Source organism: Vanellus vanellus (assembly GCF_965231255.1).
Source record: "Vanellus vanellus genome assembly, chromosome: 17".
Lineage (NCBI taxonomy): Eukaryota > Metazoa > Chordata > Aves > Charadriiformes > Charadriidae > Vanellus > Vanellus vanellus.
This window is the reverse complement of record NC_138922.1, coordinates 6,903,356-6,973,463: the sequence shown is the minus strand read 5'-3', so window position 1 is coordinate 6,973,463 and position 70,108 is coordinate 6,903,356. Positions and strand designations below refer to the sequence as shown.

Here is a 70,108-nt window from a genome sequence, read left to right as displayed (position 1 = left end):
AGAGGGGTGGCTACATACTGTCCTGGGGGCCAGATTAAGGCTTGGTGCATGAGTGGAGAAGCCATCTGTCCTCAGCTGAGCCTCCCACCCTCACCATGCTCCTTAGCCGAGGTAGGTGGGATGCTGAGGAATCCGCTTGGTCCATGCACGCTTAAAGAAGTGCCCAAGCAACCACAGACTCTCCTATCCCAACCATGGACCATGCCGAGAGGAGCACAAGCTTCCCCTGTCCTTACCAACACCCATCCACACAGCCTGCGGTGACACGGATGCATCACCATCCTTCCTCGGGGCTCTTCCTCCTGTCCCGTCCCTGCTGTCGCTGGGAGAAGCCCTCACTCAATGAGAGCTGAACACAGCCGGGCCCCACGTTTCAGGGTGCAGATGCTGATACTTGGGCTGCAGAGAGGCAGCCTGGCGTCGGATGGGGTACGAGGAGCCACAAGGTCCCCCGTGCTTACATCGGGCATCCCTCGAGCTCCCGGGGCTCGGGTCTGACTCCACTCACGGTGCATGCGTACAGCTGCAGCCCTGAGCTGGCCGAGATGGCTGAGGGCAAGGCTCAGCAGAGCTCCTCCTGCTCAGGAGCCGGGGCAGGCCTCCTCCTCCCTAGGGCTATCTCATGCCTAGAAGAGGCAGAGCACTGTTATTACCATTATTAATAGGTTCATTTCTCATACCACTTTCTGCCTCCTAGACAGTCCAGCTGCACGCAAGGGACAGTGTCTCTTGGCAGGAGCAGGACTGTCCCCTGCTCCCGGTCACTCCTGTCAGAGCACGTTTGGGCAGGACCACAGCACCCACCCCCTCCAGTCCCCGACCCCTTCCATCCCTTCCTTCTGGGGGACTTTGCTTTATGGCTGCAAGGGACCCCCAAAGCTGAGTCTGTTCTCCCTGACATGCATAAGTCCTCTCACGCTCTGATCCACCAGCCTGAGCCACTCACAGCATGCCACCAAGAAACCCCTGGGTTAGTCCCCTGAGCCCGTCCCTGTTCCCCCGGGGACCACGCTGCTCTAGACTGATCGGGGAGAAGCAGATGGAGGTGGTGGCAGAAGCAGCAATGCCAGGAGACGATTAAACCAGGAGATGATTTGCCATCCACCTCCGAAGCCACCCACGGCCTTTGTCAAGATCGCACCCGGGCAGCCAGTCCGGCCAGATCCGATTCAATTCCACCTTCTCATGAGTTTTCCCTTTCAGCCCTGCAGTGTGCCTCCTCCTAGAGCAGGGCACAGCCAGGATGTTCCTCGCGGACAAACCTGCAGTTATTACCACCTCCCTGGGATGCTTCCATTGAGCATAGACCTGGGAGGCAGGATGCTCAACACCATGGTCCCAAAGACCAAGACGAGGTACCTCTCTAGGGGTTCATGCCAGTAGCGGTACCCACTAATCGGGAAGCCCCAGAGGCAGGGAACCTCGACTGCTGCTGATGTTCTGTCCTCAGGGTCATCAGGGACAGCTATGGGCCACCAACATTTTCTTGGAGCCAACCTTCATTTTCTCAGCTGACCAAGCCCCAGGCCATGGCCAAACCAATTAGCCTTTGTCTGATGGTTGGTGCCTCCTAAAACAAGCACAACTAGCTCGGTAATTGCTGTGCTTCTGGCTCCAGCCTCCATCCTGCACAGGTGTGAGATCTCGCCAGGATGTGACTCCAGTTATCCCAAGAGGCTCACGCTGGGAGAGAACCTGGCCCAAAACCTCCTGTGGTGCCGCGGGGGCTGCATGGAGCTGTCCCAGGAAGCCTCACGGGAAATCCCCAACCCAGATTTGGAAGCCAGCGTGCAGCAGAGGTTGGGGAGGTGGATAGATTGCATTAGCAAGACTAAAAACAGAGGCTGACACAGTTCTGGGGTTCCTGGGGAGGTGTCTCACTGTGCTCAGGCCCTGATGAAGGCTTGGTGTTCAGAGAAACCCCAAATCTCTCTTTGTATGAGTTTGTGAGTGCTCAGCTCCACTGAGACAGAAGCTTCCTATGGCGGGGCAGGGAACCAGCTCCAGACATCCCCCCAGGGAAGCCTCAGCCTTTGCTGGGAGCCCCTTCTCCCTGAGTCCTGCTGCCCTGCCCAGCAGCACTGGCCACCACCCTCCTCAAAGGCTGTTTGCCAACATTGGGTTTGTCCCCCATAAACGACACAGTTGGGTGCCAGCACTGTGCTGTGTCCACCCAGGCGTCCATGCACACACCATCCCAAGTTGCTGGCGTTGGTGGTCCTGAGAAATGGGGCCAGCACCCCCTCCTCCCTGCAGGGCCCCTCCTCCTCAGGACAACCCCCCTTGTAATATCCTCAGCCTCTAACCCTGGCTGGAGACAGGGATTCCCGCAGGATCAGTCCACTAACCCTAGGAAATGCAAAATTGCTGAGGAAGGTGGAAAATAATCCTGAGTTAGCAACGGCAGCTGAAGGGAGGGATGAGTGCTCTCTCTGCAGGAGCAATCCCTCCCAGAGGACACCCTGCTCCTAGGCCTGAAAGAGGCCACCTCAGCTATTTGACCTGCAGAGACCCGGCCCGTCACCAGGATGGGTTAGAGCAGTCACCAGCAAACCCACTCCTCACCCACCTTCACCACCTGAGCAGCACAAAACTGAGCATCCCTCTCCAGGGATCCCAGTTTCCAGGGCAGCATCTCACCAACCTCACACAACCAGCCAGTCCGGGGATCTCAAACCCGGGCTGGTATCTGCTTCACCATCGAGTAGAGCCTGCTCCACCCAAGCAAAGAGGCTGCGTCTACTTTCCCTACTCCAACTTGCCCAAAAGGGGCTTTGCACCTCCCTGCTCCATTAACACAGCTCTGAGCACATCTTCAGGCACTGCACATCCCGGGGGCTGCACAGATACTTCTGGGCTGGAGAGCAAAGCCCACTAAAGAGAAGGACAACGGCTGGGGCAGCACATTTTGGCATCAGCTCCCAGCGAGCCCCAACCTTCTGGCTGCTCCACAAAGAGGTTCTTAGAATGGCTTAGAAGACATTGAGCCCTGTTCCCTCATCTTCCCTCAAGGTCCACAGGACAGCTTAGAGAGAGGAGAAGGAGAAGAGTCACACTTACTTGCTAGGCTTGATGGGAGAACTTCTGTTGGGAGAACTTCTGCTTGGGGAGCCTTTTCCCACCCCCTTGAACATGTTGGTGAGGTCCTAGCTGGTCTCCCGGAGTCAACGTCGTTGCGGGTGCTGGCTCTCTGCTCCGGTCTGTCAGGATGGAATGACAAGACTCAGCGAGGGAAGGTCGGCGGCGCACTAAAGAGGAGTTTCTGGGAGGCTCCTCCCCAAATGCAGGAGAGCAGCAGCAGCAGAGATGGAGGCACATATGAAAAAATTACTCGAAAAACCAGTTTGGGGTGGAAAGAGCAGAGCTCCAGAGAGAGAACGGGAGACCCCGCCCTGGCTTGGAGAGTATTTTGGCACACACAGCCGCAACCGTGCAGCAGTTCCCCAGCAGAAGGGCAGAGAGCATGGTCTTTGCAGGGAGGAAAAGTCCGCAAAAGTGACTTTGAGAGAGTGCACTGCCACTACTGAAACACATTTTAAAGCATCTTCTTGCATTAGTTGTTTAAAATGCTAGAGAAGTAGCAGAAGCCCTACAGACGAAGCCAACTGAGAGATTTCCAAGGCAGCAGCAGCAGTTTGGGAATCACCAGTTGACAGAACGTGATGTTATTTTGCAGTTCAGTAAACTTTTGGCCCAGGCTCAGCATAAGGTGGCCCCCGCTCCTGGCAAAACACCAATGGCTCATGGCAGCACTAAGGTCAGCAGCTCCAGCGCAGCATCACAGGAGCCTCAGCCAGCGGGATTCAGGCTCTGGGACAAACTCAGGTACCAAAGCCCCAACGACCTGGGTCTGTGGCTCTACTTAGACACTGTCTACACAAGACCTTGGAGCAGGCTTTGCCTCTAGGCAGCTCTTTCCCCTGTGGAGCAAAGGTTCAGAGTCCCAACTGTTTTCCAGCACAACTGGTTTCCAGTACAGCCCAACAACACCCTGGCATCTCCGTGGCTCCTGGGGATGCCCGTCCAGGCTGTGCTGCATGGTGGGGCTGCCCAGCCCCACAGCTCTCCTAAACCACAGCAAGGGCTGGCTGCTGTCTACATCCTCTTGGTTGCAGATAAAGCAAAGGTCAAAGCCTCCCACAAACCAGGAACGCTGTGTTTCAGGCTGATCCAGCGTGGATCCCGGTGCAACATGGGATCCTTATCCAGTGCAGGACTGGGGAGGGAGGGCAGAGGATGGAGGAAGAAGGGGACAGGAGTGGATGGGGCCCACAGTCGCCATGTAAGCACCAGCCACTGGTGATGCTGACAGAGGTTTGTGGCTGTTCTTCCCCACTTCATGTGGCCCAAGGATAACCCAGGACCAGAGGGAAAGGCCTGGGGTTCATTGTCACTTCCTGGGTGACCTCTTTGTCCTCTTGAAATTGGTACAAAACAAATCACGTTTGTCTCCGGAGAGAGGGAAAGACACAGGTGGGACAAGGCTCCTTTGCAAGGGACTTGCTTTCTGCTCTGGTTTTGCTCTTCTACAAGCTGCAAAGCCCTACCTTTTCATGGTGGTATCATAGCTTGGGCCCTGCTTCTCACACCAAGATCTCAGAAGCATAAAGACAGGAGGTTCCCCCAGCTCAAAGCACTGGGAGGCAGCTGGTGTGGACCTTAGGAGGAGGGGCGACCTCTCCTCCAAGGGGGCTGGAGTTAACAGAGACCTGCTTCAGGGCCTGTCTTTGCAGTGTGGAGGTCTACAGACAGAATGGAAAGCGGTTGCTGAGAGATGACCCCTTTGCCGTTAACATCTAGCTGACCAATGACAGCAACGATGCTCTTTGACCGGAGCTGCCCCAGGGAGGAGGAACATGGAGCCCACAGCACCAGACCCTGCTGCATTTGCGTTCAACGGCTTAAAACAAGCTGAAGCCTTGCCAGGGACAAGAGCTGAGAGCATTTAAGGCGAAGTAGACCTCAGTTTGTACCCACGCAAAACAGGAGCACGCAGGAGCCCATGGCTGCATTGGACAACCCCTTCTCTGCAGGGCTGTCTGCACAAGCCAGGAGGGAATCAATCCCATATGAATTCTAGGAAATTAAATTGAACAGATCGACTGCCTGTAATCCCCTGGAAGACAGCGCACGTGCACGTGGAGGAAGTTCTAAGAATTAACACAAAAAGCAAACCAGGCACGTACCAACACCACCCCCCCCAGACAACCTGCTTCCCCAGCCATCCATCACCTGCAGCCCAGGGCTGGAGCTCCTCACCTGCAAAGCTTTCAAACAGCGCCTTCCTCTCCTCTGTTTAACAAGGCAGAGGTGTGATCCTTTTCCCGGCCAAGTCCCCAGCTGGCAAGGATCCCTCGGAAAGACAGAGCATTTTGAAAGCTGACACTCTCTGATCTCACCCCAGCACACACACGGACGCACGCTCTGACAGGCAGCGGCAACCTCCGTGCCGCACGCAGACAGGACAGATAAACACGGGGCTAATCTCAGGGCTGACGTGGGAATCATAGAATCATAGAATGGTTTAGGTTGGAAAGGACCTTGAAGATCATCGAGTTCCAACCCCCCTGCCATAGGCAGCGACACCTCCCACCAGCACAGGTTGCCCAAGGCCACGTCCAGCCTGGCCTTGAACACCATCAGGGATGGGGCCTCAACAGCCTCTCTGGGCAACCTGTCCCAGTGCCTTACAACCCTCACAGTGAAAAACTTCTTCCTAGTGTTTAATCTGAACCTGCCCTCTTCTAGTTTAAAGCCATTCCCCCTCGTCCTATCGCTACATGCCTATGTAAAAAGTCCCTCCCCAGCTCTCCTGTAGGCCCCCTTTAGGTACTGGAAGGCTGCAGTAAGACCTCCCCGGAGCCTTCTCTTCTCCAGGCTGAACAGCCCCAACTCTTTCAGCCTCTCCTCATAGGAGAGGTGCTCCAGCCCTCAAATCATCCTCGTGGCTCTCCTCTGGACACGCTCCAGCAGGTCCATGTCCTTCTTCTGTTGGGGACTCCAGAGCTGGATGCAGTACTGCAGGTGGGGTCTCACGAGAGTGGAGTAGAGGGGCAGTGTGCTTGGTGGAGGAGAGCCTGTTGCTCACAGACAGCAGCTGGAGAGCTGGGCCAGCTCCCGCCTGGTTTTGAGCCCTGGTCCAGGAGCGATTCTGAGCATCCAGCCTGCCTCTTCCTCGCTCAGCCAGACGTGGTGGGAGGAGAAGAGGCAGAGCCAGCCCACCCGTCCTGCACAGAGTCCGTGCGAGGGGACAGCGCTTCACTGCCTGCTCGCCTGCCAGAGCGAAGCCCCAAGGGATCTGTCATCCCCAAGGGGTCTGTCACCACCCCAGCCTCAGGACACACGAGTGGCAAGGGGAAGCCGTAGGCAGAGCCAAGGACAGCGTTGGGGTGCAGGTCTTGCCAGCCCAGCGCTCCTGCCACTGCATCCAGCTCAGAACAAGTTTCTGCGGCAGCCCAAGGCCTGCTGCGAGGGGGAGGGATGCTCTGCCTGCCCCCGGCCCAGCCTCCCCCACCCTGCGATGACTGCCCTGACCTGCGCAGGTGAAGGGGATGTTGCTACAAAAATCCTCAGGGGGAACACTCGCGACGGGCACCGCTTGCTTCAGCCCAGCTCACTTCCAGATCCTCAGCGGGTTTTGTTCGGACTAGCCCCAGTCGTGCCAGGGCAGAGTACGATGGTTAACCCAGGCCCTGCAAGAAGCAACAGGCAAGGAGACCAGTTCAACCAGTTCTGCACCACAGCCACCCACACGGCTGTGCCTGGCACTTGGGCCTGAGCCTGAGAACCCTGGGCACAACTGCCCCACCACTTACTTGCTCCTCTGCAGCTGGAAGCCCAAGCATAAGTCTACGAGAAGACCATCCAAAACAACATCACCGAGGGCCTCCCACCTCCCAGCCACCCCTGACCCCAGCTGTATTCCCAACGGGATCACTCTGCACTGCAACGGGGACAAAGCCCCCTGCTGTCACAGCCGTGTCACCCAGGCGAGATCATCCATGGGGGTGACGGGTCAGGGGTGGGTGGCCTTCCTTTCATTCCAGGTGGACCAGCCTTGAAATGCTGCCGTTGATCTACAGACAAAGCCAACCCAGGAAGGAGGTTGTGTCTTGCCCAGGCAGGTCCTCAGCTAGGCTACAGCTTGCTTTGGGGGCCGAGACATATCTCCTGGGGGTATAGACCTGGGGCTGGCTGCTCTGGCAGGGCTCCAAGCACAACAGGAGATGGTATGGGAAGCCACACCATAGTCGTCGTATTCGTTTTCCAGAACAGGATCCGGGAATCCATCCCCATAGCCTGGAGCTGTGCCAGGACGCAGATGCCCGGTTTTACAGCGCAGTCACATAACCAGCTGCTGCTCACCCAGATGAGTAGGTGGCCCGCAGGGAGAGATAGCAGGCGCAGCTGCGTAGAGGACCTTGGTGAGCAGGTAACATTTCAGGGAAGGAAGATTTCAGGAACAATCCTGGACTAATCTTTTGTAAGAAACTGGCAGAGGAGGAGTTTAGAGGATGGCGTGCCTTCGTTATCGGGCAGGCCTCTCGTAAGTTTTTACAGAGGAGGTGACGGCTTCATGTGACCGATAAATGATTTACTACTACCTGTTAAGGCCATTTGCCCTTCTGGATGATGACATTCCTGCCTCCTCTGCGCCTCTCCTCACCGCCCTCGGCACACCAGTCCTCTGGCTGAGTTTTCTTCCCACTTCACCTCCTTGCTTTTGAACTTCTCCATTCTTGAAATCACTCTCCTGGGAAACAATGGGCTGAAATCAAAGCAACGAGCAGAGCCTTTACACTGCACAAGCCTCCCACATCACACCACCAAGAGCTGCTGCTGACCAGACACCGCAGGTGAAACACAGTTAAGGTCCTAAATGACCCTGTAGAAGTGGTGGGTGCCTACAGCGGAGCAATGGAAGGACCTTTACAACCAATTGGACAGTTGGGACACAGAAGGAGAAAAGCAGGGACCATCAGCAAGTGCAGATGCAGGAGGGTGGTTGGGGTCTTGTCTTCAATACACCTGGAAACTGCCTCGATTTGTTCATAAAACACCACCTACAGAAGAGCAGTTACCGCATCTCCTCGCCCCTGCTAATGATCACCCATATTTACGCCAAGTAAAACCAAGGGCCCATCTCACCAACCGCCCTGTCCAGCAGCACCCACCACCAGGTGCCCACGGACAAAGTTAGGAAGAGTTTCACGGCTGCGTGGTCAGACAGGCAGCACCCGGCAGCTGGAGAAAGGCTCCCTGCTCTCTCATCTCACCTCTCCATCTTCACTCCCATGAAAAAGCAAGTCCCAGGCGCTCCTGCCCGTGCTCAGCATCTGATTTTTACTTCTAATAGTTTTGGAGAGATGCACGAGGCTGCACAGAGGCAGGAGCCCTCTGTAACGGCGACAGACGCTTTGCTACGCAGAGATGCTGCTTGTTTGGCAACAGGACCGGCAGCTACAGCCAGCCCAGACCAAGACTTGCTGCAAAGACCACAGTCTTTGCAATGGAGAAGAGGCTGTAAGACTTAGGCTGTCCTCAGCGAGATACAAACCCTCCAAAGAGTCTCCAAAGCCACGGAGAACAGCAGAGCATGAAGAGCAGCCATGGGAGTCGGGAGCCACGGGCCCTCGGATGCTCACCGCTGTGGAAGGTATCAGCGCCTGTTCCCACCATGCACAATTCTGCCTCCTTTTTCCTCGCAGACACCAGGGATGGCAGCTTTTTGTATAATTCTTATCCCAGCCCTTTTTACTCCTTGTGGAGCAGTTTTCGCATGAGCCAAAGTGAAACTCCGGAGCCTGAGAGCAGCTTGCTTATTTTAAAAAATTGCCACTCCACTGGGAAAACAGAACACTTTATTTTCTTAAGTCTAAAATTACTCAGTCCTCAAACCTTGTTTTGCTTTGCTTTATCTTTACCAATTGATAAGCGGAGGGGAAGGTGCTTCTCCCTGCAGGTCTGACCAAGACCCATTTAAAAGCTTCGTGGGCTGGGGCTGGGCTCAGCACCCTGACCGAGTCTGCAGAGGAAAGCGCACTTTGCCTTCCGAACCGGCGCAGCGCCGGGGCACCTTTCCCCAGAAGACCAGAGGAGGCCAAATGCAGCACGGCTCCTCCGGCACGAATAGGAAGTCCCGGTCCTGCTCCTTTGTATCTCTCTAAATACAGAGTGTACACCACACCATGGTGTTAACAGCTCCGTCCCAAGGCTTTTATGGACTACTCATCCCTAGACCCTTCAGACATCAAAAGGACCTGCCCGCTTCCCACCCCATCTCCACTCCAGGCTCATTACAGCATCCCGCACCTTCTTCTGAGTTTAAGCCCTAGAGCTAATGAGCAGGACATCACGGCAATTCCCTATGGCAGCTAATGCGTTAGCCTAATTTTCCTCTCCCCAGAGGATTAGCAAGGCTGTAATAGCACTAAATAAATTCACTAATGGCAGATTCTCAAGACACTTTGTCTGGAAAACTTGTTTACAACTTACAGGATGCAGCCTGCAAATTTGGCTTTATTATCCATTGACACTGCTGAAGGGAGCTGCTCCCCAAAGACGGTGATTGGATCTGAACAAGATGTGTCCTAGATCATTAACAAGGCAATGAGGGGTAATTAAACACCTGCCTGGAAAAGCAATCTTCACACACACACGGCACAGCTGGAGAAGCACCCTATGAAATCAGGGTGGCAGATCAGAGCTTTTGGGGTAGGTTTCTTTCACGTCTCCCAAAAAAAGCTGCTTTGCTCAAAGGGCAGCGCCCTGGAGAAGGGATGGTGCCCCTACAGACACTGGGCTAAAGCACCAGGCAATGGACCCACGTCAGGGTGATGGAAAGTTAGATGCGAGGACAGGTTTGCTCTCCTCTGTGCCTCCACGCTCAAGTGCAGCGCAAAGGCCCTGTAATGTGCAAAAACACCTACAGGTTATTTTGTAGGTGGTGGCCAGCCGAAACACGTATGCCTGGAACAGCTCAAAGGCACACCTGCTCGGGAGAAAAACTCCTGGCCCTGACGCAGACAGTGGATAAAGGAGGAGGAGTTCAGAAGAGAGGGGGCCAGGCTGGAACACCCCCTTTGGCGAGACCTGAAAGGCATTAGGAAGGATCACACTGTCACACTCCCTCCAAACCAAACCCAACCCAACCCAACCCATGGAAGGGCTGCACCTGCAGGGGCCAGAGGGGAAAGGAGATAAATCCTGCCTAGGTGACCAAGGCAGGGACAGAGCGGTGACAGTCCCTGCAAACCCGCTCCCAGGCAGGAGGGCAGCGCCGGCATCCAGCGCCCACCGCAGCCAGCGCAGAAGCCCCAAGTGCTTTCCAAATCAGACACGAACCTCCTGCAAAGCTCTGTTTTTGAGCTGTTGCCCAATTCAGTGGTGAGTGGTTTTTTGTGTCACAGGCAGGGACCAGAGTGGGATGAATCCGTCTGCCACAACTAATTCTGCGCGGCCAGGCTTCGCCTTCCCCGACTTAATTCGGTGCTCTGAGAAAATTAGACGTTCTCCCACTTCTGTGGAAAAAGGCAAGCACTGAAGGTAATTTAGAGGCTTTGATGCTGCTCTTTAGTCATTCGGGCACCACAGCCACAGCATCGCTCCCTGCGCTGACCACGGGTTGGGGATGAGAGTCACTAATCCTCATGCACAGCGTGTGAGCCTCGGGCGAACCGCCGTCTCTGTGCACGGACACCACCGTCCCTCAGCTCGGCAGGGGAGGGACGCGAAGACTATTTCCCCAGCAAGAATTTTAACTTCAATAACTCCGCCACCACGGGTGCCCAGCAGTGGAGGAGTTTGCCAAAGATCACAGCGTGGCAGTGCCTGGAAATGCTAAGTACGCTCTCGGACCTGGGTCTGAATTTGAATTTGATGGCACTGGAGAACATAAAAGCTGCGCCCAAGGCCCCGTGCGCACAACAGACATGCAAACCGCACCCTTTGAAAGTGGTTTGAGACCTCCCCCTCTGAGACATTACTGCTTTTTAGGCCAGAGGTGGGAAGGTTTTCAGCCCAGGTTATTCGCAGCAGCCCAGAGAAGGGCTGGGGACATGGTGGGGAGGACGGACACAGCCACCTCCCTCCCACGCAGGAATTTGCACTTGGGCTCAGCTCTAACCCAAACACTGCTCTGGGGCTCAGCACCGGGCAAGGCGCTAATCATTCACTCCCCGGTGCAAAAAGTAAATCCCCAACACAAAAACAGAGAGTGAGGAACAGAAGGCTCCAGGGAGACCTTATGGCCCCTTCCAGTGTCTGAAGGGGGCCTACAAGAAAGCTGGGGAGGGACTTTTTCCAAGGGCATGTAGTGATAGAATGAGGGCAAATGGCTTCAAACTGGAAGAGGGGAGATTTAAGTTAGATACCAGGAAGAAATTTTCCACTCTGAGGGCGGTGAGCCCCCGGCCCAGGTTGCCCAGAGAAGCTGTGGCTGCCCCATCCCTGGAGGTGTTCAAGGCCGGGTTGGACAGGGCTTGGAGCAACCTGGGCTGGTGGGAGGTGTCCCTGCCTGTGGCAGGGGGGTGGAACGAGATGATCTTCAAGGTCCCTTCCAATCTAAACTATTCTATGATTCCATGACACTCCAGGTGTTTGGGCTGGATGCTCTGTAGCAAGGAACCCCCCTGGCTCTATCCCCACCCAAATCCCATCATGATCCACTTCCACAAGAGATGGGATTTCTGCAGCAACAGCAGCAGTTACCCGACCGGCAGTTCAGGTGACTTTGAGCCTCTCCTCCTCAGACACAAAGCAGCACACTCAGGCCGAGGAGACCTCACCCAAAGGGAGAGGGTCAGGGAGCGGCTGCATTACACAAACCTGTTCACCTTCAGCACGGTTTGGGTGAGCCCGAGAAGCGAGAGCCCAGCACAAAGCTTTGCCGTAGGTGTGTCCCTCCGAACCGCTGCGTGATCAGCTCCCGGAGCACGGAGTCACTCCACACCAAACCCGCCACGGCCAGAGGGGTGGCCGGGGCAGCTCCCAGGAAGAAGAGGGACACAAGCAGCGACCCAGGTTTCTGAGCTGGGCTGGACTGGCAGCCGCAGCGCTGCCCAGTGCTTCCTCAACTGGGAGCAGGGCAGGGAGAAGGCAAAGAAGGCACTGGGAGCTGCTGCTGCTCCTGCCTCAGCCCCAGGAAAGCTCAGAGCACGCAGGCTGCTGCCAGTCCACCTCCGCCCAGCAGCTTTCAGGATCACTGTCCGCTTCCTCCTCTATCCTCTCCTTCCTCTTGGAGCTTCCTATTATAACACCAGGGCACCCACCATGTGTTCCTGCCGCCCAGATCAGAAAGGGCTCTTCGTTGGCAGGCAAACCAACCTCCAGCTGTTCTTACGCTTGAAAATAGCAATCCAGTCCTGAAGAAAAAGAGGAGCAGCCATATACAATCCAGATCACACTAAATCACACCTTTAAGTGAGCAAACTCCCAATTTACAGCCCGAGCTGAACACCACAGGGTATTTGTGCTTGGAGCTCTAACGGGGCAGTTGACAAGAGCTGCACAGGAGCACAGACATCTCTGGGCAGATGCATCTTCTCCCAAGAACCAGTTCTACTCACTCCTGCTGTAGGTGGACAAGGGCTTCCTGCACCTCAGCTCCTGGAACTGTAGCCCTTCCCTGCCAGCGGCATCCGACGCAGGCTGCCAGCTGAACACAGCGCGACCAGGTAACGCAGCCACAAAGGCCCTGGAGAACTCACTGCCAGCGCTCACCTGGGATGTTTTCTACCTGAAGCAGCTTGGAGTAGACAGCAATGATTTTCTCTAGTAACATAATACCTGCAGTTAAAAACACCCCCTATTCCTTGTTTTAAAGAAGGCAGAGACTGTTATTTAGGAGCTGTCAGACCAGACTATTACTATCCTACGTGTCACCTCTCATTTCTCTCTTTAAACTGCCCAGTTTGTCTCACGCTAATCATTTCTCCTATGTGCCATTAGTCCCTCAAGACCTAGCCATTGTCACTAGACCCCTCAGAGAGCACGACCAGGTATGTCACTGATGGTGGGGCCGAGGGCCACGATGTACAACTCATTCCTATTTTAATTGAGGCAATGGTACCAGGCATGGTTGGCTCAACCTGTAATTAAAATTCCAGTGCTAAGCCCAGAGATACTCCATAGGAAAAGTTGATTGAAAGCAATAATCTTGACCGTTCTGCTGGAGCTTCCTGTTTGAGGGCAATCATGTGGCCTACTTGCCAATTAATTCATGGAAAGAGAGCAAACACATTAAACAGCGCAGCTTAATGAAAGAAGCTGCGCTGAAAGAGCAATAAGGAAGCAGGTTTCCAAGCACCATAAACCAGTGCTCTGCATCTCACTCCGGCTGTTTCAGGCACAACTAACACTCGCCGGTTCCAGGGGAATCGGTTTGTTCTGAACATCACATCAGACTTCACTTTCCTGCGCTGTTCCCTTATCACTGCTGCTGTCTAAGCCTCACCTTTGCCATTCCAAGCTCCCCTGCAAGGCTGAGAGCCTCAATAAACTTTCTGAGTTTGGTTTACATCATACAGGTGACTTGAGTAACACTATTACTTTCTCTCTCCCTCCCTTTTTTTTGTTTAAAACATTTTTCCCTAGTGCCTCACCAGTGCCTTCCACATTATTTAAGTCACAACACAGCTTACAAACCTCACTCTACTCACCTTCCATTAACATTGCATCAAAACAAATAAGGCAAGTTACCTCTGAGAACTGTGCAGTGCCTGTTGTTATCTGAGCCTTCAGGCAGAAGATACTTCTCCAGAACTAAGTGGCCATTCCAGGGGTTAAGTAGCCCCAGGTGATGGCGTGACCTTGATCCTCTGAATGCCTGGGACGCAAAGAGTGCTCATGTTCTCAGTGCTCAACATGAACTACACGCCTCAGAGGTCAGGAATAAAACTTTATTGTTTTCAGATTTCTTATCTGTGTTCAACTAATCAGTTATCTGTCAAAAGATGTTTAATGTAAAGAGGCCAATTACTCTCAGCTTTTTATAACAGTAACCAATTAGAAAGTGGCCGCAGTACAAGTTTCACTGGAATCAATCCAGGCATCACACAGATTTGTGGTAGGAAAGCAGAAAGGAGTTTGGTTTGCAAATAACAGGAGAACTGTTCTCAAAGTGATTTGATATAAAAGCCATAAAGGAGATAAAAGCTCATAGTGACGTCCACAGAGAGTTACCGTGAAGCATCAACCAGATGATGCCTGCACAGGCTACTGCACAGCCTACCCTTGTCTAAAAGGAAACAGACTTTAGGGGGGGGGAGGAGAAATCGGACATTCAAGACCACGTCTTCTAGAAATCATCACCTGAAGAATAAAGAGCGTTCAATGTTTCTCTTAGCTCTACACTTCCCCTTTCTCTTGTAAAATCCCCCTGGCAACCAAAGGCAAATGGAATTAGCTAGAATACCAGAAATGCCCATTTTGCTTCCATGTTGCAAAAATTAAACACAAATAAGAAGTTTCTCCTCCTTCCCTTACCTCTTTCTGAGCACAGAGTCCTCTTGAAAGTTTTGTACTTTGAGAACTCGCAAATCAGACCAACTCAGAACAAAGCAGCGAATAGTCATATTGAAGTAATGGGAACTGTTAATTCCACCCATTCATCTGACACGCACCTTCCGTGGAAAATTCCCACAACAACAACAATCTGATAATTTTAAACAATTCCTCCGTTCCCACCCCTATTAACTCTAATGCCTAAAAATGGAGAAACAACGTAAAATCAGGACAACCAGTGAACCAGAGTTAAGGCAGCTAGAACAAACTGCTATTTCAGTTTCCAGCTACAGACGAATGAAAACCCAAACATTGCTGGTAGAAACTTCTGAATACTTTATTTAGGAACAGTTCTGCCCACGTGCTATGTGTTTTTTTCCCCCCCGTTTAAATGATCACAATTATGAAATTACCTGTATTTTGAACGTGCCTATCACCATAGCACCTGGGCGCTTTATAGAAAAGCTGTTTGGCATGACAGAGAAGATCTATCACTCAAGAACCAGCTGGGCTCCTGTTGCTTATTCCTCATTTCAGGTATATCTACTGACCGAGGATGAAGAAAAGGCAACAGATGAACTCCAGAAAAATATCTTGTTTTCAGGCAAGGTTTAGATCAGAGACAAAAGGAACACAGAGAGACCCAACTTCCCGTGAAGAGCAAGTAGCTAATTCTAAAGCCACCCACGAAGGCAGTTTCCCAGGAAAAACCTTGCAGGAATAGGTTCTACACTGTATTTAGGTATTTAACAAAACGTGTATCAATAAAGAAGAATCTACAGGCCCAGAGTACAAACTCACGTTATACTTCACCACGACTGGGCTAACCATTAACATTTGGGAAGGTGTTTGCCACCCTTATCGATAAGGAAAGAGGCTCTATTTTGTCATTTCTGAACATCACATTTTTCAAAAACAGAGACACTTCTCTATACATAACTATATCTGCTTCTCAGTGGGGACTGGGAGTCACAAGAGAAGAGAAGTTAGCCCCCTTGGCTACTTCATTGCCTTCGTGTAAGCAGCCTCACCTTGCTGGTTTAGTTCCACATCTACTTTTGCCTCTGTTTTTCCATCACACCCGGATTTCTAGACCAAAATACCAAATTACAGTGTCAAATAATGGGGTGGAGGGAGGAATCAAATTATACCCATGCCCTGGTCCATGCTAAGTAGATGTGTACCGGCCCTGAACAGGCCACTGGTCACAAAGCAAGCTCCAACTTCCTCAAATAGAATGGAATTTCTCTGTGGTCCAGATTATTTTCAGCTATTTATAGTGTACGTATGTTTCCAAATAGATTGTCTTTAATATACTGAGAGAGAATGGTAAGTGCACAGACATATACACAGAACACAGGGAAGAAGATGGTAAAACCTCCCTCTGTTGGTTTCAGGTGCAGATATTTGTGTCCTAGAACTTCTTGGGAGCTTTTCCTTCAATACAGAATAAAACCTCTGTTTCTCAGGGGGTCCTGGTTAACTTTTGAATCCAAAGATGCCTTTTATATATCCTGTGAGGCCACTCTTGGCTTTCTGCTCCACCTTGTCCTCCAGAGGTGGGAAAGCAACATGATTAAGGGCCAGGTCAAAGAACAAGGGTTTGCATGGAATGGGCTGGAAGCCTGGAGGGAAGTGCACGAGGCTGACTTGCTTGCTGACAAGAGAAGGATCCAGACAGAAAGTCTCAAACCGTTCCGAGAGTGGCTGAAAGAAACCAATACAGAAATGCAAATTAAACACGTGTCAAATCAAAGCTGGCAAAGGTCAAACAAGCAAAGAGGATTAAGCAGCAACTGAGACAACAGAAGCTGAAGTTCCCCAGAGTGACATCTTAGGCCCTTGAAAAAATGATTTAAATCCCTGTCAAAGCATTGCTGTGGGATCTCTGGAAAACCTTCCCATGTGCTGGGAGAAAGCTAAATTAAAAAAAATGAAGATGCCACAGTAGAAGCTGCAAAGAGCTGCCTAGCTCCTGCCCAAGGAGCTCCACCCTTTCAGCCACCTTCAGGACTTGTGGAAGGAAAACAAGCCTAATAGCTCTCAGCTCTTACCTTGCCATCCTTGACCTGAGATGGAGACTCAGTCTCATGACTATCATTTGCATCTGCAAAATCGAAGAAAAAGTGGTAAGAATAACAGGCTAGATCTTGGCATAAAGTAAGACTGTCTCAGGAGTCAGCTGCCCTCTAAGTTTAGCTATGAACCTTGCTTTCTGGGACACGTAAGACAGTATTTTCAGTGGAAGCAGCTTGCTTTCTAGACTAAAAGGGTCATATATATTTATCTACAGCCATCACAGCTTTCCAGTGATGAAAAGATTCTCCTTCAAATTTCTGTGAAGATTGTCCTGAAAGAAGCAGAGATTCTGAGTTAAGCACAAAGCAGCAGATGATGAGAAGGCTCCAGTGGGGTCTGTTAAAGCAACACTGAAGCAATAAGAGACAAGGCAATCCATTACTTATCTTGGGTGTCCAGCAGCAGGCACAGCAAAAACAGCAGCCCAAGAAATTACAAAGTTAATTCATTCCCCCGAGTTCCCCTAACCTGGTCGACACTGACAAAGAGCAGAACGTCACTGCTCTCCTCTTTTTCAGTAGTTCTCCCAGCGAGGCAAAACTGTGATGAGTAAGGTCAACTTATCTGCAGCAAAGAAATTAAATGCTGAACAGAGTGTTCTGTGCAACATAGGTGCACATCCCCATGAAGCGTTTTCACATCTCTGAGCAGGGAGCAAGATGCCAAATATCTAGGCATTAGCTGTCTATGTCTAGCTGCACTAAACACAGCTAGAAAAAGCTAGAACTGGGGGGAAAAAAAAAAACCACAAATGTTTTCCAGAGCCTACACAGATCAGAGTGAAGTGGAAAAACACTTGGAACATCAGAAATGAAATAAAAGGAATGAAATAGCTGCAGGAGAATGATTCAAGAGATGTTAGAGCTCTAGTATAACTGTGCAACTCACCTAATATAGCTGCTGCTTGCAAGGAGTATTTCTCCGCATTGACTTGAGTGATCAGATCCTGAACATCAGGCAGCTCCTAGGTCATTAACGAAAGTTATTTGAGAGCCCAAAATGTGCCCGAGTTTAAGAGTTAGGGAAAAGGTAAAACCCGACAAAGAACTAAGAAATTAAGTCCTAGTGCTGATAAGCCTTCCCAGAAGAGGAAACGCTACAGCACAGTCCTTCAGGCACTACAGAAGTAGTATGACAGAAAGTGCAGATGTGAGAAACTGTGGTGAATTGTTATGGACTTGTTACAGCAAGTTACAAGTGGCCAGCTGAAGCATTTTCAGGTCACTAGAAAAATCTCTGCTATACTGTGTCAAGCAGTCACACTTGTATCACTCCCTACTTAAAGATCAGTCTTGAATTGTAATGGTCTGGCATCTAATTGACATTAAATACTAGGACAGAGCTTTTTCATAAATTTCAACTCCCTTCTACACACAGGATTTGGTTCCTACCTTCAAGCTGTTCGTATAAGCTCCAGCTCCTGACTGAACTTCGCGGGCATATTTCAGCACTCTTTCATATAAAACAAGAGCTTCGCTCCATTTCTTTACCAGGACATAGGACTGTGCAATGAAGAAACACCTGTAACAGTGAAGAGTGCCTCATTGACATGTATGTCATCCCTAACTTTTGCCAACTCAAATGACTGATAAGAGGAGATATTATCAAGAACTGGCCAGTTTCCCCTTAGTATCCAGTCTTTGTTTCACAAAAGGGCAGAGGAAACTGCATCAAAGCCCTGTACAGCACATAGAGCTTTGGAATAACCTTTGAAGATGTAATGCCTGATAAAGAAAACCTGGCTGTTTCTCAGTCACCTGTAAGCTTTGTACACAAGTGTCTTCAGTCCAATCTCTTTTTGGAAGTTCTTGTCCTCTTCTAGGCCAGGAAGCTGTGTCAGTTCCACAAGGTTCTGTGCAAGAGAGTGAGAGGAACAAATTCAGGCATTGTTTTCTTCTGAAATCTGCTAGAGTAAGAGAAAGCTGCCCCTTTTAACAAGTCAACAGTACACTCCCATGGAAATAGTTTCCAGTTTCTAATTATTAGTATGCTAACCTTGTGAAGGCCATTCATTGAAACTTGTGCAAGTTTGCCTTCAGGACAGATTTCCTGACACAAACAGGAATTAGGACAAAGACTCCTCAGATTTCACATGAAGTAATTCTTTCATAAGGCATTTCCCTTTCCCATTCGCAACTGCTTCAGCCACAGGCTCCCACACTTAATTGAAAATTTATGTGAGAAATTGAGAAACTGCTTATGAAGAACAAATACACTGTAAGTATTTTTAGCTGCTACTTTCTCTGGCCAGCAGAAACTAAGGCAGCTATCAGGGTGCTACATAAAATAGTCAGTAAAACTATTTTAAAACTGCATTAGAGCGTACAACCAAGGGCACCCATTCTAGCAGCATTTTCTGTTCACAACTAGAAGGGATTTTTTGTGTTTTATGTAGATGTTGAACATCTTCAACAAGGTAACTGTAGGTACTCAGCTGCTCTTCAGACTTCACGGGCAGTTCACTTGCACCGCTGTATTTTCTACCATAACTTTTTGTCTGAAAGTTCTCCAGTTAGCATAATCAGTTTTGTTTTCCCAGCATTACCTGCAAAATGATATCGTAAAGACGGATGAGGTCCTGAGGCCGTGGTGTGCGCTTGCCATCCTCTTCTGACCGCTGCTGCTGAAGCAGTGCCTTCTGCAGAGACTTTGCCATGCTCTCGTTGCGCTTGATGGCTGTTGACAGCTTGATGTAAGTCAAATAACTAAAAAGATAAAAATACCATTAGCAGACTGTCAGAACTACTCAGGCATTACTCTTTGTTCTGAAAAAACTCCTCCTCCCAGTCTAAGACGATACTAGTAGGGGAAAAAACATCTGAAAGGTCAATGTGAGAGTCTTAAGTAAAATGTTTTCAAAGCTGCATGAATCAGATCCATATCCGTACAGTCATCCTTTGAGATCTGAGGCCCAGAACAAAAACCCCATAAACCAAAACCAAACAAAAATAAAATCTTGACATAAGAACATGACTTCTTCACACACTAGTACAGGCAGCAATGTTTGCCCATTACCTGTGTAAGTACTGGATGTTGGACACCTTCCCAGAATCATTTTCCAGAGAGTGTTCCCGCTGCTTCTGCAGAGATTGGGGACAAAAAACTGCATGACTGACTTAAAACTGGCAGCCGAGGGAAGAAAACATCAGGAACAACTCAAGGTTTGGGTAAACCAGGGAAGTTACAACAGACTTTCAGGCAAAAGAATGAAGGCTTCTACATTGCTATTCACCCTCTCCAGTTCTGAAGAGAATAAAATCAAAGGTGACATGCACTTTTGGAGCTTTTTATTAAAGCAATCCCCGCCACTTTTACTGTTAAGCAATTTTAACAATAACAAATTAGTCCCAAAGAAACGTTACGTTGTTGAAAGTCAAAAAGCTGATATTTACTGCTTACCTGGTCTGGTTTCAGATCTTCCCGAACAGCCTGAATGGCATCTCTACACTCACTGAGTAAAGACTCAAACAAACGTTCCTTTGTCTCCTCATTTTCTGCCTAAGAGCAAAGGAAAGTTAAGCAGATTTTTATTAGAAATTTTTGTATTTTGCATTCTGCAATGCAAGAATTAACTGAGGAGATTAAACAAAGTTTCTCCCCAATTATAGCTTTAAGATCTATGGGTAGCTACAACTCCAATCTGTACTTGTCTGTAATATGTTCTAGGGGGCAAACTGCCAGAAATTGCGGGGAACATGGTCAGTGCTGAGACTTTCACAGCACTGAAGGCCTAACACACACAGCTCTGATCACCTGCAACATCCCTGCAACAGCTGCCCTCACAGCAACTCCCTTCCCTTCCAGGATGGCACCCACATTGCTCCAAGAACAGCTGAGGTTGGACTGCACTGTGGGAAAGGCCCAGTAACAGAAGAAGAGCTGAGCATTACTGAACTGGCAAACTACCAAATTAGACTGCTCTTGTTATGCTGATTTAACTTTTCTCATGTGGTAAGAACATGCAGATGATTATCTTTTCTACACTCCCACTCTAGTAATGCTCACAGTGGCAATAATTTGCTTGTTTGAAGCATTTTTTTAAAGTAACCCTGTGTTTTAGTAGCAAGATTGACTGAGTGCTTTTCTGCTGTCACAAGTTTTGTCAAAAAAAAAAAAAGCAGCTTTTGCCTTCTGTCCCAGAAACAAAATTTGAAAACAATTTTTAAAAGACAAGTTGAAGGCTGATCTCTGCCTAATGGACTGGCAAATCATGTACCAAATTAAACAATGCACCCAAAACCAAACTCAACTTCCATTCAGGTGACTGAGAAGGTAACTACACGGGGATCGCAAGACTCTTATAGAATCGGTAAGAGAACAATGCCCAGAAACAAACCTCAACCTTAGCAATCAAAGGAGGGATTAAAGCGTATCGGCAGTGTGTTATACCACATCCATGTCATGTAATAGCATAAGACGAACTTTGCTGCAACAAATTTGCAATTGCCCAAATGAATAATAAACTGTCTAAAAACATGTTCACTTGTTTATCTTCAGCAGAGCTCTACAGTCTCTGCCTCTCCTCTTTTCAGGTTTTCAAACCCATTAAGGAATATTTTTACTCCCTCACAAAGCCCCAGGTATCTTGACCTGAGATGAAGGCGTTTTTTGGGGGTTGGGTTGTTTGGTTTGGTTTTTTTTTTTTTTTGAGATTTGCTGCAAGAACTTTTAAGGTGGGACTAACTACTGAGAATAACCAGAGACAAGTCTGACAGCATTCTCAACCTCACCCAGAGGAGCACAACAATTTCACTGTATGCACAAAAATGAAAACGGACATAGCTAGATCATCAGTCAAGCACAAACAGAGACAGGGCTGGGCCATGCAGTGAAACAAAGGCTTTCCTTTCTAAATAAAAACTCCTAAGGTTAAACCGATTCTATGAGTAAACATTCACGTGTTCTGATTTGGGGGATATCAGATCATAAAACTGAGAAACAGGTGCTATGGCTGGTGATTTGAGTGCCCTGATAGAATAGCACAGGTTTATCTTAAAGGGATCCAGGGAACTGAACCTACTTCTGAAATGCTAGGATTGCTCACTTCTAATTTTTCCTTTGTTCCAAAACATGGCGTATCATCTCTGAAAGTTATTACCACCCATTTTTGCCACAGTCCTAGTTACCAGAGATGACCACAGAATTCTAGAGGCAATACCAGATAGAAGCACACTTTCGTCGCTCTGCCCTTTAGCCTTCTCACTTCTACCTGGTTAGAGTCAACGGGCCCTTGAAGTCATGTGTTCAAGTCTACAAAAAGGCTGACACAAGTAATTTTAAACTTGGATTCATACTTCAGTTTGGCTTATTTGTTCTGTTTCTCCCGTTACCAATAAGACACTGAAGGCAATGGTATAATTGTGCTGAGAATCTCCATTTTTGCACAGAACACACATTTGTGTTTGCTTCTAATCAAACCCTGAAGAGCACTGCTGTTATGTTAGGGTTTCAACTTAGTGAAGACTAGCAGAAAGGTGCCAAAGATCCCAGGAACCACAATGCGTTTAGCTGAAGCTGGACTGCCCGTCACAGCTGACACAGCAACTGCAGAATTGCTTTCATAAGGCCAAGTTTCAGCCCTCTGGGAATGTAAATACTGCTGCTGTGCACTCAGCTCTCACCACCACTAGTCGTGATCCAGTACCGCGAAACTCCCCTGTTTAGTCAGAGCTTCCAAGGAACACAAAGCAAGATGAAAACTAATGCAGATCACTGTTCTGCCACTGCTTTATGGAACAAAGGGGACAACTAAAATGAAAAGGTCCAACTGCTAGCATGGCAGGATAGAACTTTAACGAGGGAACATTGAACTCTAATCTGCACTTCCACCTGCTGGCCATACTAATGTACTACCTACTAAAAAATAAATTCAGCAACATACAATTTGTATCATTATGACAGGACTGATTAATGCTAACATTTCCTACCCAGCCATATCTTGTTTATCCTACTCACACTATCTCCTGCTTTTGCCCACTTGCCTTATACCTTTGCAGGGTTTTCTTTTATCACTTAAACTGCTATTTAGTCTCGTTATTCTCCTGGTGATAAATGCTTTTTGATGTTGCAAAAAGCCCATCTTTAGTGGCAACAAATGTTACTAAAGACGCTTTCACTGCCTTATCAAACAGCAAGGGTGCTGTATTCAGCCACTGGGAAGCAGAATACACCACCTGGGCACCATTTCCAAGGAAAAAGCTCCATGTGGAAAACTTGACTGCAATACTAAAGATGTGCATACTGTGTGCCACTGCAAGCATTTCAGAACTGTTACATTTGAAATTATTTTACATCCTGACATTCAGTAATCCTTTTCTGCTTGAAGAGAATACTATAAAACTCATAGCACCTGCTTCACCTTGCAAATTTGTTGCTGCAAAAAGGTGATCTTTTTTCTTTTGCTTGCTCTGAAGTTGGAGCATTTGAACAAGACACTTAAAAATATGAGAACGGTAATTCAAAACCAATTACTCTTAAAACTGTAACCTTCACTTCCAAGTGACTTACAAATAATAATGGTTATCACCCTGTCACTGAGAGGTAGCACTTCTGGGCAGAAGAACGTTCAAAAGAGCAGTAATACTCAGAACAGATCTCCCAAACTACCACTTAGTAGACTGTGGGAACTATTGCCAACTGACACTGCAGCTCTGGGTTATAGTCCATAATCCCACTTTTACCTTTCCAACCCCAAGTTTAAGAAAAAAATATTATTTAAAAGCTTTTAGTCCAGGTATCATGTATTACCTTGCACACTGAAGGAAAAGGGACAGTTAGAACATCAGCACCGGAGACGGCTTCTGGGTTACCTGAGCAATCGCTGCTTCGTTGTCAGCCAGCCCCAGCAAGAAGATCCTCACTTTATCTATCTTCACTGGCACAGTTCTCCCTCTCCACTCCACCTCACTCATCGTGGCTGCCTGCTTTGCTCGAGTTTGGGTAATCAGCGCCTGTAGAGAATGGACTGAACTTATGAGCTTGAACTTTAAGGTATCCAAAACCAAATCTTTCGAATTCACATTGGACTTGACTGTTTTGAAATCAAAGGGCTTTTTAGAGAAGTGTGGTTTCCCGCAGACCCCAGGCTTGCTTGCTCTCTTCTAATATGTTTTGGCTCTTGAACAGTATGCTGCAGCAATATTTATGCTCAGAGTGATAACGAATGTTTCAACCTGAAATATCCAAATAAGTTACCTCCAGTTTTTCTGCAAGGAGACCTTCAGTGCCACCAGACCTCAGTCTCATCTGCATCAACTCATTCATAGCAGACTGGTCACCTGAGAGAATTAAGAAATCAAGATCACAATTCCATCTGAGTTCACAAATTATTTTAATATAGAAAAATTAATCAGTAGATTTTATACCGGCAATTTGGGGACAAAGGGGATAAATCTCCAATTTTATTTTGACTTCATAAGCAAACTACTGCAAACTGGTACTTCGTCTTTTTACACAAAACTACATGCACTGTCACAAAATGAGTGTGTTTCTCCAGTGCTAAACTGCCCCAGAATGTGGGCAGAATTTGCCCAAAATATTATGGATTCACTCCAGTGTCACTTAGACCAGTATTTAACTAGCAAGTCAATAGTCTTTTCTTGTGAACAAGCCTTGCTCTTTGTTGGAGACTAGGTACTCCCCCTTCCTTACCAATATTATAGGCACAGTAGCGAATGTTGGGTGAGATCTCTTCCACACGCTGGTTATACAGTACAGCTTGTTCTTCTGTGAAAGCATTGGCCAGTTTTTCATATATGGTCCTACAGCAAAGAATATGTATTAACACTGCAGTATGGATATTTTTGTGAGATGCTATCTTAAGGGAAGAGTTTGTGTCTCTGCTCTGGGGGATGCTATTTCTTCAGTACTACCTCCCAGTTAAGTGCACAGTTAACAACTCAGAGTTGCTGTACACAGAGTATATAAACTCACTAGACTGATCCAATACTATTTACTAAATGAAATTGGTGAAGTGGGGAAACTCACTTGCATTTGTTGAAAGCCTCCATGGCTGCCTTCCACTCCTGGTGTTCAAAACGAAGCATTCCTGTGAGGTAAGCCATGTATGCCTGCAGATAGTGCAAGGGCAGGTTAATTTCCCCAAGACCACCAGCCTAGTTTGTACAGCCTTTAGAATGAAGGCTGCTGCGATGCCCGCAGTAAGCGATTAAGCCTTGCCCTTTTCATTTGGTCTTCCCACAGGAGACAACTGATTTGGATTATGGGTTACTAGCTGCCTACCTTTTTTTCTTTTAACTGACATTGCTACATTTCAAAGGAGATGAAAGCACAGACTATTCCTACTTCTTATGCAATTGACATGGCTCGCTGATGTCACAGAACTTTTTTTTTTCTCCCAGCAATAAGCTATAAAATGGCAGTTTAGTTAACCGAGTTCCACTGCAGCCCCTTGTTCAAAGAGGCTGGTGTCACAACACAATTGCTTTCTGCGTTCCAGGAACCAGACCAGGAACCAGGCTTGTGTTCTAGGTGGCTATTTTAGGACATTAAAAAAATAGATAACTCAACAGATAAGCGTGTTTCCTAGGCCGTGTTACATCGTCTTAGTCTCTCTCAAATCTTTTCACTTCTGCTAAACATACTGCTCTTTAAAGCAAGGACAACCACTTGGCCAGGTCCTTGCCTTGGCTGGTGTCACCGGTTATTTCTACAATTCCAGCAGCTGCATTAACACCAACTCCAATGGGAGACATTATACAGTTTGAGAACTGGTCAGTTTTGATTATCTACTGCTACATGAGATTAATCTCTTCACCCAAAATCCAAAGGCTTCTTGTTCAGCTTTTGCTGTAAGACAAGATCAAAGTATCAGTGGTTACCTGAGCTTCCAGCTTTGTTTTGGCATCTACTCTGTTACTTTCACACAGTCGCTCCAGCTCCTCAGCATGTTTCACAGCTTTGCGCAGGCGAGACAGCAAGTGAAATCGTTTGCGAGGCTCTGTGTTTGCTTCCTGTTTCAGCTGCATGGCATAGCTCCAGGCTCTCTCTGCATCCATCAGAATCAACAGCAAATACCTATGGGGCAGAAGAAGAATAATGAAAAAATTACGATATTCACCCAAATATTACCACATCACTACTAGTTCTTTTCCATGCGATCTGCAAAGTTTGATAACAAAAGTTCAGCTTGGTTAATAAGAGGGAGATGCTTTTATTATTTATTAACATTCTAAGCACACAAAGTCATATTATTCCTGTTTTCCACTGTATTTCTCACTACAGAAATGTAATTAACCAACCGAGGAAGAGAATTTGGTATCATTCTGTAGCACCATGGGCATTGTGAAGACAACGGGATTTATGATTCTAGGTCCCTCTTCAAACTGGTTCAATATGGCTAAACATGTCTGTTTTCCCACCAGCTAACGCTAGAATGCACCTGGCTTCTTAACAAGACAGGTGAGAACAGCACCATGTTTTCTTTTCCCCTTAAGAAAAGATGAGACAGTTGACACTTTAAGTGCTTCTAAAAGATGGGAAATGAGCCCAAGACTCTGGCTATTCTCCACATATTCTATCAGACAAGCATTCTGCTAAATTTTGAAAATATAAGTAAAACTTGCAATCCAATATTTCTGTTCAGAGGGAAGGGATGATGTCTCTAACCACAACCTTGCTGGCTACACCATTTACGTTATCAGCAGTCACGTGGCTACCTTGCAACAGATCTGAATAAGCATTTCCTCTTTAATATCAAAGTAATTTACTGATTATGGAAAGAAGCCGTTTTAGCAACTATGAGGGAAGAGAAGGAACTGGCTGTTGCTCCTCATTCTTCTCCCACTTGTTCACATGATGAAGCAGCATCTGAGCAGTGCCTCTTCCCCCACGCTGCAGCCTGAACTTTCATCTTTTATTAATATCAACAACGCACACCTCTGAAAAGAAACATTTCTGAGTATATTCTACAGAACAGTTTTCCACCCCATTCACATGAAAATAAGTTACTGAAACAAAAGAAACTATTCACTAATATAATGAATGCTCGATTACATCTAGTGACTGTACCTGTTGTCTGAGAGGATCTCTTCAGTTACTTTCTTCCCAGTGAATTTGTGCCTGTTTCCCATCTTGAAGTTGAGAGTTTTTCGGAGCCGCCTTAGCCTGCGGGAGCAATAACCCCTAAAGAAAAGACAACCACAGTCAGTTTGGCCAAAGAACAACTTTCTTCGTTCGCTGCTCTCTCAAACCAGAAAAAAAGGACTAAAGGCTGTGACAGGCAACATTTTAACAACTAAGAACTCCATATATGACACACAGCAAGAGCTAGTTCAGAAACCACTGGTTTACAGGTAGTTAATAGAATACAAGAAAGGTAAGAAGACATGTAATAATTCCTGATCTTGAAAAATCAGAACGATGTTCTCCTTACTGTCTAATTACGTATGTTTACTAAACACTCAGTTATGGGTGAGTATAGCCTCAGTGAGGTGTTAACAAACAAGCTCTTAAAGTGCAACAGAGAAACGAGCCAGTCTGTATCCTCCTAATTGGAACAGTCACAGCATGTTTTGTCTAACGAAAAAAAAAAAAAGAACGTGTACACTGCTTTAAATGAAGCAATCTGTCAAGGGGTATGAACTTGGCAGATCGTTTTTGTTGCCTGCTACAGCAGGCTTACATTTTAAAGTAAGCCAAGTCACAGTAGGAACTCAAGACACCCACACAGCTTACTAACCTGTACCGCTGGAAGTCTCCATGTCGCAAACCGTGCTGCTGCTGAGATTCCTTCACAATCTGAAGGACTGGGATTTATGTTAAGGCAGATTGACAGTACACTCTGTTACTTGTTCTTCATTCTACCCCAAAATAATGGAAGACAACTCTATGGGTTCCATTAAGCAAATGCACTTTGAACAAAGGGCACCCAAAAGCCTCCTAAAAATGCACAGCTGAGAGAAACGATGGTCCTAAAAGACCTCATGACTCCACTGCTTACTTCAGAGCTTTACGACTGTCGCCAAGGCCAGGACTGAGATGTACCACAAGCACCTCCTCTTACAATCACAAGAGTCTTGCTATTACTAGAGCTCTTTTCAGGATAATAAGCTATGCCAACAGACACATCTAGGCTAATAAAACTGACTGCCCTAGCTACGCTACACCACCCCCCTAGTCACACTTGTGACACAGTTTTGTTAGCAAAACTGAAATAGAGAAAAGCTTTCCTGCCATTAAATGTCCCATCTCTCAGGGAAAGAAGTACACTGAGCAGAATCACTGCTGCCTTTCTCACACAGTTTCCACAAACTGGTTTCTGAACACAGAGAACCTCATAAAAAGAGATTTTAGGAAGTATTCAGGGGGCTTATCTTCTACTCAATTTTTTCAACACATTTATAGTCTTACTGTATATTCCCGTAACAAGTACTCCATGACAGAATGCACTGGCCTGTGACATGCAATAGCATCACTCCATGATTTCATATTTCTGATTTCTGTGCACCCTGTACTTATTTTATTCACTTAGTTACACTACCAAATAAAATCATGCCATATTCTGGTAAATTTACTGATGTTATTCATTTAGTTTACAAGGCAGATTATTTTATGAAATAAAGTTCCCATCATAAACAAGAAATCTCTGTGCTGTATGTATTTATATCCCAAGATTTCCCTTTTAAACTTTACCAAGAGGCCTTAAAAAAAACCACAGAAACAAAGCCAGACTATACAGTGACCCCATCAAAAGAAACACTATTACTACAGCCAGAGAAAAAGAAGCCACCAGACTTTTTAAGTCTAAAATAGCAGATCTCTATCAAAGTGTTTTCTTATCATTACAAACTAAAGAGACTTTCTTTTAGATAAGTATTAAAAACCTGCATCAGTAGTTATTATACTGAATTAGTTTGCATTCATAGAACAAACAAGTCAAACTGCAATGCCTCAACACAGCTCAGGGCACACACTTCTCATCCTCGCTGTCTACCTAAGACTTTTTTTCAGACTGTCTTTCAGCCTTTGCAGTTACTCACTAAATTCATATCCCCATTTTATTTACCTTTTCACTGACTTAGGTATTTCTAACATTACTAGGGCAATTACTATGTCTCCATCTTACTCTACAGTTATTTTTACAACAACCTGCCATATGCTAAATGGAAAACTGCAACCTTATTTCAGTTGGGTTTCCCTCTCACCCAGAAGATAAAACTCAGCTCTATCACAGCTGTGCAGCTGGACTGCTTTCACATGCAAGTTTCACATACAAAAACACCACGAGCTTTACACGCCACATCACATTTGAGAAGTGCTAAATCTGGAAGAGCCAGCCTGCCATCTCAGCGTACCTGTTAGATTTATTCTATCCACTATTGCCCACTTCAAGCATTAATATTACTGCCAGATTACTGACAGCCTGCTCTTATCTGCAACACGCAGCCTAGTGCAGAGTTCTGCTTTGAAGGCTGACGACAGCTGCCACGCGGTTCGGAAGGAGAAGCTGCAAAGGTAAAGCACGAATGCACAATTCAGAGATGCAAAGCTGACCCCCCGATTCAATCCAAATCAAACCCTCGCCGCCAGGGCCGGCGCGGGTGCCTCCGGATTAGCCCAGGCCGCCGCATGGCCCCTCTCTCACGCCAGCATCGCCCGGCACCGCCGGGGCCCCGGCCCCAGGGCTCACAGCCCGGCTCTCGCCTGAGGCGCGGGTCAGTGCGGCCCGGGCGGGCCCGCCGCCTTCAGCACCGCCTCTGCACAAGGGCAGGAGAGCCTCCACCGCCCCGCCCGGCCCTCTCCCGCGGGGAAACGGAGGCGGCGGTGCCCGCCCGCCCGGGGCCTACGAGCCCCCGCGCTTCCCCACAGCGGCCGCCACGTCCCCCCGCCGCCCACGGGGCCGGGCCTGCCACGTCCCCCCCCGCCGCCGCCGCCGCCGCCACCACCACCACCGCGGCGCAGGATGCTCTCCAGGCCCAGGCTGTCGCCGAGGCTGCCGGCCTGCGGTCCTGCTGGCCTCTCGTTCTCCTTGTTCTCCTCCGCGCCGCTTCCCGCCCCGCCGCGGCCGCCGCCGCCGCCCTGCCGCTCCGCCGCCATCTTGCGCCCAGGCCGCCGCCGCCGCGATGCATCATGGGCCGGGGGAGGAGAAGCACGCGCCAAGGCCATGGCGAGCGTCGCCGCCGCGGGGGATGACGGGATAGGGGAGGACCCGGGGAGGCGGGGGGCCAGGAGGCGGCCCCCAGGAGTGGCGATGCGGGGTTGTGGGCTGCCCACCCGGGACTCACAGGATTTGGATACATTTTCCACACACACTCGGCTGGATCGGGCCCTCCCGCCCCCCTCATCCAAACCGGGGTTGACCCCTCAGCTCCCAAATAAGCCCCCAGGATGGGGCCTTCCAACCCCGTCCCCCTCCTCTGTCCCAGGGCTGATGCCCCAGGGTCACCCCCCAGCCCTGACCCCTTCATCCAGCCCAGGGCTTACCCTCCAGCCCCCAAATCAGCCTAGGATCGGGCCCCCCAGCCCTGTCCCCCTCACCTACCCAGGACTGACCCTCCCCAGGCCTCCCCACATCCCCACTCAACCCCTGGCTCAGGGGCTGGCTCTGCCCCGCTCAGCACCAGCTGCACAGCTGAAACTCAGTGGAACCGTGTCTTTCCTAGTAAAATAAGCATGATTTGGGGGTGTAGGCTTGGAAACCCTAATGCAAAGCTGCTCTGCAGGGCTGGCTCTGAGGTTTTCACCCCTGTGAGGGATCGAGCAAATGGCGGCACCTTCATTAACCAAAGCATCCCGGGACAGGACTGAGGACGTGTCCGTGGCTGCCAGCTCAGCTGCAGCCCTGGGAAGCCAGGAGTCTTTGCAAACGGCAGATGGTGGGATGAGCTGAGATGGCTGACCCCAGGCTGCGGAGAGGCAAAGGCAGACATACCCCCCTGGTACTCAAACTTCCCCCAGGTGCCTGTTTGTGGGAGTAGGGACTTGTTGGGCACTGCAGGACCGATCCTGTACCCGGCCCATGCAGGGCCGTTCGTGCTGCTGCATCAGTCCCAGGGGAGCCTCTCCTTCCCTGAGCACCTTCCCGGGACATCTTGAAGGGTGCTGGTCTGGGCAGCCCTTTAGGAGAGTAGGTTTAAACTCCCTCCGGCCAAGCACTAGCCAAAATCTCTCAGCCACAGCATCTGTAGGGCATGGAGCAGGAAGCAACTTCACCCCCATTTGATTGTATACCTGGTGAAAAAAAAAGACCCTCTGTTGTTATTCAAAAGCCTCAAACACATCCAAACCCAGGAGCACTTCCCTGCAGCTCTTTAAAGGTAGAAACCCCAAGGGAAGCAGTTAAGACCAGATCTTCTTGCGCAAGGGGTTTAAATATTTGAACCAAACTTAGAGATACCTCTTTAGGGACAAACACCAAGCTGTTTTCTGAATACCTACTGTCCTGAATACTTGTGCAAACATACCATTAACACTGAGCATTACAAGCTGTTCTGATAGCTGCTCCCACTGGGCTCACCCCCCCCATCTGACCAGGGCTGTCAGGGGGTTGCTGCTGCCATGCTACAGCAAGCAGCAATTGTTGCTCCTCTCCACTTCAGAGGGTTCAGCTATGGCCTCTTATTTCTGATTTCATAGCTCTCCTTCCCTCTTGTGGACGTGGAAGCTCAAAGGGGAAAAAGAAAACCCAAGTCCTCAAGCTGCAGCTTTCCATCACAAATCTTTTAAGCCATTTCTGTCTGCTTTTGGCTTCCTCCACACCTTCCAGGGATCCATTCCCTATCGAAACCAAACTGCGTTTCAGGATGATGCTCGATCCAAGCAGAGACATGGCAGTTGAAGCCTGTTTTACCGATGACAGCTCCTCTCTGGTTCAGACAGACGTGCATGAGGCTGGCACTGCAGCACCCACGTTCAGATGCCCCAAGGCAAACACATGCACGACACACACCCAGGGACCCGCTCCAATGGCAGAGCGGCTGCTGAGTTTAGCACAGGCACGTTTCTGCCACGCCGCCCTCCTCGTATGCTGGCACGAAGCTTTGCTGCTCCTCTGGAGTCTGTAAACAGGAGGATAAAACTGTCAACCGCTGGCTCAGTGTGTGGATTCTTGCTGCAGGGCTGGCTCTCCTCCTCCCCAGGGCAGAGGGAGAGGAGGACAACACAAACCTGTGACACCGCATCGAGCAGAGCCTCTGGGGCGAGCCTTGCAGCAAGGCGGTGGGTCTGAGCTGCCTTCGGTGTTGCAGGGAGAGCAGCAGAGAATAAATCCGCTCGGGGTTACCGGTTCCAGAGACTCACACCATGCACAGACCATCCCTGTGCCACCAGCCCCTGCAGCCTGGGAGGGTTGGTAGCCTTACATCGTGCCTTTTCCTTTTGCTTTTGGCCATTCTTGGAGGCCAGATCCCCAGCCTGATCCCCAGCCTGCCGTACCCCTGCCCAAACAACCCATCTACGTCTCATGCCAGGAATTTATTTTGCAGTTTCTGCAGGGAGGATCCTGCTATTGATCTCTGCGTACAATACTGCAAGTTGTGAGTTGCACTGGCATTTGGGAAGAAACTGGGTGTTTTCCCTCATATTTTTTAACAGTCCCACTGCAGCGTGAGGGTAGACCTGGCCTCTCTGCAAGCTGACAGCAGCTCAAGGGAGACCAAAGACACCACCAGTGTCAATACACCCAAATGCCAGTGCCCTGCTGTGGGTGTCTGAGGGTACAGGGAGCTGGGGCAGCTCCCAAAGAGTGAAAGCTCCCTGGGGCTGAGCATTCCCCATGAGCCTTGCAACATCCACACCGTGGCTGGGGATGTGGTGCAGCCCTCGCCGAGAGCAGCAGCAGCTCCCTGAGGGAATGTGGCCAGTCTGGGATCAGGAGAGGAAGGCAGAGCTGTGCTGCTGTGTCTCAGCACCTCCTTGTACCCTGAAGGATGGTCGGCTTTCCTCTGCGCTGCTCCTAATTGCCTGGTTTTCCCTGCAAGACGTCAGGAACAGAGCATCCTCACACCGACACAGTATATTTGCTTCCCCACGTACCTCGCCTGCGTAGCTGATCAGGAGCCAGTTTGGTGGGGCTGCTTGTGGGCTGCTGAGGGTGAAAAGGGTTCCGTGTCCTATGGTGGCAGTGTCACAGCGCTGTGACTGTCCCCTGACCTCCCAGCACTGCTGGCAGGCTTAGATCTGAACGTCCATTAAGACAACTGAAAAGCTGTGGAGTGGGTTCATTATAGGAGCAACTGAAATAACTGATGTATTAAATACTTCTCTCTCCACAGGAACAAAGCGAGGCAGCCTAGGGGCAGATGAAGTGCCCTTGGAGAGCTGATTGCACCGGGCAGTCCTGAGACTTCTATCTGTGAAGGCTCTGAAGGAACAAACAGGCAATTTCGCAGGCAGGAAAAGAAGAGAGATGTGAAAAAGATGAGAGATGTGAAAAAGATTTGTTCTCGCTGCAGTGAATTACCCTGATCCCCTACCCCGGGGGAGAAATAAAGATTCTCCTGCAAACCTAAGCTCACCTCTGGGGTGTTTTGGTGCAAGGATTTAGCTGCGTGCTGGACAATTTGGACACCTTTGCAGTCTGAGAGGACCCCATTCCTAAAAAATTAGACCCTGCAGCCTTTGGGGTTAGACGAGCCCTCTCCCAGTGACTGCTGCGGGTGGGGGGAGCAATAAGGAAAACCACCAGGACACCCCACTTTGGGGGTCCAGCTCCCTTCGGGGTGCCCAGCCCGGCTACCCCAGCCCCTTCCCGGGGAGTCGCGGCACTTGAAGGACGTTTTGCCCCACCGGGTTTACCCCCGCCCCCGGAGCAAACTGGTCCAGGTCCGAGCCCCTCCGAGCCAGTGTTTATCTCGGTGGGGAGCGGAGGGGGGGGAGGTTGCGGTCTCCCCTCGCCGGGGCCGCGGCGGAGCGGGCTCGGGGCGCGATGCGCGGGGCCGGGCGGGAGCCGCCGCCCCGGAGCCCCCCCGCTCCGCCGGCGGGAGGGAGAGCGCCCGGCCGCGCCGCACCGCCGGAGCAGCACCGAGCGGCCGCGGGCTCCCAGCCGAACCGGAGGAGGTGAAGGGCACCCGGCTCCCGTGCATCCCATCCCCGCAACCCCCCGGGACTTCCCCTGCATCCCCCCCCCTGCGCACCCCGTGTAACCCCGGCCGGCTCTCCGTGCACCCCGGCGGGTTCCTCCGCACACTCTCCGTGCACCCCTTTTCCCGCGCATCGCTGGTACACTCCCCACTGCACTCTCCGTGCACCCCCTTTTCCATTGCATCCCTGCTGTGCTCCCCGCTGACCTCTCCGTGCACCCCTTTTCCCGTGCAATCCCTGTTACACCCCGCCGCTGCACTCTCCGTGCCCACCCCCCTGCCGTGCATCCCCCCCACGCTCTCCGTGCACCCTCTGCGCGCCTCCCCGTTGCATTCTCCACGCACGCTCCCCCCGTCCATCCCCGCTGCACACTCCGTGCACGCCTGGCCATGAACGGCTCGGCGACGGGCTCGGTGACGGGCTGGCAGCCCGAATCGGTGATCATCCCACTGGTGTACCTCATCATCTTCCTCGTGGGCACGGTGGGCAACTGCCTGGTCCTGGCTGTGCTACTGCGCAACGGGCAGATGAAGAACACCACCAACCTCTTCATACTCAACCTGGGGGTGGCTGACCTCTGCTTCATCCTCTTCTGCGTCCCCTTCCAAGCCACCATCTACACCCTGGAGGGCTGGGTGTTCGGGCCCTTCATGTGCAAGGCTGTCCACTTCTTCATCTACCTCACCATGTATGCCAGCAGCTTCACCCTGGCCACCGTCTCCCTTGACAGGTAGGAAAGGGAACGGGGGGGCTCCCTGAATCCTGAGGCTCCCCCTTCTCTGGATCCGCCCCCCCCAGGCAGGAGAAGGGACAGAATCCCCTGGAGCCAAGCCCCAGTTGCTGTAGCTTCCCATGGCTCGTGGGGAAATCCAGGAGCATTTCCCAGTTTATGCATGCAAGGAAATGTGACCACCAAGGATGGGGTCCATCAGAGAGGGTGGGATTGGGACCCCTGTCCCCACTGCCCACCTGGAAGAGGCTTTCAGACCCTGAAGCTGTGGGACCGGGGTTTATCCTCAGGCTCTGGCAGCTGAAGAGGCAGATAGAAAACCAGAGAGAAGCAAAGCTGGGTCCCCTGTGCAGCCCTGGCTCTTCCTGGGACGCGTGAAGAGAGCCCCTACCCTCCCAACAGCCCACAGCAAAGCAAGCAAACCTCGAGGAGAAGACACGGGGATGTTTGAGCTGGGACACTGCTTTTCCCACCATCCCCTTTTATTAGCAAAAAGTCACTTTCTGTCCCAGTGCCATCTCTTGTCCTAATGACTGTCCCAGCTTCATCCAGGGTGGGTTTTAGCTGGGAAGCTCTGTAAAAGGCAGCCTGTTGCTCCTGCCTGTGCTTTACCCCCTGCTAGCTCATCCCCTGGCTCTGCAAGGGCTGACGAGTTACTAACCCACAGCAAGTGAAGAGTCAGAGAGCTCCTGGTGCTGGTCTGCTCGGTGCTCGAAACCCACGAGACAGTGGGATGTGAAAAGTCCCCGTGAAAGTCCCTTGGGAAGAGCCTCAGCAGCTCCAGTGCAGGGCTGGACACATCCTGCCATCCCAGCATGGCACTGCGCTGGCTACCAGGACAGCCCCCCAGAAGCTAAACCAGACCCAGGGTCTGCCTTTCCTGCAGCCCACAGAGCTGGGAGGAACAAAGGTGTCAAGCCAGCAGGGGCTTGCATGAGCCCCTAGATCTGGGCGTAATTAAGGCACCAGCTAATTGCAGAACTAAAAACAGGTGACATGCTTTCACACATGCCAGTGTGAGAAACGCAGTGTTTGAGGATCCTGGAGACTTGGTCCTGCCTTCATATCCTCACTGCTGCTATCACTTGTGCCAGACAGACTGATGATCAAGTGAGGATCTGCTGGATTAGGGAGTCGGACAGAAGGGGACCATCCCCATCTTCCCCACAAGCATTGCTAGGAGCAGAGAGGGTGATGGGAGAGGGTTGGGGGAAGAGGATCATCCTCACCCCACCGGAACCTGTAGAAGCACCAGGGAATCAGCTGTGGGACTAATTGCCCTGGAAAGCTCAAATCCATCACCACTTTCACCCTTTCTCCAACCTGCTCCTGGAGCAGCTCTCCATGCCCTTCTGCCCTTCCCAGGACTGCAGTTGTATCCCTCTCCTTTTCCCGTGCAGGTATTTGGCCATACGATACCCCCTGCACTCAAGGGAGCTGAGGACGCCCAGGAATGCTCTCACAGCCATCTGCTTCATCTGGGGGCTCTCCTTCATCTTCTCGGGCCCTTACCTCAGCTACTACCAAGAGTTCCAGCTGGCCAACCTGACCGTCTGCCACCCTATCTGGGAGATCTCCCAGCGCAAGGTCATGGACATCTGCACCTTCATCTTCAGCTACATCATCCCAGTGCTGATCCTGAGTCTCACTTATGTGAGGACTATTCGCTACCTGTGGAGGTCTGTGGACCCTCTCCAAGATATGTCAGAGTCCAAGAAGGCCAAGCGGAAGGTCACCAGGATGATCGTCATTGTAGCCATCCTGTTCTGTCTCTGTTGGCTTCCCCATCACCTGGTCATCCTTTGTGTCTGGTTTGGGTACTTCCCCCTCAATCATGTCACATATGTGCTCCGCATCCTCTCGCACCTCCTCTCCTATGCCAACTCCTGTGTGAACCCCATCGTCTACGCCCTGGTCTCCAAACACTTCCGCAAGGGCTTCAAGAAGATCTTCATCTGCCTCTTGCACAAGAAGGCAGCCAACAAGGTGCATGTGGCCCAAGTGATGAACACTGTCAGCACACTGGAGGCAGAGCTCAGTGAAGTCACCCACATCAGCGAAGCCCTCCCTGGCCGCTCCTCTGGGCACTGCAAGGTCCCAGCTCAGCCCTTGGAGGAGGCAGACCCGGTGGGACAACAGCAGAAAGTGGATGGCTCCTTCATCACCTTCAACGTCACCTAGCAGAGCTCCTTTCCACCCCACGGCTTTGCAGTCTCCTGCAGCATCGCAGGCCTGGGGATGGGCTGTGTTTTGGGTTAAAATGGGTTAAATCGTACCCTTTTTCATTCCAATGCACCCAGATATCATAACTGTTAAAGTGATGCTGCTGACTAGACTCAGCCAAGCGACTGATGAAGGAACCCAGGGGCGGGATTTGCTTCCACCGAGTACATGCTGAGAGTGGAGAGATCAAACCCCCAAATCAACTCCCATGTGCGATCACCCGCTCCTCTCTCACAGACAGACTCACAGCCTGGTGCATCTGCGCCTGGAGCCTGCTGAAAGCTCTGGTCCCTCCAACCAACACAGCGGCTGGCTGGGGTTAACAGGGTGCCCTTTCAGGGATATTTGGGAAGTCTTTGGTTCCTTTGTATCCCAGTTCAGCCATGTCCCGGGCAATGTTGGCCACAGCCACACGGACACAAACCCAGCTCAGGTAGGAAAATGCAGGAGAGAAACATAGAAATCAAGGGACAAACCCTCCTGGCGCAGCCAGTGCTGGTTGGGCTTTATTGTCTCCCTGGAGCTCATGGGTCAGGGGAGGTTTACCCTGAGATGGAGCACAAATGGAAGCAGCATCTATAGCCGAGATGAGTGCTGTAGCCCAAGCATGGACTGCCAAGGGCACGGAGCACCGCTCCGCGCTGTTGCCCATGGTTCATCCATGCCATTTCAGTGCGCACGAGGTTCTGCAGAGCATCCAGAGCTCACCAAGGACCAGCAGGCAGGGAGGCTGTTTGCCAGGGGAGCACAGTTGGCCCCACAGGAGAGGTTACGCTGCCGGGGGAAGCAGAGCAGGACATGAGCGGGTCAGCGCTGGGAGAGGATTTTAATGCTTTCAGACAGCTTGGGCACGCTCGGTGTCTCAGCCCAGGCGAGGTGCTTGCGGAGAAGAGCAGAATAGAGCACTGGCACTGCTTTCCTGCGGCCGCCTTGTGAGGCCGGGCAGCCGGGGCCGTGCAAGTGCCGGGAGACCTCAGCCAGCCGTGGAAGCTGCAATAAAGCTCCCCATCCCGCAGCCCGTGTCCTGCTGCCTTGAAACACCTCATGGTCCACAGCAGAGTAGAGGTGGGTGCTGGAGGGGCGGTGGGACCTGCTGGCCCGAGGGAAGCTGTGGTCAGCGGGGTGGTGGAGGATGTGGGTTACATCTGAGCATGTCCATCGAGGTGGGGGAACCACCGCAGCATGAGGAATAGCACTGCACTCCCCTTAATGCAGCCGTACCTGCGCACGAGAGGTGGACACGACTCGTGCGTTCCCCACTCTTACCACTGCAAAGGCTCCATGAGCAGCTGAGCCCTGTGACCACCAGCAGCCGAGGGCTTTATTTAAAAACCCATCATTTTCCGTACCAGAAAAGCATTGCTGGAATAGGATCAATTAACTCTTTTGAAAATGCTGCGGCAGAGCACAGCCAGAGGAGGTGATGAAAGCGCAGAGGAGCTGGGACAGGCTACGCTGAGCATCCCTGCGCTGCCCAGGGCTGTGCCCTGATGGCACCAAGCACCCGTGAAGATCAGGTCTCTATAAATTGTCATTACAGATGGTATAAGTCTGTCTGCACAGATTTCCCTCCCTCCTTGCGATACCCCCACGGAGGGCTGGGATGGGGCGCAGGGGGCTATTTCTATGTGGGACCCTGGTTGTCCCCGGGATTCTGCTGCAGGGGCCAAGTCCTGCCACAGCCCTGCTCCACACCGCACTGCCCTCCACCCCTCCCCAGCGCTTGGCCTTTCTTCCCAGGAAGCTTTTGGCTGTCATACATTTGTTTTCCTCTGCTGAATGTTACTATAACCAGATCTTCCTGTCCCTACGCAGAGAGCCATAAATCGGCCACTGCCTCATATCAATAACCATTATATTTAGTCTAGGCCTGCTCACAGCATAAGTCACAGAGAGCGAGTGTATAAACAGCTCCATTACTTATATCTGCATTTATTTCCCCTGCTCAACCTTTCCCAGCCAGGGGCAACAGTGAAACAGCCACGCAAATATGGCTAAAAGCCTTATCTTCCTCCTGCCCTCATCCACCTCTGCTCGGAGAGCCACAGGATCGGGCTCCATTGTGGATCCCCCACACACCGAGAGGTTCAACCGCCTCTCCCGGACACGGTTATCACTTTGCCGTGGGATGGAGATGACGTTCCACCACCTCTGCACTGCCCAAGGACGGGACTCCCTGTGCTAGCATGGCTAGGGGTGCAACGTCCCCCGTCCCTTCATGCCATCGCAGAGGAGACACTGACCCCACTCCCCTCCTTCTTGTCACCCCCACCCCAACCCATTTTCCGATCACACCTGGCTGCCCCCACAGATGTGAACCCAAGATGCTGCAGGGCATCACGGTGCCAGGGCTGGGGCCGCGCCGCGGGAAGCCCCATGCAGTCTGCGCTCGCTTTCACGCGCCGGTTGTTCCCCTTCACACAGGGCTGAGTTCCCTGAAAGGACAGGAGTCACTTCTAAGTTCATCTTTATACAGCGTTCACTAGAAAATAAAAATAACCAGCTCGCAGATGTACAAGCCAGCCAGCAAACCTCAATCCATGCATCGTGCCCAGGTGAGGGGCTCAAAACGCACCCAGAAAGAGCCCTGAGGGTGGGGGGAAGAAGTTGGGCTGGTACCCGGGTATCTCATCTCACCGTGGGGCGAGAGCTGGGGTAGCGGGGGGAAGGACCCGAGAGGAGGAGCAAACCCCCGGGGCTGCTGCTGCTGCTCTTGCTACTGATGCTCAGCGTGACCCAGCACGCAGCACCCTGCCAGGCAGAGGGTGGGTGGCTCTGTCCCAAACTCCTCTCCCAGCCCCGGCAAGGCTCCTGGTGCCACCACTGAGCTGGCCGTGGGCAAAGCCCAGGCCACAACGTGGCCACCGACCTCTCAAACCCCCAGTGCCAAGCTGTCCCCAGGCTGGGAGATGATTCTGAGCAGCAAAGGTGGGTCTCTTCTCTCAGCCACATGGGATCCTTCAGCAGCAGCATCGCGGTCACCACAGAACAACCGGAGAAGAGGGGGATGACTGCTCAGTGTCTCCGATGGGGCCGATCTCAGGTGATAGCACTCCGGCTGCACGGACTGTGAATCCCGCAGTCCCACCCTGGCAAAAGCAGGCTCACAACAACCAGCAGGAGAAAAGTGCTAAATTACTGTGGATTTTGTGAACTCAGTGTGTTTTCTGGGTATTTTGGCATAGCGTGGGAAAGAATGCTCAAAATAGCATTGTCAGCTTAGAGCCGTGACTATCAGCCAAAGGAGAAGAGGGGACGGGTCACCTCTTCAAAACAGCTCATCAAAACCATACACAATGCAACATCACTGCTCCGCGCTCCCCCTCAGCTCATCTTTGCTGCAGACAGCTGCTTATTTTGCAGCTTTGGGTCTTTTTGAGGAACGCCAACAGTGCCATAACACTGACACTAAGAGCACAGCCCTGGTACACAGGCACTCTCACCCCACCACAACAGTCACGTTCAGCCCTGGGAGAAACAGGTGTAGGAATAAATAGTAATAACAAAAAAAAAGAATTGATAGGAAAAAGGCTGGGTTTTGCAAATCCCAGGGGCGGGGGTGCAGGCTGCGGGGCACGGGGCCACCGTCACGAACAAGCTGCTGACTGCTGCTGGTACAACACGGCTGGAGCATCCCACAGCCCCTCTGTCACCCGCATCCGACAGTGGCAGGCTGGACGCTGGGAGAAGGTGCAAAGGACAAATAACTGTTTGCAAGAACAAACTAGCACCTGGGCAACAGTCTGTCCACGGTGCCTCCTGCCCCAAGTGACATGGGAGCCATCCCCTGCACCAGCCCAGGGGACACCCAGCCCTGGGCATCCCCCTGAGCACACCAGCCATGCCTCCACCACCATAGCCCGTGGTCTACCAGCATCTTCCCAAGCAAGGGCAAGGTGAGAGGGCAAAATGTGAGGGAATCAGAGTGATAATGAAGTAAAGCTTTTGCCAAAGCTTGGCAGAAATGGTCCCCCAAAAGAAGAGACCCAGGAACTGTCTTCAGCTGGAGACACAAAAGCAGCATCTGATGCTGCAGTCGAGCGCACAGAATCAATTGGAGTGTGTATGTGTGTACACATAGGTACATGCAAAAAAGCCCCCCAAAAAAACCCCCACCAGCAATTTTTTTCTAAGCATCACAAGCAGAGTGATTTGCAGAGACCTCGAGCGCATTCGCTAATTACATTTAACACTCACACACCCCTCAAAAAAATTTGGTGACTCATGGCTCCTCAGCTCCCTCATGCTGGTGAGTGCCAGACAGGGACTGAGCCCAGGGAGGAGGGAGCTGTGCCCTGGACATACAACACGTCTCTGGGGAGTGAGACCCTGAGGTGGTCCCATAAGGCAGAACCGGGGAAAGATATCGCTGCCCTCCACCCACAGACGGACGTTTCCCCGTGTGCAGCTCCTGCTGGGGCTCAGCGAGGTCCGGGCACTGAGGGTGCCGGCAGGCTGGGGGGGCTGCCCCTTACTCCTGCCTCCAGCACCTTCAAATCCCCTCCGACACGCTCGGCGGCTCTCACCCTCCCGCAGGAGCGGCAAGGCTCTGTTTGAAATTAGACAGCAGGGTTCAGGCTTTTGCGGGTCTCTGCGGTGCGACACATCCAAGCTGCCCTCCTCGTCTTGTGGATTCTCGCCCATCGATTGACATTTGCTCGTATGCAGGCAGGGAGAGGGAAGGCCGTGCCAGCTGCTGGATCATTATGCCATTTACAGAATCCTTCAGAAATAGAGAAAAGGGGAAGGAGAAAAAAAAAAAAAAAAAAAAAAAAAAAAAAGCACCTCTCCAGCTTATCTGCAACTGCCCCTCTGCATCTGAGGATGAGACCATTGCCCTCCTGCCCAGCCTGAGCCCTTCAAGAGCAAGCACAAGGTTTTGCTGCCAACACAAAAGCACCGTGGGAAGTGATTTTCCCCCAAACTACGGAGCATATCTGGAAAAGACAAGAGCATCATGACCTGCTGACACTCAGCACCCTCCCAGCTGAGTGGGGAAAGGTTCCCGCTCTGTCCCCTTGGGAGGTTTTATCTTAAATGAACACCCTGTGAGTCCCCATGTTCCAGTTAAACTTTAACAAAAGCAGATTCAACTGGAAGCAGAAAATAAACAGGCTAAACTCAGCTCCCATCACGCCCAAGGGTGGGCAGGGAGATGAGGGGCACTTGGCTGAAACCTGAGGTTAGCGTGAGCTTTCCAGCATGCGGATTTATCACTGGGGTTGAAGAAGTTGTTTTGTTTTGTTTTCAAACACTTACTCTGCCAAATTTGCTCCCCGGTACGATGGGGCAGCCAAGGGGGGTGGGAGCTGAGGCTTTGGAGCCTCTCACCATCGTCTCTCCCGTACATGGCTGCCAGCTGCAAACCGCAGCCCTGGGTGGCTGCAGGGACCCCGGAGCTGGTCCTCATCCCAGCAGGGTCTGACAAACCCTTTTTATTGCCCCAAAGTAACAGTCGGTGCCAAGGAAGCCACAAGAGCAGGTAGCACCCCCAGACTCTGGCACATCCCTCTTGCCTGGCCCACTGCAGCAAAACCACAGAGAAACGGGGCTCCAGCCCCAAAACCCTGGGAATCAGAGACACATCCGCCAGCCTGTCCCCGCCTGTGTCGGGGGATTCACCGGCAGCCAGAGCAGAACAAGAGGCAAGGGGAGGATGTTAAACCCCACAGGAGCCTTGGAGGAAGCAAAGGGGGAGGCAGAGGGGGCTCAGTCAAAACCCTTCTCATGGTCTGAGCATCATTGGCAGCTCTGAGCTCAGCTCTTAGCAGGGGGTTGTGAAGTGCTCAGCTGTGAGAGTGACGGAGACGGTGCTGGCTGCCACGATCACTCTTAATTAACATGTTGCAAAGACATTCCTTACCATAAAAAGCCAAGGAGCACGCGGAGCCATTCCCCAGCGCTGCACGGCATCGGATGTGACTTGGACACTTGAGGTCAGTCCAGAGGGAGTGAGCAGCTCCCCCCGCTCCCACCCCAAGGAAGGGGTGGCTCCGGCCGAAGCATGCTGCTGCTCCCAAAGCTGGTCTGGCTGCTGCAGCAGCTGCTCGGCAGGGCCAGGAGCTCATCCACCTCCCCACATTCATTCCCTGTGCAGGGCAGAGGCAGGCGGCATGGGAAGGGTTAGAACCAGGGCGAGTGGGAAACAAGGACTAGGTTGCTCCTCTGAGCTGAGCTGGACCAGCTCCTCGCCAGCACCAGACTGGTACAGCTTTCATGGCGGGACAGGCTGACAGCAACACCCAGAAATGCCTCTTTCAGTGTAGGCCATGCAGAGGCGTTCCCAAAGTCTCCAGAGAAAGTGATGTGGTCCCAACCCAGACCCTAGAGGATCTCATACACTTTCTTTGAGCCCTGGTTAGCACAAGAGCACCAGCACAGGGAGGATACCAGCTCCCGCACTAAAGCTCAGATGCTCCAGAAAGGCTCCAAGCAAAGCTCCCCCCTCCCAGCTCTGCCTGCAGCCATTCCAGGTGAATCTCCTCACCCTGGGATGGGCTGCAATAAAACATGTTTTACAGTCTCCGCCTGAGCACATCAATGAATTCCACCCACTCTCCTGGAGAAACAAGTTCAGATCAGACCCCTGCTGTGGCAGAAACAGATCCGGAAAGATGGAATCCAGCTCCTTCTGGTGAATGTCAGCATGCATATCCAGGAGGCTTGACACCACACATAATGCAAGCCAGCAGCGCTTTGCTTATGCTGAAAAACACTCTGTCCAGTGCCTGCCAGCCTTTGAGAGGCTCTCGGAGCTGGCAGAGGAGGAGAACGGCTAGCACTGAAGTCGCAGGTTTCCTCAAGCATTTGTGGTCTGAAAGCAGGAGGGAAGGTCCCTGCAGGGAGTGCTCTCACATCGGCACTGTGAGCATGCACAGCCAGACACGTGAAAAACAGCCAGGAAGGTGTGATCAAGACTGGAACCCACACGTCCAGGTCCTGGCTGGCCAAGCCTGTCAAATCCGATTGTTTTTTTGGGTGCTCTCTATGCGAGTGAGAGCGGGTAGCATTTCAGATCATGCTCAGGTCCAGGCTGAGGAAGAGGAGATGAGTGTTTCAGAAAGGCCAGGAGCTACCCGAAAAACAGTTCTCTGCGGAGGCAGAAGCCCAGGCAAGCAGCTGGGTTAGCCGCAGCAGGACCTGCGTTCTCCTCTAGGCTCTACCATCCAACTCCCATGTGACATGAGGCAAGATGGGTCGTCACCTCTCTGCCCTTTGCCACTTGGCCTCTCTTATCCACTGGCACCAAAACTGCTGGGGGCAGACCCTTCCCAGGATGTGCAACCCCGACTTCCCCACATAAACAGCCCACATCACAGCCTTGACACCCACCACGCAGAGCGACCACCCCTGCCAGGAAAAAAGGCAGACCTGATGGATGCACAACAGCAGAAGCATTAAAATGCAGCTCTCTACCTTTCTGCTATGTGTGCTCACTCCCCGTTTCATGCTGAGATCTGCCTTACCCCCTCTACCTCTCCGCGCTGTTTGCAGTGCCCCGGATAGTGACGCAACAGCTCTTCCACTACTGGGTTAATTAGACACCAGCATGCATTCGCTGCTGTAAACGCAGACTTAAGTGAATAACGGATTTGCTCCAAATTGTAAAGTAGCAGCTGTTGTGAGTGCTCCCAGCTCTATGGAAACCCTGTACTTCACACGGCAAATAATGGACAAGACCACATAAACAGAGCGAGCACCAGGAGTGAGGTAGGAGCAGGAGGTGCCTGGCCAGAGACCACAGAAACACATACGTGCTGCAAAGCTCTGAAAGGACTTGGTGCAAGGACAGCTGAGTCCATCTCCGATAGCAAAGCCTGTCAGGATCACTCAAAGGCACACAAGTAGCACTTGTTTCTCACGTGATGCCCACGTGTTAAATTAAGGGAATGGACTTGGCTGCTTGCAGGAAAGAGATGCATCAGATTTAACACGACAGGAGATAAATTAAAACAGGGATGGGCAGAAGGTGCTCTGCAGAAATCAGTATGGGAACACTTCTACACATAACCTGCCTCCGGTCAAGAGACCGGCAATCAGTCAGGATGCCATGGAGCTCCTTCTGGTTCTCACGGCTCTGTCATGATTCCAGTCTGCCATCACACTTTCTACCATGGCCTCCTGGAGGACAGAGAACTGCTACTGGGATAGCTCATGAAGCTTTGGGGGTAGAACATTCCCTCTACATAACTAGACTGCAGGCCTGCCAGGGACCACCACCATACCCCAGAACCATCATCTCGCCCCATCACTGAACTAAATGACAGTTAAGAGTAACAATGGGAAAATCCTTTGGGATCCTATAGAACTGAGATTCCCAAAACCCACCAGGGAAGCAGGCAGCACCATTCAGAGCTTACAACCTCCTGCCCTAAACAGAAGGACAGTACCCACAAGGTTTTGTTTACACACTCACCATGTCTGCTGCATATCAAAGCATGAACATTTATACCCAGGCCTGAAGATGTGCAAACACAAGATCCCACACAGCAAGACAGTGGGCCTGTGCTCCGGATCCACACAATAAGGCAAAGATAGCGAGGAGGTAGTGTTTCCACAGGTTTATAAATCTGATAAATACAAGTATAACACCCTGCCCACCACAATGGGGCAGAAGAGAAGGGAAGGGATTCTCAAAGGTTGCTGAGAGAGTGCTGACTTGTACTTGGCAGCTGGAGAGTACACAACAGCTGGAAATTTATGCTGATGTGTCAAACAGCTTCTCAATCATCTCTCCCACCTGGTCAACCTGGTATTTGATGTACTTCTCAGGGTTCTTGGTGAAGGGCACGTTACTGTATCTGCAAAGGAAGACAACCCCTAGGTGACAAATGAGTAGAACACAGCCAAGAGACCCACTGGCCCCTCCTCTGCCACAAATCACCTCCACTCCAGCAAGTCCCGCTTGAATCTGACAGGGTATCTTGCAGGAAGCAAGTGACTTAGTTGCAACTAGTCTCCTGACCAGAGTGGCTCAGAGCTTTGTGCTAGCTAGAACATCTGCACTCACACTGACCAAGGAATCAGGGTGACAGCAGATGTTCACAATTAGTAGAGTTCAGCTTGGGGATGTTCTAGTGTGCAAGGTTGAGCAGCTAAGACAGGAGAGTAGAAAAATGCCTCAACTTGGGCTACTCTAAGCCCCAAAGACCTCAGTAAATCCAAAGAAAGGACAACACTACAAGAGATTTGTCACCTGTTCAAGAAGGCACCATAGGTCTCTTTCACAATGGTTTTCTGTGCCCGGCGGATTTTGTCGCGTTGCTCCATGTCTGGGATTGCCCAGGCCTTCTGGATCTTACATAGCTCTTCCAGCCCATCATTAAAACCCTGTCCAAAGTAAAACTCAGTGAGTGTTCCATCTGCAATCACATGTCTATATTGAGTCTCATGTTCTTCCCCTCCACTGCTGATCACCAACATCCAGGTTTCCTCCTTAGGCAGATCTCTGGTCTGACTGTCTCCCCCAATCAACTAGGGGATGTTCCTATGCCATCTAACACCTCCTTACCTTAAAGCGCTCCTTTATCATCTGCCTCTCCTTATCCTTGAGCTGCAACAAGGAGGGAAAGGATTTTATTTCATGTCCAGAAATAATTTTCCAATATCAGCGTTTATGCACAGTTCCCCATCCAACCTAAGTAATATCCTACCTACTTGACTTGAATTCCCTCTCCTCAAGCAGGAAAGAGAGAAAGCTGCAGTGAGCAGCACACCCTACATTCAGTAATTGGCTTTCATCTGAAGTAGATTTAACGAGGGTAATTTTCAGTCAGAACAGACATAAAAATAGATTTCTTTATGCTTCTAGCCCTTTCTAAGGGAAGGTTTCAGGGTTTTTCAAGTCCAAAATAGAAGCATCGGCTCAGGTGAAAAATATAAGACAGAGGCAGAGATTAAAAGACTTGTATGAATCTGGGACAGGGGAGATGAGAAGGCAGTGCTGCTCTCCATCTTGTCCCAGCCAGAGTATTCACTCTGCAGAACAATACTGGCACAAGATATAAAGAAAGTTGCTGAGAATTTTTGAATATGACAACGGAGATGTTTCTGGCAACTTCTATCATCTTGAGACCAACCTTGACCACCCTCTCACCTTCACTCCTGGTTGAAAGACAGGCAGGTTTCTCTCCAGGATGTAATCTGTCACCTTCAACCAGCTGCATTTGAAATGAGATAGGAAAGAGGCAAAGAGAAGGAGTTACTCATCTCTCACCAAAGCATCTATGTCTTCACCTGTGACCCAAAGGCCACCCCAGACAATACACACCCCAAAAATTTCTACAGTGGCCACTTCAAGTCAGATTAATCACTTGGAAAATAAAGCAGTTGGTTTTAGACAGCTTCTGGTTTGGGCTTTAGGAGAGGCAATTGTTCTCCCACTGCTCCAGCAGCATTGGCCATGAATCTCCCAAGGAACCCTCAAACTGTGACAAAACTAAGGGAAGAGCAAAGGATGTCACCTGACCTGCGCTGGTAGGTCTGGATCTGCTGTTCAATGAGCTCCCGGTAAGACCTCTCAGCTGTCTTCTGTGTCACAGCTACCAACTGGATCAGCTCAGATCTGAAAGAGCAGAAAACCTGAGGAAGCATGTGAGCCAGCTGCTCTTCAGGGCTGCTAGCAGGATAGCAACATTTCAAGCCCCTATCAACAAGAACTTTTATGCCCTTTACAATGAAAGGGACCTTGGAATGCACAAATTGGGAGACAGAAGCTACCCCAAGTTACTTTCCAAAGCCATATCCTCAGTCCTCTCAAGATCAAAGGATTCTTTACAACCTAAGACATCTCTGATGCTTTTATCTTCCACTCTCATGTAATGCAATGTTTATAACAGTGCAAAGGTTTCAAAAGGGCAGTTTTAAGAATGGAAGAAAGAGCAGAGATGAGACAGGCTAGCAAATAAATGCACTCAATACAGAGCCCTGCTCCAAAACTGCTTAGAATCAGCCTGGATTTCAGGGAGATTTACTCAGATACACACTTACTTCTCCAGAGATTTCAGAATGTAGTTGTAGTTGTTGTGCAGAAAAATGGCACTCAAAGCTGGGTCTTCATAAACCTTGGATTTACTAAGAAGGTTAAGCTGCAAGTTGCCCAGCACTTTGCCTTAAAGAGGGAAAAACAGAGGACAAAGTTTTGCACTGGAATTTCTCATTAGTGACAATCCAAACTGAGCACTCTGTCCTGTCGCTGTGGGCCCATAGCAAAGTGAACAGCACAGCCCCAACTGCACGTACAGACAAGGGTACAATCACATGTACTCAACAATCATACAAGCCTTAGGCAGATCTTTCCTCAGAAAGTCACCAAAAACTCCCTGTGAACTAATGCCTTTGTTGCAACTGGCAATAAAGTTGCATTCTGCGTTCAGAGTAAGTCCCAGGACCAGCATGGGTGATCACACTCAGCCTGACCATGATGCAAGCTCAGATCTCAAAGAAGCTGATGGACCCGATCCCCATTGTAACAAATCATCACAAGGTAGTACTGTGAACTCATCTCACTGTCCTACTGTTACAGCATCAAGATTTTGCAGAACCGCTTTGGCAGCTGAGCCTCTGTGGGGTTGAAGGAGCAAAGCACGGGGTGAGAACAGTTCAAGGCAACTGATGACTAAAAGCTCTGCAGGACAGCAAGCTGCTCCACTGTGTTTTGTCCTGTCTAACTGTAACAGTCAAATTCCCAGTTTGACTGTTTTATCCATTCCTCCCATCAGACTCCACCTCAAAAATGGAAAGATCACATAGAGCAAGAGACACAGCCTGTGCTCTTCACTCAAGCAGCAGCTAAGTGAAGGACAGCTGATGGGTGAGAAACGGGAAGGTGTGCAGAGTACTCACAGATGTAGGTGCTCAGCAGCCGCCTGCTGAACTCTGAACTGTAACTACTAGCTGAAGAGCTGGTCTCTGAAAAGAAAAGAATCTTAGGCCAGTTAACATGCCATGGGGAAGGGGGGGTATGTGTGGTCAGCCTGCCTCTATTCAAACAAGCCTCGTCCCTGTTGCTATGGAGCTCTGCACTAATTCCATCGACAGTGAAATTAGCTCCCTGCTTCAGCACTGATTGTCAGCGGCTTATCCAGGGTGAGGGTGGAAAAGCTCTGCACCCCTCAATCGTTGTATCTGCATCAAGTGCTGCGCACCCTGGCAGAAATCTCTCCTTTCCTTCCTACTGCTCAGAGGACATTCACTTGATCAGAAATTGAGTCATTAAACACATCCTCCCCATCCTTCCCAAACATCTGAAGGGGGTTTTTAAGTACTAGAAATTTGCAATCAGAGAACAAATGAGCTGGAGCTGTTAACAGCAGGCACACAAGAAACAAGCAGAAGGGCTCTGGAAAGTTTCAGCCATCCCCATGGTTGCTGATAGGACCTGCTTGGCTCTGTACAAGGGACTGCGCCAGCATGGGAGCCTGCCCTTGCAAGCAATGACTCTGGGCTGGCACATGTTCCTTTGGCTATGCATATGAGAGATGGCTTTCTGCCCTCAAGGGCTTGTGGGCACAGGTCCCACAGGACACGTGGGGTAGCAACGTCCTCCTCCCCCCACCAGAGAGTTTGGCAGCTGGGCCTAGCTCGGGTGGTCCGAGTTCATAAGCACCCCATGGGAAAGGCCTCGAGGCTCCTGTTGCTGGGAGTTGGACAATAAGGAGCCGAGTGCACATGAGATAAAGCATGATACCAGCTGGGCCAACTCACTGCCCTTGCCAAAGAGATTCCAGTGCCATGAGAGTGTCTTTAGCCTGTTGCAGCTCATGTGGCATCCCTCATTGTCTGCTGGTGACAAGCCCTCCCTATTCTCTCCAGCCCATTGGCAAGAGTTACTCACCCTCCCCTTCTTCCCTTTTCAATTATGTGTTAATTTATTTACCACTCCTGGAGGATAAAGAATTAACATACATCACCAGAGTCCAAGGCAATATGAACAGGTACATGTGGGTAAGTCTGCTTACCTCTGGGATCTAAAGGAATATTGTATGTGTCCCCAAGAACTACAAAGATTAGGTAGAGCAGAGAAAAAAGGGGAGGGAGGAAAGAGAAAAAGAAACGCAAAGTGCAAAAAGACAGGTTAGAGACCACCATTCCTTTGAGAACAAAGCAGATATTAACACAGAGCAGCCACAGATAGCTACACAGGAGAGCAGGCAGGAGTCCCTCCACGGACACAAATAGAGTGGAGACCACAGAGGAAAGGCAGAATCTGACCTCCTTCCCCTGCTAGAGAGGTTGGTTGTATTTAGCAAGACACCTCATTCCAAGTCATTTCAAACCCACTTTCAAAGCAAAGGAAAGCTTCCCCTCATGCCAGCAGCTATTTACTGGTCCTTGAAATGAACTACACAGCCCATATAACCTTCCCAAGAACCTGAGCGAAGCCCTGCCACCCTCACTCTGCACTTAAACTCACTGACGTAATCACCTCTGATCTGATGATGCTTGATCTAGGGTGGTGTCCGGTCCACAGCTGGGCAGGGACCACAACTTCATCAACATTCAGTAACCAGTATTACTCAAAATGAGAACAGCTCTGCCCTACATGGGTGCCCCATGTTGAGCCAGGCTCAGCTTTTGGAGAAAGTGACAGAGCTGTTTCTGCATGAGAACAACACTGGCAGATAGCAGGGAGCATCTGGAAGTAGATGGTCCCTAAGGACCATCTGCAGATGGAGAGAACAAGATTTACAATACTTGGTCATCTCATGCATGGCTCAGAAGTACTACAAGTCAGCCCAACTTACCAGATCTGTTACAATTACACTAACTTCAAGCTTTAATAATTGAACTGACTGCAAAGAGGTATTTTTCCTCAAGCTGCCTTTACACAGCAGGATTCCTCTATACCTGATGGGACAACCAGCCACAATTAAAAAGGAAATGACTTGTGTCATGGATATGGTCACATTTTGATATATGACCAATATAAAAATTAAAAAAGCCTATGCACCCTTTGAATCAGCTCCTGTGACGGATCCCTACTGCATGACAACATGTCAAGACTTTGAAACAACAGTGCTGACATTGTCATTCTGGGAAGGACATGGGAAACAGTTGGTTTCTCCAAGAAAAAAAAAAAAAAAAAAAAAAAAATCACCTCTTCGGCCAAGGAGAAAGAGTCAAGGCCTGGGAGGCTCTGAGCACGCTGAACTTGCAAGTGGAGAGGACAGAAGGCAGTGGCTAGAGGAGATGTGGCAAGAAGCAGAGGCATCTTAGCTCGAGTTAATTCAGAATTGGCAGAATTTTCCAAGCAGGAACTGCAGGTAAAAGTCTGGAGGCAGCTGTAAGCTTCCCCCTTCCCCTGCTCCTAATGGGCTCCCTAACCCTCTCCAAACACCAGCTAGTAGCCTATGCCTCCTCAGGTCCCTGTGCACTCTGAATCTTCAGTTCTTCACCTCTCTAGCCTGCTCTATCCCAACCTACTTGAAAGCATGAGCTCTACCAAGGCCAAGGGCTCACAAGAGAGCTGAAAGCTGTTGCTCTGATACGCAGCAGCATCCTGTTACATGAGGCAGCAGCTCTCAGCTTCTGATCTGTGTATTTCTTTCTGCAACTAGTCCCTTTAGCATCCTGGAGAGCAGAGATAAAACTTGTCTCTCCGTTTTGGCATGTGGCACACGAATAGCTCAGGAGTTCCAGCTTGACCATGGCTAGATGCTGATAAGAATATTCTTGCTGCTGCTGTTATACTCTGACCAGAGGATGTGGCAGACAAAGGTGGCAATGTATCAACACACAGCTTAACTAAAGCTAACTCAGCTGGACCAATCATCCTCACTCCAGTACAGTTACAGAGGACCAGTCCAGTGTCAGACTTGAAGCTAAATGACTAAGGCATCTTCTCTTCATACCACAGAGCACATCAGCATAAAACTATCAAAAGAGTACCTGATAGGAGCAAGTGTGGAAGGCCAGCAGGGAAACTCTCTGCATCCCTTGGAGTTCTCCAGATAACCAACTATATGGTCATGGTAGATTGGAGGACAAGACAAACCACAGGGTGAAGGACAGGAGGAGAACGAGCTCACAGTGCATGCTGAGGTTTGACCTTTTTAGGGAAGATGTCCAGACAATCTGGGGAAGGAACCGCATGCCCAAACAAGCCCCATGCATGTACCTTGTGATGCCAGCATGGCACCTGCCGTCTCCTGGAAATCCAACAACTGCTGTAGAAAAAGGATAGCCTGGAAGCAAGGGAGGGAAGTTATGATCAACCGACACTGCATCTCCTATGTTCTGCTACTAAGGATCAGGAAGGAGCACATGTCCCCCCACATTCAAAAGCCTTCAAAAAACAAACCACTACACTCCTTTGAGTTGTTGCATTTTACCCACACGGTCATATCATGGCTTAGCAAGGGTAACTAGCAAATCCATGGAAGCCAATTTATTACCCTTCCAATACCAAGACAGCTTAACTTAAGAAAAGAAATTTCCCTAGTGTTCTTTCCAAAACCTCTTCAGATTATGTTTTTGACAAGGGATGGTTCAAATCACCACGTACGTTGCTGGTGAGTTCGTGAACTGTCCCATCTTTTGGCATGTTATATTCCTTGTCCGGATCATTCTAAGAAGAGAAGAGAGAGACATAAGGCAAGAGTACAAGGAGATTGAAGGCATCTACAATACAAGTGCTGCTGCAAGTGAGCTGCAGGCTTGTTTATCCAGCCGCTCTCAACCTCAGACCTGGCTCTCAGTGCCATCTCCTGGTCCTCAGAAACCACAGCTCCTATGCACTGGCAGCTCAGGACCACAGGGGTTTGTTCAGCATGTGACCATCAAAACTTCAGTTCACCTACCAGGCAGTGCCATTCACCAAGCCCACCTTACAGAGGGAGAGTTTAACGCCAGACCTCCAAAGCTTTTCAAGTCAGCAATTTTCCTTTCTTTGACTTGATATCTGCAGAGGCCTGAAAGCTTATACCAAATTACTAGCAGCATGCCTGTTAACAGTCTTAGGCAGAGGCCCCCTGTATTTGAAATCAGCACCCAGCGTTCGGTTTTTGCAGCTAACAGTCCAAAGCAAACCAGCAAACACAGGCCTGCTGGATCACATTTGACTCACAAATGATGTGGTCTCACGGAAAGCAGAAAGTTAAACTGCTTAGAAACCCCCTCTTCCAAGTCTGTTGGTCTTGCTAGAGAGAACATTGAGGAGAATTCTACCTTAATGTTGTCTGCAAACTCTTCAAGTGCCTTTGCACCAGTGGTCTCCATGGAAGTGATCAGCCCCGGTAGTTTGTTCTTAGTGCCAGCTGCAGTTCCCTGGAATAGTCCCATAACAGATCAGAGAAGGATAACAAACAGTATTTGAGCTTCCATTCAGCACCTACCCACCCTAATCTCCCATCCCAGCATTTTATTCTCAGTTCCCCATGTGCCAGGAGAATATATACAGCACCATCAACAATGCATGAAATCCTACATTCTTCAGCTGCCAGGAAGGAAAGAAGTTGTGAGCCTAACGGTGATCAGGACTTGCTACCCCTCATGTTTCCTCTTATGCAGTACCTGATAAGAGAGGTTGGTGCATCACAGGCACCAGCTGAAAGCAGATGGAAAGGAGCCTTGCTAAACCTGGATGCCGTACTTGATACCTGGAGAACCTTGTGGCACAGTCCAAGGCAGGTGTTGAGAGATATTAGTTGTTTAGCTTAAATAAGTAAATTTTAATTGGCATAAATTTCTTAGGGTTATAATATGGTGTGATTTAGGCTGTTTGCCTAGCTTTACTTAGCATGAGCGGCTAGATTTGCTGAAGCCTTTAGGCCACAATAGAGCTAATTTTCTTAGGAATTTTCCTAGCAGCTGGTACAGTGCTGTGTTTAGCCCTTTAGTATGAGGAAAGTGTGAATAACACATTGATGTTTTGGAAGTGTTTTTCCCTAAGTCTGGGACTTCAGTTCCCCATGCTCTGCCAGCGACCACAGGTACACCAGAAGCGCAAACCAGAAGATAGAGAGGCTACAACCATAAGCAGAGACTGCAAATCAACAAGATAAGAGCAGTCAATGGCCATCCTGCCTGGACACAGAGAGAGAATCCAAGGAGGTGTTAGGAGACCCCAGACCAAAAATCACCATTGGACTAAAAGATGAGTGAACAGTACGTGAGGGGCAGGTGTATAGATCGTGAAGGTATCATTGCCCAGGGATTTCTTTGTTCTACATCCCTCTCTGGAGGCACCCAGCCTGGGCTGACTCTGCTGCTGTACCTTTCAATTAAATTATTTTTATTAAATCCGATGACTGAGACCCTGCTGCAGGAAACCTAGGGTCGAGCCTGAAGGAGGAAGCCCACCTGAAAGTTGTGTGTGTGAGGAGTCAGAAGGGTCACCTGTCAGCTCACTGGAGTCACCTGCTCCAAAGGGACCCTGGTCCGAGCAGTGACAGACTCGGGTGCTGTGTGTGCAACTCCTTGAATGAGGCGTGAATGCTCGGGCAGCGGCTTCTCCTTTAAAAGCAGGCTCTCCTCAGAGCAGCCAATCTTCCACATGTCAGTGAGCACAGTCTAAACTAAGCTCAATAGTATCAGAGCTGAAACACCTCAGAGGCCATGTATACAGCAGAATAACATAGAACAGTCCATCACCAGGTCATGAGGAAGTGAAGAGAACCACTGCTGAGAGATGCCAAGATGCTGGTCCAGCATCACAGAAAGGATCATACTGCTTTTGGTCACTTCCAGTCCATGCTGGAGGACAGAAGCAGCATGGCTTTGTTCAAAGCCACTGTGATCATCCCTTTCAAAGAGTTCTCCAGACAACACAAGCCACAGGACTCTCTCCAATCCCATCACGCTTACCTGCAAGACCTGGTCAAATTCTGGCTTCATCTGCTTGAGATGCTTAAGGATGGGGAAGATTGTGAGCACAGCTGAATAGTCATGTCGGATGATGGCTTTCCGGGCAGCTGAGACAATGTTATCCCCCTCCATGATCAAGTTATCTAATGACTCCTGCAACAAAGCCAAAGAGTTAGAAGAAGCAGCATGACTTTTGCCTAGGCAAGGCAGCATGAGGGGCTAAATGCAGGATACCACTTTAGCTCACGGGTCATTTGCAGTACCCGGTGAATGACTCTGAACACGTGTTCTGCAGGACCTGTGCAGGCCCTGGTTCCCTAGCACTGGTAGTCCTCTTGGGCACCCACAGCAGGTAGTGGAATCCACATCCTCACAACGAAGAGGAAGGGGGAAAAGACTTTGTGTGCATCCTTTAAAGGAGAAGCAAAGCAGAGAGGCTCAATTGACCTGGATGAGAGAATCAAAGGTCTTCTTCTGGTGGTGCTCTGGGACGATTTCTGTCAGGAGCTGGTATTCGCTCTGGGCCAGTTTGACAAAGGCACTAACACAGTGAATGTACGCATCAATCTCGATGTCGAAGACGTCATCCCTCCCTGTAAAGGCAAGATGGCTTTAAGAGAACAAAATTCACACCGAGCTTCCAGCAGCTCTGCTCACTCCAAGGCTTTGGCGTACACAAGGAGCACAAGGTTCTTCTGGAAAAGGCAGTTGTGGCTTTACACCCATCCTTGTGTGAGAACAAAAGTCATCTTCTCACCAAACCTGCCCCTTGGTTTGTGCATGGGAAGCTATGCATACCCTGCAAGAGGCAAAGTCATCTGCAGTTCAGGAAATGGGCACATCAGGACACCAGCTCTTTCCGGCCTCATGACAGAAGGCAAGTTTGGAGCTCTTCTGGGATACAGACTAAATTTAATCAAGTGCTTGAACACCGAGTACTAAACCCAGGAATGTCTGCGGTGAATTATTCAACATTTCTGCTCGTATTTTTAGAATTCCTTATCTCCATCCATCATGCAGATGAAGAACTGCCATTTTGCATCAACATTTCTGGGAAATCAAGGCTGTCCTGGAAGGCAGCCTCTTCCCACAGGCAGAAACAGAAGATAAAAAACAGGCAGATGAACATTTAAATCCTATGAAGCAGGAATATCAGCACAGCTAGGTGAGCTATCTGTTACACAATGCTGCACACAAACACAAATATTCAAGTATTGGAGCATATGAATGTCTCAGACAAAGATCCATCAAAGAACCTGTGTGGTAGGCATGAGAAGTGCCAGCATGATACAAAGGCCAGCACCAACTCATGCCAATCACTAGCTGGAAGTGTCAGCAGGACAGACATACGGATTCACACCATCCTGCATTACTCAGACCCCCACAGTATCCACTAAAAGACAGTAAGATTACACAGAGGGGCCTTCTCTAGGCTATGGGCTGCTGCTTCTCTCCTCCCAGCATTATGTGCACCTTTTGATATAGAAAGAATCAATTCATCCCTCTACTGACAGGTCCCTCAGGTTGATCTTCTAAAGGTTACAGTCAGCAGGGGACACACAAACGTGATGTGGTTTTACAGACTGCCTGCAGTGGAGAGTGGCCCACTGTATTACATGCTGCATGTGAACCCTTTCCTGTTTGCTTCACTTCAGCACTGAACAAGCCAGTAGCTACCTAGGAAAGTGCCCCTCAGCATGGTGGCCACCAGTCTTTGCTTAGGCAAAGTCAGGGTTCCCTATTTGAGGGCTTGGGGTGTGTATGATTAGTAGGAGTGAATTCTACTGAGAAGAGCCAGAGCTTTTTAGCCAGAGAAGGCCCATGCTCCAGGACTGCCCACATAGATGAACAGCCACTGGCTACAAAACTACTGTGAAACATGCTGAAAAGAAGGGATGTTAGCCAGCTTGTTATGAAGTGACAACATGGTACTTACCAGCAGCCGGACCATGCTTGTCGCTCAGGGTATCGGAAAGGTGTTTAACTCGTAAATCATGCTCATGACCTAGTGAGATGTCAGCCGGCACAAACAGAAGGCGCAATTTATCCAGGGTGATTACAGCATGGATGCTCAGACTGGCTGGAAGCCGCTTCAAGCTTGGCTTATTTGATCTGATGGACACTTTTTTCCCTACGCAGTCCCAGGAAAGCTACCTGACCAAATCCCTTTGTTTGGCTATGTAGCGGTAGCAACCCTTTGAAACCTGATGAGTAGTGCGAGTTAAGCCATTTGTTGGGCCACAGAAGTCCCTTGAACCTCCTGCCCTAAGTTCAGAATGGAATAGCAGGCACCAGAAGCCAAATTTGTATCCAGCCATTAAAAATCCAAACTCAAAGACCTTCTCCTGCTCAGTATGAGAATTTTTCCCCCAAATGAGTGATGTTAGTCACCATCTGGGATTTAGTTGACTACAATGTAGGTGCTGAAGCGATCTACTGTGGATGGATACATAGCAGGAGGCAGAAAGGTCTTACAGATGCTTTGAAGCAAGTGACCTCTTCTCCCTCACCCAGTATGAGCAGAGGAGACCAGAATACGGAAGATGACCATTTAGGTAGGTCTACACACAGACGATGTACAGGCATGATGCACTGAGCTAACTGTGGCCCGACACTTCAGCATCAGGTTTGGAAAGGTCACTATGAAACTGAATGTCTCGAAGTCCAGGCAAAAAGAAGAGAGAACAGAACACCACAAGCAGATGTCATCAGAGTAGCGCTTCCATTAGCCAGGTGGCTATGGTGGGTCAACTACTTTAAGGTAACATTCCTCTCCACCTGTGCTCATGTTTACAGAGACTTTGAAATTCAGACACTAAATTCAGAAAAAGAATTTGGCCCTCCAGCATCAATTTGGTTCCCCAAGGTCAGCTGTACCTATCCAATGCTGTCCACCAAGCACTAGGCTAATGGAAGTCCCACCTGGAAAAGCAAGGCTGATACACAGAAAAAGTCAAGGGTGAAGTAGCTAGAGCTGTGATTACCTTCCATAGGAATGAGGTTAGAGGCCCCCTTTTTCCCATCTAGACCATGCTGAGAGTACTGTTTCAGAAGGTTCTGAGCCTTACGGATCGTGCCTGTCACCAGAGTCAGAGAGAAGAGACAAGAAGACCTAGAAAATGAGTGAAAGAAAACAAACCCAGAACACCAGCCCTCCACCAGCAAGTCACCTGGGCCCAGCAAGAGGGTGCTGGGCACCAATGAGCATGCTCAGTACAGAAACATGAACCCCAAACTCATGTCCAAGTGTGCAGATACAATGGCATTTCCAGACTGTTTCCCTACTTTGAGGGTGGGGGCATGAATCCCAGCCAGGGTCACAGAATCAGGGAGTGCTCAAATAAGTTTGGTAAGGTGGTATGGCCGGGTGAGAAAACACGATCAGAGAAGGAGAGCAATAAAGCACCCTTCCCTGTAATGAGTTTATTTAAGCCAAGTGTAAAAAGTTTGTTGCTTTCCCTCAGCTGTGGAAGCAGGGCTTTGCAGTACGGACAATTACCGTCCAGCAACACGTTGCCTGCTCCCCAGAGCTGCAATGGCAGCCGCTTGGTTAGAGCTGCAGAAAGAGGTGCCTTTCCAAGGTGTATTTTCTGAGCATGCTCAATATAGACCCATCAGGAGCCCCACAGTCAAGACAAGGAATGATCTCTGGCGTTACAGGAAGCGATAAAAGGGTGACAACCTCCGGGCTCGAGAGAGAGCAATTGCAGCAGCAATTCCCATCACAGGAACCATAGAATAATGGATGCTGCCCACCCATGTCTAACTCGCATTAAGTCACTCTAATCCCCAAGAAACTTCTCTTCTAAGGAACTGCAAATCAATTAAAACCATGGAAAAAAAAAATAACACTGGGTTAAAAGATTTATACTTAACACACACAAAAACCAGACAGAACTGAACAAAAGCCAATGCTGGATATACAGCTAGAAAGCACAAAACAAAGCATTAATGTGACAACTGAAGACTAAGCACTGTTTCCACATTAAAAGGTTAGTCGTCATGCAACAAGCTACAATTATCACAAGCACACGGACACCCTCTCACAGCAGAGCTTTGCTGTTGCCTGCACAACAGGGAACAGAAAGTTTTGGGAAGGTAAAAGGAGTTTCTATAGGAGACCCAGATGAAACAGAGCTGGGCTGAGTAAATGAAGAAGGATCCAAGAAATAAAAAAGCTGCTGCTAAAATTAAGAATTGTTCTTCCTCTTTAAAAGTAATAAACACTTCAAACATGCAGAAAATTCCCACTTCCACCAGTAACTGTAAGCCACAGGGCAGCCTGGAAGTGAGTGTTAGCTGCCCAAATGCTGAGGACCCGCTATCCTGAGGGGAAGCCCAAGTACACACTGCTACAGAACAGCATCCTGGGGTGCAGAACAGCTTCATCCATGAAGTGATATACAGCAGTGAAAAGGAAACTTCAAGACCCCCAGACAATGTATCTCTAATGGGGGAGAACAGAAGAGAGAAGTTCCTACTGAATTACCAAGCTGACTTAACCTGGTGCACTTACTAAATAACAGAACATGGTTCCTAAAGCATAATGTTTCACTGGCAACGTTTTTTTTCTACTGGTTCAGTGTGTTCTCAACCACTTAGTAAAGGGAAAAAAAAAAAAATCATATCCATAAAATATTCTTCTAGCAGGAAACTTCTCCCCTCTAGACCCACACCAGGTGGGAAGACTTGCACCCTTGCTGTGCTGATGCATTTGCTCCTAGCTTCTACCATATGAACAAATGAGAGGGCTATGCCTCTTCCTCCAAGCTTCCCTATGCTCTTCACACCCAACACTTTTATCACTTTATTCTTAGCTACTTTCAGAAACCTCAAGAGCTTGGGCATATCAGCAAGCTCCTCTGAGCAAGCAGGGCTTTAGCAAGCTCTGGAGACACGCACTAAGCTCTTTCTTACTGCTGTTACCATGGCCCAGCTGATGCAGAGCAGGTCAAACCAGGTACTGTTCTTCTACCAGTTCTTTCATCTTTCCCACTTTCAAGCATCCAGAGGAAGGGAAAAAAAATTAAATAAAGAGGGTAAATTGATGTCAAAACCAAGCAGACAGTATAACTGCTGCTGCTGCTAATAGGATCTCACTTCACATCTCCACAGCCCACCCCTGACAGTTTCTTCTCAGATGTGAGGTGAAAGGCCTCTGCTGCATTTTATTTGCATAAGCACAATTACCTGTGTTTACGCTGACACACACTGAGTGTTCAGTGTTGATGGGTATCACTTCAGTGCTGCTGTATCCCTCTGACTTAGCATTGTAATCAGGCTTTAATTGATTCTAGTGGAAGCCAAATGCTTTTGTTCCGTGATTGTTTTCCCCTATTAGGATGCTCAAAAACCAAATGGGATGGCTTTCAGCTACTAACAAAAACATCACATTCAAGCTAGGCAGTGATCAATATGGGAAGCAGGAACAGGCTCTTTATTCTGCCACACAAAAGACTCCACAGCCTGCTTTCAGGTAGCACCTCACCCCAAGGTAAACTGGAGCATTAAATAAACTGGAAAAGGGCTCCCCTATAGCTCAAAGAGAGCCCCCAAAAAATCCTAACAGTCAAAAAACACCTGAAACTTTAGTTCCTGTGGCCCAATTGTTAAATTAAGTGGCTTTTGGGCATACATGAGGAACAGTTTTCCAATTCCACGTTGTTTGCCTTTTTCTCTCTTCCATTAGATAGTTTTCTAACCAAGCAGAAGGGCAACGCATTCTCTTTTGTTAAGCACCAGCTGCAGGAGTCCGTATAAAACTAGCTAAAGCTCTCTGGCTTTTGCTTGTAGGCAGCCAGGCTGGGTGCCCCTACTGGCAACTTCTGGCCCTACTATCTTTCCCTAACTATCACTTGCCCTCTGAGACAGACTGCTGACATTTCAAATCACAAACTACTGGGGGGGGGAAAACCAGTCAGATTTTCAACCGCAGGCTGTAACAAACATAGATGGTACAGGGTGCACCAACAAATAAAACAATAACAGAGAGATGAAGACCCTCTGAAACAACACATGGATATGGGGCATGTTCTCCAGAATCCAACATAGCACCTGGGGGAGAGTGCGGGGTCTCTCTGCCTTGTTACCCTGTCCCTACTACCTCACCTTCCCTTAGCTGTAGCCTCTCTTGCACTTTGTGGGTAAACAAGTTATAGCACAACAGATGTAGTTTGTTATTTATCCCTTGCAACAGGTTAAAGTGTGCATTGGGGTGTGCACTGGGATATTCTTCCTTAAGGACTAAGGAAATTAGCTCACTTGTTAGAACCATGAGAAAACCCCCTTGCCTGAAACTCAAATTGTCAGAACTTGACTTTACTTACTGAAGCAATAGCAAAGAAAAAAATTTCTTTCTCCATAATTGAACAAAGACTAAAACCAGGGGAATCAAACAACACCAGATGAATACAGCTATGAAGAGGGCCACTGTGCCACTGCAAAGAGGGTGTAAGACCTTCAGTTCAAGACCTGTCCTTGAAAGCTGATGGAACCACAGGAAAAAAAACAGTGAATCTCTGCTCAAAGACTATTTTTTCCTCCATTTTTAATTTCACTTAAGTACAATTTAGCAGCCATAAGAGATGGCTGGTGTATGAGGTTTAACCACCCCTGTCCTTCAAGGGCTACAGTCTCGTTCTCTGTCCTTGTTCACGGAAGATTGGAGATAAATTAGCCACTATTTTTTCTTGAGATTAACAATACCCCAATAGATCATTTGAAATGCTCTTTCCTTCATACACTGTCAGCTCTGTAAGTGCATTCAGACCATGCTCTGTGTCTTCTACCTGGCCCATCTCAAACTCCAATTAAACTGGGCAAAAAGAGTTCAAAATCTCCTGGCAAATCTACAGCCAAGACATTCATCACGACAAGTAATTTTGGATGCCAAATGCATCCATTTTGGAGGAACCCTGTTCAAATGCTTGTGCTCTCAAACATGTGGGCTCCTTTCTACACTCTCTATATAAGCATCCAAGATCTGAGACTCACTAGAAAAATCCTAGTGATTTTTTTTTTTTAATTTGCCCATAAAAAAAAAAAAAAATGTCTCCTCCATGTCTGACTAATTACCAAGAGCACAGGGGAAATGTTACCATTTGGCAGGCTGCTCAGAAAAGTTGGCTGACCATGCTGACTTCACTGCAATCAAAACCCAGGGATCTTTTCAGTATCAGGTGATAACTGAGAATCGTGGACCAAATCTGAAGCATCCACAACCTGAGCTCCCCATGGCTCAGCTACAGATCCATACCTGGCATCTTTCCAGTAGAGAGCTACTGAACCACACAAAAATAATTTTTTACTTATTGATATGGTGTTGGGCAGGAGCCACTGGTCAGGAGCTGAACACAGATGACTGCCATCATGCTTCAGAGCAATTGTAAACACTGATTTTCTGTCATCTGCAGTATTGCTAGTTCTCCTTAGCAGGAGGATATGGTCCTCTACAGGTGTCCCAACACTGGTGAAAAATTCTTTTGCAAATAACTACCTGACAAACTCCAGAGGAAAGCCAAATGTGGGGTGAGACATCCCCTTATCAGGTGGTTCTCTGCTGACAGGGGAAAATCCACTGAAACTTGCAGACTGACTGCATTCACTAACTGCGACTTGCACATCAGCTTTCAGGAACAGCTCCAGGGCACAACAGCGGTGGCACAGATCGATTTTAAAAGACCAGAGGGGTGATCTCTGGACATCACAGCCTTCCCCAGGCAGCCCTCCCACTCCAAATATCCCAGGCACACCCTCTGCTTTAGCAAGAAGAGGCCCAGCAAAGCCTCTCCACCCACAGAAGTAAAGAGAGTGAGCACCAGGGCCAGCACGCACACACATAGATGCACATTACCTGGGATGAGGACTGCATTCACATCAGGATTATAAAAATAAACACAACACAATTAAAATGGGGAAAGTAGGAAAAGAAACACCCATCCCATCCATTCCCAGTCCCTACCCACATTTCTTATTATTTTCCTGAACTCAGTAAGACTATTTGGACAACACAGGAAAAAATATTAGGGAGGGAGAGTATTGGCCAGGTAGACCCACAGAAACATGAACTTTTCTGACTTTCATCACTGTTACAGAGGAGACAACAGGGTGCTGTGACACACAGAGGGACAATATCACTGTGCTGCTGCGAGAGGTACGTGCTAGCTTTTGCTGGCCCTCCTTCTGGCCATGCTCCCACTAGATGGCACATTTCAGAGATGGGAACTCCAGCTCTGCACACCAGTACATTGGAGTGACCAGCCTCACCAGCTGCAGAAAATGCAGCAAAACTCCATTATGAGGAGAGGTGGAATAACCCACCAGCCACATTTGTAGCTCTTCCAAAGACAAGCCGAGGCAAAAGCTTCAACAGCCCTTCCAAAATTCAGACAACTTTGGATCTCATTTCTGTAGGCACCTACTTAGTCCCCATCTCAACCCCTGGCTTGGTTTCCTAGCACAACAATAATTTATTCTTAACTAATGAGTAAAGTGATGCGTTTGATCAGATCTGAGTTTTTTATTTTGCTATGGCACAGTCTATATTCTGTATTCCAAGGCTGAGGACAGGTGTTCTCAGATCATATCGTTTTATAGGCCTCTCAGGTCTCTTTTTACTTATCTCCTTTGTTAAGGCAACGGCCTTTTCTCTCCCTGTATACAGGACCCCCATCCTCCCTTTATATAGATGAGAGAACAGACCTGATGACTTGACAGAGACAGAAAATGTCTGTAATCTCAATGCTGAATCCAGGGCAGAGAAGAGGTGCTTATCTCCAAAATCTCACCTCTGCTCCAGTCCTAAAAGCACATTTTAGACACACAGGCTACCTCAGCAGTGAGAAGGCCTGCAGATATGTGTTCAACACCCAGGCAAGAGGATACACAGTACAGTGATCCCCCCCCTTTCAGGGACTCACCTGGTCTCTTGATTGGCTTTTTGGTGGGGGTGTCCTTCCTTTTGTTCTGAATGGCAGGGGAATATGGCACCCCGGTGGAGGAGCTGTTCTTACGGAAATGGTCTTTCAGCCCCTTGATGGAGCGGTCGAGCTGGACAGAGCGGATTTGGAAGTAAACAGTCATGAAATCTAAGGAGACAAGATAGAAACAAGATTATAAGCGAAGAGGGAACACTATATGGTAAAACAAACCTTTTGTGAAACAGTCTGTGTCCCTAAGGGGACTTACTAGCATTGACAGGGAGCCCCAAGCAAGTGTTTTTTCCTCCCAGAGCCTCTCCTATTTTCTTTAAAACTTCTTCTTCCTTCCCCTGCAGTATTCATTCCAGCCCTCCCACCACACACATTAAGTCTGTGCACCACTACCAAGAGCGCATCAGTTGTGCAATGGATGGGACACATTTGTGCAAGACATTGTCAATTCAAGTGCTCAGTTTCTAGCATGAGAGACTTTACACACTCCTCAGGATTCAGAGCACTCAGGAACTAAATTAGGTGTTCATCATTTGAAAGCAGAATACAAACTGACTAATGAAATATGCTATATATGCTTGACTTGCCTTTGACCTTGGAAAAATTCTTAAGAAGCTTTTAAAGATGTTCGTCACACTTGGTAAGCACAGTAATCCCCACTCAGAAGTAAATCATTGAGGTGGGGGGCAATTCTAGTAGCTATACATACGTGAAAGTACAGGTTTCCTATAACAGGTCCACAAAGTCATTCACTTCCAAAGGAAAAGTTAATAAAAGAGTATAAAGCTGTAGGCAGATTTTGATGCCGCAGAACAGAAGAGAGACATGTACTGATTGAAGAAAGTCTTCTGTGCTGCTTTCCCCCTGCCCTTGGTCCCATTTTATACAAAAAGTTCTGTTCATAAATAGTTTCCAAATGGGAATAAGCAACCAGTGTCTTGCACATTTATAATACCTGAGCACTAGATAGTTGCAGCTCCATCAGAAGGCATTACAGATGCAACTTAAATAGATTTCTGCTATAGGACAGACTATGCATTAAGGTAACTTGTGCTTTATTTACAAAGCTCTTTCTCTCATCATATCCACCAGAAGATCGTTATGTTCAACTGACAAATCACACTTCAGTCTCACTAGAAATGCTGTAAAAAAATGCAGGATCTCAAGAAAGCGATTGAAAGGAAACTGAACTACTCACCTAAAAGGTACCAACCACTAAGGCAGTCACTAGTTTTGCTAGCACTGCTAGCTACCAACAGCAGTGTGACGCATGGTTTGTTAGCCACAGCAACACCTAAGCAGAGGCTTTGTGGCTGAAGGTGTGCGATCTACAAGGCAAGCTGTGCAGTGCTACACACAACCCTCAACACCCTACTTTTGCTCTCAACCACACGTAGTTGAAGAGCACTCAGCTGATACAGAGCTACAAGGGAACACCACGCAGCACTACCAACCTTGATTCCTGCCATTTTCCACCAACCAGCCAGAAATGCGGATGATGTCATGCAGGACACTCTCTGGGAGGTGCTCCAGAGACATCTCCTCCTGTGTCTCCATTTCATCGTCCCCGCTGATCAGATCCAGGATGAGGATGGGTGGGACTGGTTTGGTGTGTCGTGTCATCAAGCTGCGAAACTCTGATTCCAGGGACTCCTTGCCCCTCTCAAAGAGTGATTTCTGGCACAAAACAGCAGAAAGACAGAAGCAGCACAGGGCTTCTGTAACCAGTCACTTACAACTATTTCTGTATGAAAATGTACTTTCTGTGGCATTTCTAACCACTGTCAAGTACCACATGCTTCAAACTCCAACAATATCTGTAACTAAGAGACTTTTAAAGAGAATTAAATAAAAAAAAAGCTCAGTCTTCAAGTGGGATTTAAACAGATCTTCCATTCTGCTCAAGCAGTTGAAGGACTGACAAGAGCGACTCAAGACAAGGTTTGATCAACTCCACTACACGTGCAAGATATCCTTACAGAAGCCATACCAGCACAATGCGTAAAGAGCAAAACACCACAAGCAGAAATGCTCTGCTGAGTGCAGAGTTAAACAGAAGCCAAAACAATCGTTTCTTCAGCTGCACCCAAACACCATCTTCACCAGGCAGCAAGTCTGACAGCCTCTCTCAGCAAGAGGGCAAGCAGCAGGGCTGTCTGCCCCTCTCTCACCCATGCCAGGTTCTAGACCCATAACCTACCACACGGTTCAGCTCTGGGCTGTCTGGATTGTTGTCCTGGAAGTATTCCACTGCCTTCTGGATTTTGTCCATGCAATTCAAGTATTCCTCCAGCCTCCCAGTGGGGCTGAAAATAAAACCAAAAATACAAAGCAGTGAGTACCCAAGAAGCAAAGAAAGAAGATATCCTGAGTTTGGTCTGGTGCTTTCTTGGTAAAAACAAGGAAAATTTCAATTCCCTTTTCTTCAACTAGGAGGAGATCATGGGATTCCCTTTTGTTTCCACTCAATGCCACAGCAGAATACCCAATCCACTCACCAAGTGGAGAAGTACTAATGATTGAGCAGCACACAACTCTCAGCTTTGCCTTCCTCTCCCAGTCAGGTCCTGATGGGAAGGTAGAGGAAGCTGCACATCCCATCCTAGTGAAGGGCCATCACAACACCCTCCCAGAGACTGAAAGCAGGCTCCAGGGCATTTCTGATTCATCCTGGATGCAACAACATCAACAGGGCAAGAAGAATGTTTGGGAAAAGGGCTGAGGAAAGAAGAGAAGTCACCAACGCTCATGAGATTTATATGGCAGCACATCTAAAAAACCTAAAAGAGACACTAGTGCAGAGTCTGAGCAGACTTTGCCCTCTGGGGACTGCTGAAGGTCAAGTCACACAGCTTTACTGTGGACTGATGGTGGGGAAAATGTGTGGGAAGGGTACAAGGAACATTATGATGAGCATGTGGAGTCAGCTCCCCTACTTCAGAGGGTTGTGATCAGCGGCACAGAGTGTAGTTGGAGGCCTGTAACCAGTGGTGTCCCCCGGGGGTCAATACTTGGTCCAATTTTGTTTAATATATTCATTAATGACCTGGATGAGGGGACAGAGTGTATCCTCAGCAGGTTGGCTGATGATACCAAACTGGGTGGGGTGGCTGACACCCCAGAGGGCCATGCTGCCATCCAGCGTGACCTGGACAGGCTGGAGAGCTGGGCAGAGAAGAACCTAATGAGGTTCAACAAAAGCAAGTGCAAGGTCCTGCACCTGGGGAGGAAGAATGTAAAACACCAGTATAGGTTAGGGGCGGACCTGCTGAGAAGTAGCTCTGAGAAGAAGGATCTGGGGGTCGTGGTAGACAGTAAATTATCCATGGCCCAGCAATGTGCCCTTGTTGCCAAAAAGGCCAATGGAATCCTGGGCTGCATAGGGAAGAGTGTGGCCAGTAAGTCGAGGGAGGTCATTCTCCCCCTCTACTCTGCACTGGTGAGGCCACAACTGGAATACTGTGTCCAGTTTTGGGCTCCCCAGTTCAAGAGGGACAGGGAACTGCTGGAGTGAGTCCAGCGAAGGGCAACTAAGACAACTGCGGGATTGGAGCATCTGCCTTATGAGGAAAGGCTGAGAGAGCTGGGACTCTTTAGCCTGGAGAAGAGAAGGCTGAGGGGAGACCTTATTAATGCTTACAAGTATCTAAAGGGTGGGTTGAAGGAGGATGGAGCCAGGCTCTTTTCAACGGTTCCCAGTAACAGGACGAGGGACAATGGGCACAAGTTAGAACATAGGAAGTTCCATTCAAATACATGGAAAAACTTCTTTACGGTGAGGGTGACAGAGCACTGGAACAGGCTGCCCAGGGAGCTTGTGGAGTCCACTTCTCTGGAGTTTTTCAAGACCCGCCTGGATGTAGTCCCGAGTAATGTGCTCTAGGCAATCCTGCTTTGGCAGGGGAGTTGGACTAAATGATCTCTAGAGGTCCCTTCCAACTCTGAACTTTGGAGATGGAATCACGAAGTTTCAATAGGATGAAGCTCGTGAGCAAGATCTAGCTGTGCAACTCACCCTTCCTTTATGATCTTCTCTGTGTCCTTAGCCACATGGTAGTAACTGATGACGTGATCCAAGCATGACAGGGTCTTCTCCACATTCTCCTGCAAGCGCTGCAGGTTCTCTGTCTGTTTATGGACAGGGATGATCGAGTTCTCCAGCTTCATCAAACGACTTTCAAAGGAGGAGAGGATAGAAACCTACATGCCAAGAAAGAAACAGAGAGCTGAGGATCCATACAGTAGGGTAGTAGTTAGAGCAGGGTAATCATGGACCTTCAGGTCCCAGCTTCTCTTTTTGGGCTCTGCTACTAATTTGCCATGGCTCCTTATGTGGGCTGTTTAATCTCCCTGTGTCCTAATTTCTATTAGGAACCACAAAACAGATCACCTGGCATATAGAGGTGGGTCAATCTTGAACTAAATGTTTGTGAAACGTGAAAATAATATTCCAAGACAATACTAAGGAGGAGCAAAATTTCCTATTATTTGACAGCAAGAAACAAATCCACAGGAACTGCCTGGAGGTGCCCTAGGTAAAAAGAGTAACAAAAGCATAAACCAGCAGCCACTTTGCTCCATGCCACTAAGACCCAAACATGAGATGCACAACATGAAGGCACAGAACCAGTATAGCGTGAACATTCTTTTCTGTCACAGACCTTTGGTTTTCAAAAAGGACTGTGATATTGCTTCTGAAAGGTGGAAAACCTTAGTAAACTCATAAACGGTGCCCTAATGTCATCTCTTCTATGCCAAAATGTAATTCTTTCAAGATTCACTCCTCTGTTATGTTTTCCATGCTTCTCTGGTGGTGCCTCTGACTTTCTTAAAGCACCAAGCCCCAAACTGCATATAGTATACTAGCTGAGTGCTTACAAGCAATTAAAGCACAGTAATTACTTTCTACCTCTTAAACATAACACTCCCAAAATAAAACTCCAAATGAGACCTGACTTTATGAAGCAACAATGTGATGCTGTTGCACAAACTAGTCTGGGGTCTATTAATACCTCCTCCCGAGAGACAGGACAGACTGTAAAGAGACAAGGCCAACAGCTCATTTGAGCCTTCATCTCCGCAGGAAAGAAGCTTCAGATTAAAACATTCATCATTTTTCCCCTTTGCCCAGCCACTGAAGTGTAAAACACAGATGCAGAGCACGTGGTTGCCCTGCATTCTCCAGATGGGCACAATGACAGCCTTGAAAACAGATTCTCCCAAGAAAAAGTAAACCCCAGGCCCAACATTAAGGATGAAAGGATGAACTTCAAGGATCTCCTTACCATGTTCTTTGTAAGCTGGTCGCTCTTCTCAAGGCTCTCTTTGATAAAGGACAGAGTTTCTTCTTCCTGTCAGTAGGATGAAAAAACAATCTTCAATTCTGAACACTAAGCATTTAAGTCACTAAACATTACATGTAGGTTTTTACAAGTCCTGGTAAACAGTGCAGCAAATAATGTTTGGTCTGATGCTGAGGCCGCATTTTAATACACCACATCTTAACAGAAATCAGGGAAATTGACCCAAGGTGAGCAACACATAACGTAATGAGTGAAGCTTTTATGGATTACTCATTTCCCTTCAATGCCACCTGCCTTAGCACACTGAAGTCACAGTACAATATCAAATTAACACCTTTACCACAGAGGTACAGACTCACACCACATGTTTCCCTGCCACAGCACAACACAGGTGTTGCAAAGGCACCATCCAAATCCCATGCACAGCCGTACGCCAGTGACCGATGCAGAGCAAACACCGAGAGCTGTTTTCAAGTCACTGAAGCCCAGAGATAGGGGGAGGAATAGCAGCCTGCACGGGCTGGCCTCTCAGGCTGGACCTGAAGAGCCCCCAGAAGCTACCAGACCCTAAGAGAGGGGCCCCAGGCCCGAAATAGGGGACGGAGATACCCCTCGACCCTGAAAACAAGGGCTCTAGGCCCTGAAGAGGACCTAGGGATGCTGCCAGGTCTGGAGCGGGGCGATCAGTCCCTTAGGGGGTCCCGGGACGCTCCCGGGCGCGGTGGGGACCTCCAGGACACCTCCCAGCCCCACCTCCTAGGCAACGCGCTGGGGCTCCGGGCGCGGGCCCAGGCCCGGCCGAGCCCCAGGGCAGGTCCCTTGCTCAGTCCCACCTGCTTGAGCTTGTCCTCGATCTCCCTCCTGCGGACCGACACCTCCTCGGTCGGGATCATCCTGCCGCGGGGCGCCGGGGCCGCTCTCCACCGTTTACTCCCACTGCAGACACCCTCCTCCGCCCACCCGTCACTGCCGCGACGCCATCTTGGGAGCGGCAAGACACACCGAGCATGCGCAACAAGGCCGACCGCCATCTGGAGAGTGGCCGCCACTTACGTAGGGGACGGAAGGGCACCGGCCGTGAGGCGCATGCGCAGTTACCCCCAATCCGAAGAAGCGCGTGCGCGCTGTCCATTGTAACGGCCAGGTTGGGAGTGGCGGCCGGGCTGGGCCGCCATCTTGAGAGTGCTGTGGTGGGTCACACCGTGGCACCCCCTTTCTGTCAGGGCAGGCCTGGCTCCCCAGGCTTGCCATCCTCGCTACGGCCTGGCTGAGCTGAACCCCTTCAACCCCAATGTCGGTGACGTTCCCCACAGGACATGAGGTCCTGAGGGGGCTCCAGAACCACCAAGCTTCCCCCTTGCTGAGCTGTTGGGGCAGCCAGGCCCAGGCCCGCTCTGCCACACATCTTGGGGGAGAATCAAGGTGTGGAGGAAGATAATAGGGGTTTGGGCTCAGTGAAATGAAATGAAAGTTGAATATGAATTATGGAAATGTAG

At 49.5% G+C, this 70,108-nt stretch overlaps 3 protein-coding genes across 7 annotated transcripts; 1 reads left to right on the top strand and 2 right to left on the bottom strand.

Annotated features, from left to right (window-relative positions):
• Positions 1 to 14,818: 14,818 nt before the first annotated feature.
• SRP68 (signal recognition particle 68) lies at positions 14,819 to 29,706 on the bottom strand (the record flags this gene model as incomplete). 2 transcript variants are annotated; one of them, XM_082492050.1, is made up of 16 exons in its annotated part: positions 14,819 to 16,209; positions 16,557 to 16,609; positions 17,470 to 17,545; positions 17,973 to 18,102; positions 18,339 to 18,433; positions 19,127 to 19,286; positions 19,597 to 19,661; positions 19,981 to 20,079; positions 23,391 to 23,531; positions 23,776 to 23,858; positions 24,232 to 24,341; positions 24,568 to 24,650; positions 25,422 to 25,617; positions 26,611 to 26,724; positions 27,281 to 27,347; positions 29,508 to 29,706. In XM_082492050.1, the coding sequence occupies 16 exons, from the start codon at positions 29,704 to 29,706 to the stop codon at positions 15,982 to 15,984; spliced, it is 1,899 nt and encodes a 632-aa protein (XP_082348176.1). In that variant the 3' UTR covers positions 14,819 to 15,981. The 2 variants fall into 2 exon arrangements, with proteins under 2 accessions (XP_082348176.1, XP_082348177.1); XM_082492051.1 differs by lacking the exon at positions 29,508 to 29,706 and adding an exon at positions 28,896 to 28,967.
• Positions 29,707 to 34,010: 4,304 nt separating this feature from the next.
• On the top strand, positions 34,011 to 36,532 carry GALR2 (galanin receptor 2; the record flags this gene model as incomplete). Its single annotated transcript, XM_082492328.1, has 2 exons — positions 34,011 to 34,351; positions 35,752 to 36,532. The coding sequence occupies 2 exons, from the start codon at positions 34,011 to 34,013 to the stop codon at positions 36,530 to 36,532; spliced, it is 1,122 nt and encodes a 373-aa protein (XP_082348454.1).
• An 8,588-nt stretch (positions 36,533 to 45,120) lies between these two features.
• EXOC7 (exocyst complex component 7) lies at positions 45,121 to 69,586 on the bottom strand. 4 transcript variants are annotated; one of them, XM_082492262.1, is made up of 22 exons: positions 69,446 to 69,586; positions 68,595 to 68,660; positions 67,325 to 67,509; positions 65,510 to 65,615; positions 64,764 to 64,986; positions 63,298 to 63,465; positions 62,232 to 62,243; positions 57,364 to 57,456; positions 56,316 to 56,384; positions 54,827 to 54,972; positions 54,380 to 54,532; positions 52,742 to 52,840; positions 52,080 to 52,142; positions 51,693 to 51,759; positions 49,534 to 49,572; positions 48,419 to 48,484; positions 47,564 to 47,684; positions 47,043 to 47,138; positions 46,671 to 46,734; positions 46,086 to 46,127; positions 45,771 to 45,904; positions 45,121 to 45,375 (listed from the first exon to the last, which is right to left on the bottom strand). In XM_082492262.1, exons 1-22 carry the CDS (start codon positions 69,503 to 69,505, stop codon positions 45,273 to 45,275), a joined length of 2,175 nt encoding a protein of 724 aa, XP_082348388.1. In that variant the 5' UTR covers positions 69,506 to 69,586; the 3' UTR covers positions 45,121 to 45,272. The 4 variants fall into 4 exon arrangements, with proteins under 4 accessions (XP_082348388.1, XP_082348390.1, XP_082348389.1 ...); XM_082492264.1 differs by lacking the exon at positions 49,534 to 49,572; XM_082492263.1 differs by lacking the exon at positions 56,316 to 56,384.
• Positions 69,587 to 70,108: the final 522 nt, after the last annotated feature.

Bases quoted from the DNA above. Each gene is read 5' to 3' on its own strand.
- EXOC7 (XM_082492262.1), bottom strand. From the start codon at position 69,505: ATGATCCCGACCGAGGAGGTGTCGGTCCGCAGGAGGGAGATCGAGGAC. The intron at 64,987-65,509 runs GTAGGTTATGGG...GTTTTGTGCCAG, and splicing joins GCCCAGAGCTGAACCGTGTG to AAATCACTCTTTGAGAGGGG. The intron at 52,143-52,741 runs GTAGAATTCTCC...TTCTCTTCTTAG, and splicing joins AGTTTGCAGACAACATTAAG to AATGATCCGGACAAGGAATA.